Genomic DNA, 72089 nt, shown 5'->3' on the forward strand with positions numbered 1-72089 from the left:
GACTTCCAGGGACACCTTCCTCACAGAACCATCAAGGCCATGGTCTTGATCAGATGCACATCTCACCTCTCCCAAAATCCACCCTTTGCCTCTTTAGAGCCTGGAAACCTTATGATGAAGCTATGCACATTTTCTCCGTGTCTTTCCCTGCCTGTGAGATCTGTTCCTGTGTTGGGAACATCCCTTCCTCTTGGCAAAAAGCATCCAGCACCAAGTTTCATCTCCCTGGGGCCCCACAATGATGGTTTTCCCAACTACCGCATCTAGTTCCGTCCTGTGTGTTTTGTATAATTGAGTTGGAGTCTTACGCTGGTCACTGTCCCCTCCAGGCCCCAGTTTTCCTGGCACCAAGGCTGGTGGCATCCCTTTGTTTCCCTTATCCAATGTAGGACTTGGCATTCGGTTAGAGCTTAATAAGTTTTTTCTTGATAGGAAGACCTCCACTAATTGCAAGTCATTGGTGCCTAAAACCACACAGATGGTAAAAAGCAAGAAAAGACCTAAGTAGGGGAAGAGTTCAACTGTCACCCCTTTCTGCATTCAACACTAAGGTTAGCAGATATAAAATTACACAAGCCCCCATTTATCAGAGGCAAACGATGTTGGGAGCCACTCCTTACCAGCAACTTTCTGGTTCCTGAGTTAGGACAAAATTCTCCTAACTCTGAGAACAGTCCAAACAGGAATTACTTATAACTTCCATGCCACTGATGTAGCCTGCCATTCATTCCTACTTGGGTAAATCTCAAGGTCAGAAAACTGCTTAGGGTAGACTACTAAATACCGAAACTGAAACAAAAGCTTGACCTCTGGACAGAGAAGGAATCCGAAAGGGAGTGGCACGCTTCACCCGGTGGCACCCGAGGGTGTTGGAAGTCACAGAAGGCAGGAGACGGCTGCCAAGTGTGAGGATGTGGCCCAGTCATGCTCAGATCAGCAAGTGGTCCTGGAACCCTGTCCATGGGCCACATCTGAGCGGCTTCTCCCTTCAGATCCCAAATTTGTCCTCTGAGGTCAGACTCAGGACTCCTTCATGAAAGCGGATCCCTCAGCATCCTGGGAGCCTGCCCCACCCTCACTACCCTGGGAGGTGAGTGAGAAATGGAGATAAATGGGGATAAAATAAACTTCCTTCAGAATGGAAAAGAGACTTGGGAATCTCTGCTGCAGCTGAATTAGTCGCTGATGCCGGAAGAAGGGCAGCCTGGCTTAAGGATGCTCTGTGGGAGGCGCTGGTCTGCCAGGTGAAAGACTTGGTCCTTGGCCTGGCTGGAGGCCACTAATGGGACTTGGTGATTTTCTGTCCTGTTTTCTTTTTGTTTTGGCAGGAAACCCCATTCCTGAGACTGGATGAACTCCCTCAGGCTATTCATCTCTGTGAGCTCTGGGCTATTTACAGAACAGCAGAACTGAGGAACCCAAACGAAGACCCCTGTGTTAGCCGCAGTGTTTCAGGAGCCCGTCCTTCTGCAGAGGGGTGACACTTTAGGACATACATTGCACCCAGCGATTTACTCTAGACAACGGGTGAAAAGCTTACTATGCACACAGCAGTTTACCAGTCCGTACTTGCTTCCAGGCCCCTGCTGTGCCCCATCTGCCAGTGTTACCTTACAAAGGCTGCCCCATTTTATCGGTCCCACTGTGAATGGTCTCCCTGGCACCATGTGCCCATGCTGAAGCCCCACAAACGGCCTTTTCCCGACACCCTTCCCAGTCTACTCTCCATGCTTGTGATTTGGCTTTGCAGGTCCAGATGTCTCAGGGAGCTGTGCACTGGATGTTTTCGGTCTTGCTTTCCTGTGGCGGAAGTAGGCCCCGAGCTTGAGACTGACTGTCAGATACTCAATAGACCGACAGGACCATACTGGAATCTACATGCCTGCTCTCCAAGATTGCATTAGTGCAGAAGCTATAACTTCCTTGTCTGCAACCAGAGAGGATTATAATCGGTTCATTACGTCCTAAGAGTCCGCCTTGCTCAAACTCCGCTAAAAACAAACTCAAGCCGGGTGTGGTAGCACACTCCTGTAATTTCAGCCCTGGGGAGGATTAGAGTTCAAGTCTGAGACTCAGTCACACAGCCAGTTAGCATGTTGGAAACCAGTCTAGACTACACGAGACCCTGTCTCAGTGAGAGCAAAAAATAAGACTAAATAAGTAAATAACAATAAAAAAACAACCTAACCCTAACCCTCGAGCCACCCTTCTCCTCTCTCTCTTTTGTTAAAATATTCTAAGATTTTGTTTATTTAAGTAAAATGCAAGCACAGCAAAGGGCTCTATTGGCACTCCTGTCTCTCTCTCCTGTCTCTCTCTCTGTCTCTCTCTCTGTCTCTCTCTGTCTCTCTCCCTCCCTCTCAGTCTCTCTCTCTCTCCATCTGTGTCTCTCTCTCTGTGTGTGTGTGTATCTGTGTGTATGTGTGTATTTGTGTGTGTATATATGTGTGTGTATGTGTGTGTGTGTGTGTGTGTGTGTGTGTGTGTTAGACAGGCAACAAGACTGGCTATTTTAACCATTTGTCAATGTGCACAGCTTGGGGATGGCAAACTCAAAGCTCACGCTGCTGTCACTGTTATCTGATTCCACTATATTTTCATCACCCCCAAATAAACCCCAAGCCCGTTAAGCAATCGCTTACCATTTCTCCCCTCTCCTAGCTCTACGATCTGCCCATTCTCGGTTTATTTATGCAGCTCATGATGATGTCTTGGTCAATGAGGGCTTGCACATATAACGTTGGTCCTGTAAGATTGCATCGACCAGCAAGCAGCTCATAGCCATCTGAGAACATGTGATCATTGTGTTCATACAGGTGTGAAACTGTCCATGGATTCATTTCAGGATGTATTCCAATCATTCATGAGTGTTTTGTAGAAATGGACCAATAGCGGGTGGCTTCTGGGGTAGGGGGCGGTTCTGCCTTCTTTGGGAGTATCAGACGTGGGCCTCTGTGATATTCATTTTATGTGTGTGTGGTGCATGTTGCATGTGTGTTTCTCCTTGTGTGTACAGGCACATTGTCTGTGCAGGCACATGTGGAGGCCAGAGACTGACATGGAGTGTCTTCCTGATTCCTTTTTTTTTTTTTTTTTTTTTTTTTTTAGGACCAGTGATATCCAGGGGTCTCTGTGTGTCCACTACACACCCAACCCCCACCTCTGCCCCCAAGTCTAGCTTTTCACATGGGGATGTGAACTCGGGTCCTCATGCTTGTGAAACAAGCACTTTGCTCACTGAGCAATTCCTCCGTCTCTCATGGTGTCTTTTTCACGCCGAGCAGCAGCAAAGGAGACAGCCACATACAGTTGCTATCACACTGGAGAGCGTCTCCCTTTCTGGCAGGGAGGAGTGATCCTCAGAGGTAAGTCACAACAAGGAGGGAAACTGGCCCCCCGACCTAGGAGGAGCTGTCCATAACCGTCCCTGTTTCTTAGAGGAAGCTGCCAGAACCTGGGTACATTGCTGGATAAGGAATATAGAAGGCCGGGGAAGGAGCCAGGCACTTGGCATTCTCCAGTTGGATGAGCATGGCCAGCTGCTGGATGAAGCCAAGTCATGGGGGAAGCTCTAGTTGGGGTTCCTCTTGCAACAGTCACAGCTTTCTGTTTCTCCAGAGGACAAGAGGCTACTGGATGCTCACTTAACTTCTCCTGGCAACAAAAGTCTACAGTAGAGTGTGGGAATAGCTCCTGTCCTCCTGGGGGCTTCCTGGGGTACTGCTAGTGGTGAAGTCTCTCTTTGAGGCTGGACCAGAAGGGTTGCTCTCATACAAGAGCAGTATGAGAGTAATTCTCATACACTCAGAATTCTCTCCCATCAGACTTCTCAAAATGACAAAGAGAAGAAATTCTGGGCCTAAAATTGTGGAATCTAAATCATGATTTGATGCCAGGGACTAATGTAAATCTTTACACACACACACACACACACACACACACGCACACACACACACACACACACACACACACACAGAGCATGTGACAGCTCAATGCTTAAAAAATTTACTTCATCATTTCTTTCCCAGTTAATGTCGAATTGAAAACTGATGCTTTGATGAAGTTGCTGGTTGGGAATCCTGTGTCTTTTCCTTAGGGGTTTCTTCCTCACACCCCTCACCCCACCCCATGTTTTGCATGACAGAGGACATGAAAATAGAACAAGAAAAACTAAAAAAAAAAAAGTGTCATTGCTTTTCCTCCATCCAACCTTTAAGATGAAGATGAAGGGTCACAGGGAGTTCAGAAATATTTATTTTATGGATATTGCATTGAAAATCTTCTGCTGAGGTAAATGTCACTGAGGCTACTGAGGCACATGACCAGTTTGAGGCAGCTTGAGACAAAGGCACTCTCTGCCCTGGCTTTTTAAGTGAGGTTTTTAAACATTCACTTTTTTTTTTCCAAATGTGGCAAACATCTGAGGTAGGAAATGGGACAGGGGTGGGGTGGGGTGGGCTTGAAAGACACTGTGACTACTTCACATGGAACTGTGTGTACATCTTTTTGGAGTAGAGATTACAGGGGCGTGTGTGTGTGTGTGTGTGTGTGTGTGTGTGTGTGTGTGTGTGTGTGTGTGTAAGCCAGAAGTAAACAACAGGTACCTTCCTCAACCCCTCTCTATATTTATTTATAGGTAGGGTCTCACTTTGTAGCTCTTTGTAGACCAGGCCAGTCAGCCTTGAACTCTCAGAGATCTGGCCGCCTCTGGTCGCCTGAGTGCTGGATTTAATGCACCACCATGCCCGGCTTCTGGGTCTCACTGAACCTGGAGCTCACAGATTGCCTACACTGGCTGGCCATCACAGGATCATCCTGTCTCTGCCTCCCCATGCTAGGTCACTGACACATGCCACCACGCCCTACTCTGTATCAAACTCAGATCCTCATGCTTGGGCATCAAGCACTTTACCAATTAGCTATCACAGAAGCCCCTACCACGACTGTTCTGAAAGGTGTCTTCCATCTGTAATTCTAAGGAACTGACCTTGTGAAGGTCATTGTCCTGCTGAGAGGTTGGTGCAGGTAAACACAAGACTGGCTTTACTTCTGCTGTTTCCCCCAAATGTTTCTCTCATCTCATTGCTGTGATGCCTGTCACCACTAAAGTCTGCTTTAGGATTTGGTCTTAGTTATTTTTAAATCTATTTTGTTTGGGCAAGGGTTATAGCTCATTGGGAGAGCATTTGCCTAACAAATACAAGGTCCTAGGTTAAAAAATCAACAACACACAAACACACACACACACACACACACACACACACACACACACACCCTCCAAATCTCTGTTTAAATAACTCTTTGTTGTTTCATTGTGTTTACTGAGTAATATTACAGGTGGATGAACTGACAGACCGTATGTGATAGGTTTGAAACGCTCTGCTGCCTCCTCATGAGCAGGTGATGGTCCACAAAGGAACCTGTCAGCACGCAGGTCTACAACCTCATATGTCAAATCCCTAGATCCAGAAAGCTCTGGAGATAGTTTTCCATAGCTCACTTGGCAGTTAATGTGACCTTACTTGAACTCATTTGGCAGAAAAATCTGACTTGAACTGGCGTGAGGCTATTTATAGTCATTATTTATCATCTTGGCATGAATAATCATACATTTCACAGTAGAGACACTAATATTTGATTATAGGATCCTGACCTGGACCTTACTTAGTGTAGCATGTAATGTCTTCTATTACCATTTATCTTCCTAAAATTAAAAACAATCTGAATCCAAAAACATATATGGCCCCTTGGGGCTTTGGATGAGGGTTTGTGGCCCTATTCCATATCTTTTATCTAAAAAGACAGACAGATTGACAGACAGTGTGTGTGTGTGTGTGTGTGTGTGTGTGTGTGTGTGTGTGTGTGTGTACATAAACATCTATAAATATGTATAAGTCTAAGTTTGATACTTTCAGGATATGAGTTTGGTGTGTCCCTTTAAAAAAGGGGACAAAATCTTTATCTTTTAAGACTGAGATGACAGCCACTTCTGACTTTTGCTAGATAAACTTCTAGAGAACTTGTTCACTTTGTCGCTGCTAATGCTCCAGAAGTACGAGGTGGAGCAACAAAAGACTGTCTGTGAGCTTGCACAAAGACTAGAAAGGTGGTTGACAAGGCCTGGAAGAGGGAGGAGGCCAGCGAGGTCAGAGGGCCCAGACATTCTAGTAGAGGAAGAAGTTCCAGATGACCAATTGCAGGACATGCCACTAAAACTAACAATAGCAAACTGTATGTGTCAAAGATGCTACAAAGTTAGATTTAATTGTTTATGTCACAAATAGAGAGGGTGGAGTTAAGAACTCTCGAGTAAAGGACTGAACTTCAGTCTCACATCAGGTGGCACACAACTCCAGCCCCAGGATCTGATACCCTCTTCTGGACTCCATGGACACCTACACTCTCTCTCTCTCTCTCTCTCTCTCTCTCTCTCTCTCTCTCTCTCTCCCCATCTCTCTCTCTCTCACACACACATACCCATACCCATACACAATTCACACAGACATTCACACACACACACACTCACACACATATACATAAATATACATAAATAAAAATAATGAAAACAAATCTTTTTTTTTTTTTAAAAAAAAAAAGGACAGGTGCTGGGCGTTGGTGGCGCACACCTTTAATCCCAGCACTCAGGAGGCAGAGGCAGGTAGATCTCTGTGAGTTCGAGTCCAGCCTGGTCTCCAGAGAGAGTTTCAGGACAGCCAGGACTACACATGGAGAAACCCCATCTCAAAAAAACAAAAATGAAGAATTAGCAAACAAAAGAAGAGTTATGTGTGGAGACGGATATGTTATTTAGCTTGATTAAATCATCTGTATGTGATACACACACACACACACACACACTCACAATTTATCTTACATTGTACCAGTGAACACATAAAACTATTGTGTCAGTTAAACAATACAAAGTTAAATATAGTACACATACATGAAATGAAGTAAGAGCAACGGAAGAGAGTGCCTGCCTGATATTTAAGATCACTTGTCTCGAGGTTAGAGAGTTACTCAAGAGTTGCTGCTCTTGCAGAGGGCCCAGGTTCAATTCCCGGCATCCACATGGTGGCTCACGACCATCTGTAACTCCAGTTCCAGGGGATTTGATGCCCTCTTGTGACCTCTTGTCTCATGCGCATGGAACACTTACACACATGTAAGAAAAACGCTCATACATAAATAAAGATAAATATTTATCTGTCTATAAGCCATCACACACAACCAGAAAAATAAATGAGTAAATGCTACAAATTGCTCTGTGATGAAGCAAAATGGTAATACAATAATATGCTGACTGGAAACAAAAAATCCAACTTAGTAGTTTATTCCACACTTTTCAGACTTTGCTCCATGACCGTAATCCAAACTGTGTTATACTGAACCCAGTTCTTCAGTGCCATAACGGAATTTGCCATTTATCTCCCCTGGGCAAATGTGACTCTCCTCGTGGACATCTGGCCTCTTGTGCTTGTAGCCTGCATGGCCCAGCAGAGCATATCATTTTCAGGGGCTGAACCTGCTAAGCTGCTCCAGACACTGTGAACAGTGAGCACAAACTTCCAAATGCACCCCATAGGCAAATTAGAGAAGTAAAGATTTTACTGTGGACTGGACACATGGCTGTCACATTGGGGAAAGGCTGTCGATAAGTGAAAGAGGAATGCCACTGTTTCTGGTGGTGAGGTGAACTGAGGCTAACGCCTGGTGCCCAGATGTGGAAAGAGAACCAGGGGCTTTTCTACAGGAAATGTGTGTTCTTCTCGGCATGGTGGGGAGTTGTAAAACCCTCCCCACTCTGAGGTGTCCATTAACTCAGAAATAATGGATGAGAGCAGAGGGAGGGGCGCCTGTAAAGAGACAGCAGGGTCAACAAGACATGGCTGTGACCTGCAGCAGCACCCAAGCCTTCACAGAGAACATTTCTGTCGGGGAGTGAGGTATGATGAGAGCGGGCACGTGGGCACCACTGTTAGCAAATGGAGTCAACAAGCACTGTCCAGGGGAGAAAGGTGTATGGGGCTTAAAGGCAAGAGGTTCCCCCAGTTCCAGGCAGCCAGCTCCCTTAGGCTTGCCAAGAGCCTTGTCATGGTAGCTATCCTCCCTGGGTGTGGAAAGAGTGACCAGACTAGGCTTTGTGGCTTCTACACCATAAATGATTGAAGTTGTCTTCTGATTCTATCTATCAGTCTCAGAAAGGGATGCAGAGAAATGTGTTCAGACCAAATTGGTCTAAGTGGTTAAGGCACTTATGAGAGTTCATAAATGTCACATGGTCATGCTCCGGCTTCCCTGTGCCCACCTTCCTGCCCAGTCTGAAGCGCTACACTCAGTATCTTGCAAACAAGAATCCTGGAAACATGATGTTGTTTGAGCAACCGTGTGACCAAGGTTGACACCTCTAAACAAGTACCCCAAGTGATCAAGTCAGCTTACCATAGACACCTGCAGACCCATGTTGGCAATGGCACTGTTTCCAAAGGCAAGTTGTAGAATCAGCCTAGGTGTCAATAGATGAATGAAGGAAATATGAGATGCGGGTGCACACACACATATGCACACATGTACACACACATATGCACACATGTACACACATATGCACACATGTACACACACATATGCACACATGTACACACACATATGCACACATGTACACACATATGCACACATGTACACACACATATGCACACATGTACACACATATGCACACATGTACACACATATGCACACATGTACACACATATGAACACATGTACACACATATGCACACATGTACACACACATATGCACACATGTACACACATATGCACACATGTACACACATATGCACACATGTACACACACATATGCACACATGTACACACATATGCACACATGTACACACACATATGCACATATGTACACACACATATGCACACATGTACACACACATATGCACACATGTACACACATATGCACACATGTACACACACATATGCACACATGTACACACACATATGCACACATGTACACACATATGCACACATGTACACACACATATGCACACATGTACACACACATATGCACAATGAGATTCTATGCAGCCACAAAGAAGAAGTTATATTATTTTGCAGGAAAATTGACAGAACCAGGCAAAAATCAGCCAGACTCACAAAGGTAAGTACCACATATTTTCAGTCATGTGAAATTAATAAAAAGAAACATTGAAGTTGAAAGTTGGACTAGTAAAGCTAGAAAGATTGAGAGGAGGGAGAGGAGGTGTGTGAGCAGGTGATGGGGGGATCCCATCCATAGGTTTGTCTGAAAATGACACAGTAAAACTCTTCACCTGGGCTGGAGAGATAGACGCCTCAGAGGTTAAGAGCACTGGCTGCTCTTCCAGAGGACCCTGGTTCAATTCCCAGCAACCACATGGCAGCTCACAACTGTCTGTAACCCCTGTCCCAGGGGATCCAATAACCTCACACAGACATACAATTGGGCAAAACACTAATGTACATAAAAATGCAAAAAATACATTATTTAAAAAAACTCTTCACCCACTAATATATGCTAATGAAAAAGAAACATAGTATTGTTTAAAATGAGTGTGCATCGCTAAAAACAAACAGTTATATGACATACAGAGGAAAGAATAACACGTAAGTCTTAACTGTGACAGGTATAATTTTCCTTGAGCAGCTGAGGATTCCATGTAAAATCTCTCCCTCCCTTTAATGACATAATGATTAGGGGGGGATCTGTCCGAAAAATAAAGGGACATGCAAATGCTGCGAGGGCTGTGATGTCTGTATAGTATTATGATATATGATGCATAAAGATAAATGCATTTTTTAATGGATATTTTGCTATTTCTTGTGGCAAAGGCATCCAGAGACAAAAATTTAAAACAGAAATTTGTACATCTCCCAGAGAGGATCTGTGTTTGACTATGCCTTGAGCAGACTATCTGAATTCAGGAGCCTTATACCCACAGGGCATGACCTTCAGGTGAATACCTGCTCCTTGGCCTTAAGCACTCATAGTGCTGCTCAGTAAGGCTGCATTTCTCTGAGTTAGCTCTGAAATTAAAATATAAAAATAAAAAGGTCAAATTAATTAATAGCATACATATGTACACACACACACACACACACACACACACACACACACACATGGAATTACTACTCATTTTTTATTTTGCACAATGAGATTACTGAATAGACTCAATTATTTTTGATGTTATAGCCGACTGTCATGCCACTGATGGCTAATCTTTCGACAACACTGACGTTGCTGGTGGTAAATTGCTATGGTCAGGAAGGTGGCATCTATAAACATTCTCTCTGCTCTCCCTAGACTCCAGGTGTCCAGGTACACCTTCAGTTTCTGCACCAACAAAAACTGTCTGCACTCAGCTATTTCCTGTCAGAATACTAATCCTGAGTACCCACAATGCTTTGCTTTTGTTCATAGTTTCCTTTCCCCCTGTGACCTCCCAGGGGATGACCCTTCATGCAACTCTACCTCCCTCAAGTTCATGTCACCATCATTCCCTCCACTCTATCCTCTGCTAAAGAGCACTTGGAGAGTGGCTATTGCAGCCAGTTGAGATGACTTCTAAGTGTCAGACACACACCAGATTCCCAGGCACATGTGTGTGTAACGCGCACGTGAACACATGTATGGAATATCTTATGGATAATGCTTTATACATCATTTACATGTCAGGACACTAATTTCATCTGTTTATTTTTTCCTCCTTAAGACAAGAAGCTTCTAGTAAATGTGAAATTAAACACAGCTTGTATTGTGTTTCTATTGGATGGAGCTGGTTTAGTTCTCCCTCCCAGCCCATATGTCTGGTACATAACTACACCTGTCTCGTTACCACATATTCTGGAGGGCGGGATGCCTATCTCCCCCAAGTGTGAATGCCTTGAGGACAGACTTATCGATGTGAGGTGTACATAGCACCCTCAACTGGGAGTCAGTAGCTGGATATCTGAATCACAGCAGAGTGGCCTGGGGAGGCAGCCTGTGTGCTGACAGAGAATATCTGTTGTGAAGACAGCACATACAGGCCCTTCAGGTATATTACCACACCGAAGATGTGAGGAAGCCAGGCATCTGTGTTCTTCGGGGAGCAAGCCATCCTGTTGCCTGGTGGAAAGAAGGCTGTGTTACCAGCTCTGCCCTGTCTGTCCTTGCAAGTTGCTTGGTCAGGACTGTAAAGATTACCATTTTGCATGATACATCTTTTCACTTTGTGTCTTCTTTTTTTTCTTTAAATCTTCAGAGCTTTGTGACTCTGTAGACCCTGACTGAAAAACAAAACAAAACAAAACAAAAACAAAATTCCAGGAATGGTGACGTGCTGGTGCTGGCTAATATTCTGTAACAGGCTGTGTTTTTCTCTTCAGCTAGGAGAGGTTTCTGGGACGAGAGATGATTCGTCATTAACAACAGAAAAGAAAGCAATGGTGTGACGTTGCTGAGAAAAGCAAATGGGATTGCTTAGAGCATAGAAAGCCTGGGAAGGGACCATGGAGATGGCTGAGGGGGCAAAAGTCACCAAGCCTGACAGCCAAGAGTTCGATCTCCTCTGGGATCCTCAGGATGGAAGGAGAGAAGTGAGTCCTGGAAGTTGGCCCCTGAGCTCCACACACTGTGCTGTAGCACACACCCCACCCCCAATACATGCAATAAAAAAGAAAAAATCTTTTAAAAGAGGAAGAAAAAGAAATGATTCCTTGGAAAACATCTAAAGTGCTTTTGACACGCTTGTAAAGATGTAATTAATGTGTGTTAGGAAAGCTCACAAAGGACTGGTGCTGATTCTCACGTCCCTCCTCCCTCACCGGAAAGCTCTGCAAAGAACACAGAGGTAGGCCGTGCGTTTCAGAGGCTGCTGGGCCCAACCAGGAGTCAACACTCGACAGAGTTTGAGTTTGCTGTAAAGGAAGTGTCTGCAGGGAAGAAGGCTAAGTACATGACGGACCAGCAATTTAATACTCAAGTTGTTTCAATCCCCCTCTCAGAGGTTTTGCATTGATGGAGGGAGACTCCCACATGGGCTGGGGAATCACCAACCAACCAGTCATCTCAAAATTTCTCACATGCCAAGTCTAGCATCTTTCTAAGTGACTCAGGTTTTCTTGGGGACACCTATGTGGGGGAGTGTCATCTCAGGATTGTCCACAGAATTGTTTAAGTGCAATCACGCTTCACGGAGGAACAGTTTCCAAAAAAAAAAAAAAAAAAAAAAAAAAAGGTACCTATAATGGCTTTAAAAACTCCCCACGATGCAGAAAATGCAAGTGTTGCATCTATTAGTGTTTATTACTTTTTAAATGGATTTTTAACAAAGGTCTCAAAATTGCAGCTAAGTCCCTGTAGTTAAAATGACAGATATTTGAAATCAGTATAGTTCCTGTAGATTTGATGCTGTTTATTAAATTGGGAGAAAAAACCCCACAATATCCCATAAGCTGCAAATCTGAAAAAAAAGAAAAAGGTAAGGGGGGGGGGGAAGCAAACTCCTGTTATGGCTCTCAGCACTTTCCACCTCCAAATTGCTATTCCAAGAAAAAGAACAAACTAGATAGTTACTATTAGCATTTACAACTCTACACTAAATTGAGGGACTTTACAACTCTGCACTAAATTGTAGCATTGAGGGGCTTTCCAAGTTGACTTACTCTTCTCCAAGTGCCTGTGGTTTCAGAACCGTTAAACTGCTTACGCACAGTGAGGAGCAAACAGGTTTTCTAATCCGATGCTTGGGAAGCAGATTATTTTATTCAGTTGTGGTTTCTTTGGAATTTTAAGTGCAATTTTAAAAAGGAAGGACTATTTGTTTGGATGCGTGGGGTATTATATATATTTGCTATTCTTAGCTGTTCTGTTCACTTAATAAAAAGAGCCCCATGGATTTTAGTGAGTGGAGTTGCTAGGAAAGGGTAGCAGAAGGCCTTCAAAGCGGAAGGTAGGAGACAGACTGTGAGCTGGGCAACGCAGACAGGACCCCTTCCACCTGAGTTTCCCAAAGCAAACTTACCGAGCAGGCTCTGTGGGGAAAGATTCACAAGGAAGCCTGCTGACTTTCCCAAGGTCACTGGGCACAGGGACTACAGTTACAGAAGGAGCCAGGGAGGCCCACGTGGGCCATCTGTATGGGCAGGTTTTCTGCTCTTCCAAAGGTACCCTGGTTCCCACAAATCAATGTGTTTAGTTAAAAACAACAACAACAAAAGCAGCTTTAATTCATATCATAGACCTGCATGCAGAACAACTAATGACAGCAACAGACTGATGAAGTAAAACGATTAAGAAGTGACAATGCCAGAAACACCAAGGTTGGGAGGGAGCGGAGCCAGGCCCTCAATGCCGGACCCACGGGAGGTCTTGTTGGGACAGGATAAACAACAACTTGAGGGTGTTTTTTCTTTGTGTGGGAGTTTTCCCTTCATTTTGAGCAATACAAGAAGTCCTGGGAGGACACTGAAACATGACGGTAATAGCATCATAGGAAGACGTCATGTCAGAAATAGAAGGTAGGCGATGTCACCAGCTGCTCTTAAGGAACAGCTATGAGCAAGGGCATGTGTTGAAGGAGGGGTAGGGAAGGGCAGAAAAATCAAAGTTTTAGGAAGCTATGAAGAGAACCACATACTCTAGGTATTTCTAGCTCATTCGAGAAGAAACAAAGGACTCAGAGGCTGGCAGGCATGACGGCTCAAAGACAAGAACAAGTTCTGTGTACATAATGCAGGCATGTGACCTGTGCCCAGTGTCTGAGTGAAGGTGACATTTAGAGGCAGCAACTTTCTGTGGTCCCTAGCATGCCTGCAAAGACCCAGCTAACATGTCTGCAAAGACCCTGTCCTCACCATCAGCCCATCATGGGTCTCTCAAGGCTGAGGGCTCTTCACAGCCTGTCATTACAGCAACTGTATTTGGAAGCCTCTTAAATGCCCCAGAACCAAATCTGACTGACTGAGAGACTCCCTCCTCCCACTAAAAGGTAAACAGACCATTGATGCAATAAATGAATCTACCAAGTGTTTATAATAATGATAATGCCACCAGGATTATATTTTGGAGGCTGGCTGGTAGACTCTAAGTGATAGCAGGTTAAAGGGGAGTGTTTCCAGAGACGGTTATTCTCTGGGAAGTGGCCTGCTGGAGCTTGCCTTAAATCATTACAACAGAGCAATGACACTCGGGATATAGAGGTTCAAAATTTAGGAGATTCAGAAGCAATATTCCTGATGGGAATTAAAAAAAAAATGTGGAGAGTGTGAGTGACGGGGAAGAAGGAGAAATTAATTTAATTCCATTTGCTGATGTGGCTCCAGGGAACTATTTTTAGGTATAATCCAAACACTGCATATCTTCTCCATTTTGATTAGTAGAAAATTGGCAGAAAGCCAAAAGAATTAGTGTTTCTCAGCACATGGAGCCAGAAACGTACAAATAAAGCTACATCGTCTGTGCCAACGCATTTAATTTGAGCTACTCCTCAGTTTTATTTTTCCCCTAAGAACACAAGGTCCAGCTTTGTTAGAGGCACTCAGAGGAAGTCTTTGACAAGTAGCAACAGAAGTTCTAGACTGACACACACCTAGAACATTCCCAAGAAGCTGCTGTCAGGAACCTAACTCTCAAGGTTCCTCGGGCACTTAGGGCCCAGAATTTCTGCCTGGCAATGATTCTGCATAATGCCAGAGGAAGTCAGCAATTCTACACACTGTGACATTAAAAATAAGTTGGGAGAAACACACTCAACAAGGAAAGGTTTCCCAATAGGCACTTAGAAGTTATTAATAATTCCAGTTCCAAGGAAAGCACAGAACAGAAAAATAAACTCAGCGGGCCAGGCTCGGCAGTGGCAAATTCATGAAGCGCCCATCTGACACTCCAGCCCAGTGTCCACTGCTGCACTCGGGGGAGGATCCTGGAAAATTCTGATTACTCTGTAATTGCTCCAAAACATGACAGTGCTCAGTCGCATCCCCCATGTAGCAAACCACCAAAGCTTGACTGCATCTCAGTCCTCTTCTGTGATATTAAGTTGGATTCCCTTGGCAATTTGATGTGCACAAATGCGAGCTTCTTGCATACACAGTGCCCTTCTCCTGCCTTCTCTGCAGTATCATTTCAGCAGCTCACACACAGGACTGGCTTCCGCCATTCCTACTGCACACGCCAGCTTCCTAAACAACTCAAGGTAGTTTCCATGCATATTCAGAATCACGGACACAGTCTGTCTGAGTCTCTGTGGCACCTGGTTGGAGAACATAGAAGATCCCACAAATTTTTGTTTTCCTATTTCCTACAAGCACATATAAACAGGTGCCTCATCAGAGAGAACTTCTCTGGTTTACTACAGAGACTGGGCACAGCTACCAGGTAGTTAAATTATACAATTTGTTGGTGGAGTTGAAAGAGCATTCGCAATTTTCAGACCTGGGGTTTGCAGGCCTGTACCCATATTTGGGGTGGGAGAATCTTTCATGTAGCTAGCCAGGCATCAACGAGGCACTTCAGGGCTCTTCCGAGGAAAATAAAGGCACTGAGTTTTAACACGATGAACAAATTAACCCTCCACCGATGCATGCACATGCTCTGGGGGGCAGCAGGGGCAGGATCGACTAGAAGCCACTACAGTTCCCAGGGAACCATACGGTGCTGTTTTATCCTAAGTCAAATTTACATTTTCCAAAATAAGTTTAAGAATCATCTTTTTCAAAACTTTACTATGGTCGTTTCCTTCTCCTCCCTCGCTCCTTCCTTTCTCTTTCTCTCTTAATTTCTCACTTTCTTGCTTTTCTGGAAAAACGGGGTAAGGTTTTGATGAGCTTTGGTTGGTATGGCTTCTGGTCTGGTCATTCAGGGTTCCTTCCACAGGGGTCTAGAAGGCCAGCGCCATTAGAAAGGTTAATGGAAGGCCATTAACCTTTCCAGACAACTGTCCCCTGAGCTTTCAGACATGCCACGGAGAGAGAGAGAGAGAGAGAGAGAGAGAGAGAGAGAGAGAGAGAGAGAGAGAGAGAGAGAGAGAACGATGCATCCTGCCTTCGCCTTCACAAAGTTGTGTGTTCACAGTATTAAGAGTGGAGCCTGAGCCAAAACCTTATGCTTTTCATTTCGGTTACATTACGGTCCAGTCGTGAAATGAAAAGCTTGTTTAAACATATTAAATAAACAGATTTGGGGGATGTACAATTAATCTCAGGATGGAATTTTACTATATGCTCCTTGGGAACTAATTTTAATGAAAAATACTCTATTCGTTTGGTGCTATAACTCTGTTAGGAAGCTGAGGGAAAGTTGGGAAGCCGAGTTTGTCTTTCCTGCCCACCCAGAGCTTCGGCTGAAAAGGAACTAGGTACTTACACGAGAGATAATATTTACTTCAGAAACCCTTTTATACATCTTTGCTTAACCATGAAAGTTTTTTTTTTTTCCCTTAACTCTAAGCAGCCACTGGAGAAACCTGAACCCAGTGTGATTGTCAGTGGGGAAACAAAACAAGCTATGGAAACCACCCACCAAATTTCAGGCCACATTATCTAGTGGGTCTCTCCTGCCTGCCTGCATTTCTGTGAGCAGTTGCTGCTGAGTTACCAGGCTCCAAAATTCTCTCTTCCGGAAGATACACAATCCCTTCTTCAGTCAAGTGCAGCAGATGGCGCCTAAGTTGTCTGGATTACCTTGAATTTGACTGTGAAAATTTAGGACAAATCTGTAGTTCTCGGTAGGTGGACACCTTATTTGGTCTAGAGACATTTTGCTATGTGATCGAGTCATGGAGAGATCTTTAAAGGGGCTACCAGTCTGTAATCTTTCTTGTCACCACTGACCCCTTACAGACACACAGTACATAACCTTGGTTGGCTGCACTGGTGTTTTATTGCACATGGACCAATTCCCCACACAGTAGCTAGTTGCACCAGAGTATAAATATTTGGTCACACACACAGAAGAAACAGAATATACACACGAGTGCTAAATTTTACCAGCAGATTCACGTGGGCACTTGGACATTAAAAAATAATAATAAAAATATGTAAGATAATGTTTATAATATGAATACAGTTACAGTACCATGATAAGAGTATAAAAAGTAAGTTCCCAACAAAGCATCAACTCAATAATGTAATGGACAAGAGAATTGAGTTTGAATTTTATTTTAGCTTTTTAAGATCTGCCCACCTCCCCATCCCATTAAAAATATTTAATTTTTGTGCAAGTTAACGTCTTCTATGGACTTTACAATGCCTAACACTGTGCAAAATGACATTCTCAACCACTGATTTTTTTTTGTCATCTTTGTTTTTAGCCACATGTGCAATAATCTCAACTGTTTCCTTTTTTTTTTTCTGTCCTATCTTCAGTTGACAGAGTCACATGTCACAGAGAGAGACTCAGCGCCTGGTCCTTCCAACTAATATTGATACATAAATAAGCTGTTTAATATAAACAAGTCTTTCTATCTTGCTGTGCAATATGCACAGAGTGAGGTAGAAAACCCTCAGCAGGACCACCGAGGCGCGCAGGGGACAGGGTTTGCCCTCCAGAAGAAAGCAAGGTGAACCGTGTTTCACGAATAGCTTAACGTTTCTCGAAACCAGATTTGTCTGTTTCCGTATCCATCTTTTCCCCTTTGCTTTAAGAACCGGAGACACCAGTACTCCGGAATCAATATGCAATTTCTTTAGAAAGCAAAAGAAAACATTTCCTGGCTAATTATCACCGCTCCCACCAGCACCCCAAACTGGAGCTGACTACTTAGGTTCCTAGATGTGGAACCGGAAGCCAGGTGGTAGACTTCATTCCCCCTTTACCCTCCCCACCTAGTTTCCACTCCGGTCCTTGCAGAAAATGTCAAAACCCATCTGGAAAACAAAACAAAACAAAAAACAAAAGCTAAAGGTGTATCACGAGAACACACAAAAGGCCGAACCCCAGAGAGAAAGGAACCCAAGACAAATCAGAAAGCCACACTCTCCCAACTCCTCCCAAACTTCCCTTTTTGCGCTGCGGACGGTCCGGGGCTTTGCTGTACGTCTGGGATGATTCAGATTCATCTGTGAGTTCACCTGCTTTCGGTCTTGAGTAAACAGAGGTCTCCTCCCTCCTCTGCGGAGCGGCTCAGGGGCGCCCGGCAAGCTCTCTTCCTCTAGGGACGCGGAGCCTGTGTCCAGGCCGGGACCGTGGGGCCGGCGTCCGTGCGCCCGCCGGGAGAGCCTGGCTCTCTACACCTTGGATTCCGAGGAGAAGTCCCGGCGCCCCGGCTCGTCCAGGCTCGAATCGCTGTCCACAGTCGTCACCCCGCCGTTGCAGCCAGCCCAGGGCTCCAGCAGGCGCGCGGGTGCCGTGATCCCCGCATCGTCTTCGTCGTCGTCCGAGGGAGCTCCAGGGGACGGCGGCGGCCCAGCTCCCGCCAGGCAGCCCGAGGCGCGCGGCCGGTCCCCGTGGGATGCGCGGCGTCTGCGGACGGCCCGGCGCGCGCAGCAGAGCAGGCGCTGGAAGGCCTTGCGGAAGTCGGGGCTGCGGCAGTAGATGATGGGGTTGAAGGCCGAGTTGGCGTAGCCCAGCCAGTTAAAGAAGACGAAGAGGCGATCGGGCACCAGGTCGCGGTGGAAGGCCTTCACCACGTTGGCCAGGAAGAAGGGCAGCCAGCAGAGCGTGAACACACCCATGATGATGCCCAGCGTCTTGAGCGCCTTCTGCTCGCGCAGGGCCACGAGGCGCGACGGCCGCCGCTTGCTGGAGCGCCCGTTGGCCAGCGAGTCTGCGGGGCGCGGCGGCCCTGGCGACGGCGAGGGCGCGGGTGAGGGCGGCCGAGCGGGGCCGCCGAGGAAGCGGCGCTCGCAACTGTCGATCTTCTTCACCTGCTTCTGGGCCTCGCGGAACACCCGCAGGTACACGAAGGCCATGATGCACAGGGGCACGTAGAAGGAGACGACGGACGAGGCGATGGCGTAGGCCCGGTTGGTGACGAAATCGCAGCACTTGGGGTCGTTGTAGCAGCGGCGTGCCTCGTCGCTCTCGGCCCGCCACCAGTGCATGAGGATGGGCAGGAAGGACACCAGAGCCGAGATGGCCCACACCGTGCACACGAGGGCCCGCGCTCGCGCGCGCGTCAGCAGGCTCTGGTAGCGGAAGGGCGACGTGATGGCGAGGTAGCGGTCCAGGGCGATGACACACAGGGTCTCGATGCTGGCCGTCACACACAGCACGTCCACCGAAGTCCAGAGCTCGCAGAAGAAGGAGCCGTACTCCCAGCGGCCCCACACCACGATGGTGGCCCCGAAAGGCACCACCAGCAGCCCCATGACCAGGTCGGCGCTGGCCAGGGACATGATGAAGAGGTTGGTGAGCGTCTGCAGCCGCGGGGTCTTGGCGATGGCCACGATCACCAGCACGTTGCCCGCCACGATGAGCAGCACGATGAGCGCCAGCAGGAGGCCCATGCCCGCAGTCCACGGCTGCGACAGCGGCGCTGAGCCCTCGCTGGTGGGAGGCAGCAGCGAGGCGGGCGGCGACGCGAGCACCAGCAGGCGCGCCGCGGTGGCCGCGCCGTCGGGCAGCGGCGCGGCCGACGACAGGTTGCAGGGTTCGGAGGCGCCCAGGGCGAGCGCCCCCGCGCCCATGCCGAGCTGCGGAGGCCGGGGGCGGGGGGTGTGGCGGGGCTGGGCCGCGGCTGGGGAACACCCCAGGAGCCGGGGCTGCGGGGCCCGCGCGGGAGGTCGCGGCCAGGTCAGGGCAGCCGCGGCTCGGGGCCGGAGGCATGGACTCCGAGCGCCTTCTCCGCCGGAGCCGAGCGCTGTCGCCGCCGCCGCCGCCGCCGCTGCTGCTGGAGCCGCTGCCGCTGCTGGAAGAGCCGCCGGGACCTCAGCATGTTTCTGAGCGCGCGGGGCCGACAGCTCCGGCCCCACACCCCACCCCGCTGCCACCCCCCTAGCCAGCCCCGGGGCCGCGCGTCAAGCTCCCGCAGCCAATCGCCGCCAAGGCACGCCCCCGACAACGGTGCCCCCACCCCCCAACACCCGGCACCCCCTCCTACCCGCGATTGAGCCGCTCCAAAGATTCCGGGCGGACTGCGGAGCCAGCATCTCCCCGGCACCCACCGGCTGCAGCGAGCGCGCCCTTTCCGGCTCCGGCAGGCTTCTACCGGAGTCGGGTCTGCTGCGTCCCCGCCCCCTCCAGGGGGTCCCCGCTCGCCCCAGCACCAGCTCTCTTTTTCCCTCGGCGCGGCGCGGCTCCCGCCCTAGCTCTCCTCCTTCCCACCGGCGCCCCGCAGCTCCCGCGCCGCTCTGCCTCCTCTGCCGAGTTCCCTGCAGCGAGGAGGGAATCTTGTTGGCGTTCTCAAGACGCCCAGTGCCTTGAACAGCCTGTCTGCTGGGGTTGGAGGAGTTTAGCTGTGAGACTGGTTCTGCCATCAGGCAGCCTGGCCCTTCCCTGCTCGAGAGGGGACCCGGCCAGCCTGACAGCTTGGGGGGAATGGGAAGTGGGTGTTCGTGGTTAGAGGAAAGTTTCCAGCCAGGCCGGTTGCTGGAGCAGAGCGCGCATCTGTCAGAAAGGCTCTCTGGCTGTTCTCGCTCAGAGCTGTGCTGTCACTCAAGCCCAGTCAATGGAGAAAGGAAGTGAAGGTTTCTGGGTGTTAACAGTCAACGCCAGGGACCAGTTGGACACACACACACACACACACACACACACACACACACACACACACACACACACGCACGCACGCGCGCGCACACGCGCACACGCGCACACGCGCACACGCGCACACGCGCACACGCGCACACGCGCACACGCGCACACGCACACACGCACACATACACACACACACCTCCCAACCCCAGCCAAGGAGAATGACGCCACGGTGTGTGCCGAGTATGAAGGAGAAGTTTGCAACATGCAGTCTAGAGTAGATGACACCACCGCCGCCACCCCGCGTAGAAAGGACACACCGAATGACGCTTCAGAGTTTTTGGCTCTGATTTTAACACCTTGACACCTGCATTTGTGCTCTGTCGCGCCCATTGGGTTTTATAATCCGAGCTGAGTCAACACAAGGAGCTATTCCTTTTGGTTGACGTCATGAACTAGGATTGCAGATTTCTTGGGTAGGGGAGCTGTTTTCTCCTTTGCCCAACTTCGCAGATTCCCCAAACCGTGGGATTAGCTTTAGAAAGACTAGGGAAGAAAATACATAAACACCCAAGGCGATTAAATCTGAAAGTGTTTAAAGTTAGGTCGCGTTTCCCCCTTCACATTGGCAAGTGAATATGAAACTAGAGTTGTTAGCTTTTTTTTTTTTTTTTCCTAGGTGGATTGGATGCTGGAAAGCGAGCATGAACCTCAGGGCTGGGGTGGGCTCCTCTGATTTGCCCCTGGGGATATCCCCCATCTCAGGCTTTAAAAAGGAAATCTGTAATTGAGTTCTTGAGAAGCAAACAGTTTCCTGTCATCTCAGAAGGTGCAATGTTTGCTAGTCTTCCTTGCATTGGAATAGAAAGAATAGCACCTGGAAGGAACAACCACATGTGGCCAGCAGCCACAGCTGTTTAGAGCAACGATGACACCATTTATAAAGTCAAACACAGGGATGTACTCGAGGCTAGGGCTTGACCATTGAGAATGTGACAACCGGGGAATGATTTGTTTATTCACCCCTGACCTGGACTTATCAGGCGTCACTTCTGCCAACTTGGGGAGTTTTGAGAATCTGGAAACAGGAGCTACACCGAGGGTAGAAAGAGTTGGCACCCATAGCGCCCCCGCCCCCCCCCCCAGCCTATTCAAGCCAGGGTCTCTTTCCCCTTCCTCAGGGGAAGGAGGACCCAAGGGGCAATCAGAAAGCGCACTGTGTTTTGAAATGAGTTGACACTAAAGGCTGACCAGGAAAGGTCCTCTTAGTGCTGGGGTGAAGGGAATGTGGATGGAGGCTTTCAGCTAAGTAGTGTTATTGGGGTGCTGTGTGTCAACCTCGTGTCCTCAGGGCATGGCATTTCTGGGAGTGGTAAGGCCAGGACTGAGTTGTAGTGGTTTGAGTCAGGAGCTGGGGTTGGTAACCTTGTGTTTTGTATGCATAACACATCCCGCAGCAGGACCATGGTCCCGGAATTGTTGGCATGCCTGGCGCTTTCCCCTTGATCGTTTGGTGTCTGCGTTTCTCTGCCTTTCTGTGCAATAAACACACTGAAGTGTAAGTGTTTGAAACAAGGAGGCTTTTCTAACAGCTCCTTCAATAGAGGGCTGCAAGCAGATAGGAACCCCAAATATTCTCTGCTGTCCTGGCAGATAAGTTTGGAATAGGGTGGCTTCCTCTAGCATGTAGACAACAGTTTTGCTCTTCTGTTGTTATTGTTAGCACTTTTGTCCTTAGCTAAGGATATGAGAATAAGAAGAAAAAGTCCAATGTAGCAACTGACTAGGTTTGTTTTAAGTTGCTATGACCAGGATACCTGAAACTGAGTAATGTATAAAGGGGTTTATTTTGGCTCAGAGTTCTGAAGGTTGGGAGGTTCAAGTCCAGGCAGCTGCCCCTGGCAAGGGACTCATGTGCAGAGAGGAAAGCCCAAAGGTAATCTTCATTTGTAACACCCTGCTCTTCAGATACCTAGTCCGCTCTCTGCATCCACCCTGTCACGCCGGCTCATGCTTCCACCCCCTCAAACTAACCATGCTCAAACTTAGCATCAGCTTGCACCCACATTAGGGGCTTCGGGCCAAAAAATGTTCTCTGCTTGCCACTCACTCAAAGTGGATCAGTCCATAGGAACCCGCAGGCAAACAGTACTTTAGAAAACAACGGAAAGTTCTAGTGGCAATCAGCGCACTTGAGAGGAGGTCATGAGCCCCTTCCTCAGAGTCCCCACCCGGGTGCCTCCTTTCCCTTCCTGCTCCCTGAACCCCAGGGAGTGTGTATTCTCCTGACTCCATATAATGTCACACTGTGGGGCTGAGCATGTGGGGCAGCTGTGTAGCATTTACCCAGCAGACAGAGGCCCTGGGTTTGACAAAAGAAAAAGGAGCATAAGCCCAATTTAATGCACCAGTGCCAAAGCTGCTATTTCCAAAGGGCTGACGTCAGCAAGAAGCTTTGATGGTTCAGAACCTCAGCCTCCCCCCCCCCATCCCAGCTCCACCCAGTGACGGTCTTCCCACCATCGCTGTCTCACAGCCGTGCGACTCTCTACGAAGATCTGCATTGTTTCCCTGTTTTGGGATCTAGTTCTTTCCGTAGCTGGGATAGTCTCACCTTACTTCTCCCTCTGCCTGCTGTCTTCTCTGCCTGTTGCTTCTGGAAGTGATCTCTGATTGAGATCACAGTAGCTCTTTCAGGTGGCCGTGACAGATGGCCTTTGGACATCTCTTAAACCGTTTTGATCTCTGTGTGGTTTTTCTCCCCCGTTTCCTAGGTCACATACTTATGCAAGTCGGCCCTATCTTACCATTTTTGCAGCTTCCATGTTCATTAATAATTACTTGGCATTAATATTTAACTTAGATTCATAAATGTCATATTTCATTAAAATATTGCTTTTCATGAACGAGAAGTGGTTAACTATCTCAGAACTTGGAATCTTCACTCATGCTTATAACTTGCCTAGCTAATGTTCCCATAGACAAGCCAACATTTCCATACAAGCACCTCAAAATATCCCCTTTTATAATCAGTCTCATTGTGTAGCCCACTCTGTCCTGAGGTCCAGGCTAGCCTCGAGCCCTCAGCAGTCTTCTTGTCTTAGGCTCCTGGGTGCTGAGATGACCTTCGGGGAAGTGCCACACTGAGCTAAGCATGTCTACACACCGGAAGTGTCATGGCACTGCCTGTCACCCCCACCTCCACCACCACAACCACCATTTCCACCCTGGGAAGATTGCTGATGCCTTCAATCTCATTTCAAGTTCTAGATCAAGTCAAATACCTCTAGAACAATGACTAATAGTCACTCAACCTGTCCCACTCGTGGTGATAAGCCCCGAACCTGACAAGGCTACTTCCACTCTGGGAAAATGAAGGTGAGCAGTTGGACAACTGCTGAGAGACAGGTCAACGAAACCCCAGGAAATGCATCAAAATCTGTTAGCAAAATTTGCCTTGAAGCCGATCATAACCTTGAGCTACTTGTAATCAAGCTACGACTAATCAGAGGATCTCCTAATCAGAGCATAAGTGGTTCTTCCTAAGTGTAGATGCAGTCTTTCACCTAAAGCCCTATGGTTGCTCCGGGGACCAGTCAGAACTAACTACCGGAAGGACAGCCTGCCTCAGGCTGGCACTCTGAGGTCATATACTGGTTTTGTAGCCTCCGTTGACACAGGGACACGCTGCTGATCACAACAAGCACAGAGGAGGGTATACAGTAAGCACCGCCAAGGCTGGGCTAGTTGGAACATTTAAAAGCTTCCCCTTTCCCCACCCCCTTCCTCCTCCTCTTCCTGGTGTGTCTGACAAGTACACTGAACAGTGCTGGAGCCAATAATAATATTTTTCAATAAGTGTTCAGACTGTGAGGCAGAAGATGCAGGCTCCTGTCCTGGCTTTGTCATTTGACCTTCAGTGGCTACTTTCACCTTTCAAATGAATTCACTGTTTGGCCTCTCCCTCCCTCCCTCCCTCTCCTCTCATAACATGTAAAATAAACGATATACTGCATGGGGAAATTATTTTAAAATCTAAGCACAACGTGTTCATGATACATCGAGCACTGTCTTATCATTGTGACCACAGAAGGGTACCAAGACTTGCAGAAGAGTCCGCACCCTTGGATAAGCTTATATTAGTCATGTGACCCCTTCTTTGTCACATTCAATATTAATATGGCTTAGAGGCTGGGTAACAGAGGTCTATTTTTAATTCTCTTATCACAAGAAAATCATTGAAAAGATTATTTTTCCTAAAAAATACATAGTTTTTTCTTTTTCATATCTTTACATAGTATATGTACCTTATCTTTTGTTCTTTTTTCTTTTTCTGTGGGTCTGGTATCAAACTTGGGTCCTTATACAGCAAATGCTGTACCACTGAGGTACATGCCAGCCCACACCCCACTTTCTGGTTTTGAAAAATTTGATTATAGTATATGCATGTGTTTCCCCTACATGCGTGTCTGTGTACCATGTGTTTGCCTGATGCCCAAGAAGACCAGAAGAGGACGTCAGATCCTCTGGAACTGAAGCCACAGATGGATGAGGTGCCATGTGGGCTGGAATCCAACCTGGGTCCTCTGGACGAGCTCTTTACTGCTGGGTCCTGATACAGAAACTAATGCAACAGAGTCCCCTCCCCAGCCCCCACTTAAAATGTTTTAAATTGGTAGGTGTGAGTGCACACGGTGAGGAGAGTGTGCGGGGTCAGAGGGCAGCCTGCATGGCTTTCTACATCCACATTTTATGAGGGTTTCGAACATGGAACTCCGGTTTCCAGGCATTCTGGGCAAGCTCCCCTGCCCTAGCTGTTTCGCTGGCAAATGGCTCCCTCTTTGTAAAGAAAGACTCGCTCTCTCCTGAGTGTCTTCGTCCAAATTTCTCTTAGTATGTTTCAGTAGTGAACTACCAGCAACGGAGAGAGGAGATGTTCTTTGTTTAGTGCCCTGACTGGCAACTTGAATGGGAGTAGAAGAGCATGCAGGGCAGCTGGGCACAAACCAGAAACCAACCCTAAGGTTTCTGCTGTTCCTCGGCTGTGGAAGGAAGGAAGACTGATGAGCAGTTGGAATCCTGCCTTCATGTGCACATTAGCGTTACAGGTGACACACCTGCTGACTGCTTTCCTTCAATCTGACAACATGCTGTGCCACTTACTAAAAACCTAGATTTTCTTTTTAGCAGTCTTAATGTGTTCCAGAAAAACAATCACATTGTAGGCTCTGACAAGTTGATGGCAGCAAGAATCCAAAGCCCTTGGTTGTAAGTGTCCAAAGGCCAGGAATGTCATCTGAACCTTTGTTCCCCCATTTGTCCCAACCATGTAGAAAGTGCTTACTACGTTTCTGTGGGCTAATGGAACCCCTTAAAAGGTTATGACTAGAAGATTCTCTATAATAAAAGGGGGCATTGTGTTTTCCCTTTAGCCATAGAAGGCAGGCACCAGGGACACCCACCTGAATGGACTTGCCAAGAGGAACAGGCAGAAAAGTCTGTCTGCTTTATCGCTGGATGGCAGAGCCAAGGTTTGTCTTTCTTTCTTCCCACTGACTGCTTTGAGAACGCCAAACAGACATCTTTCATCTTCGTGTTGTGTAGATAGATATTTCTGTGGCCAGCATACTCATTATCTGTAGACTGTGAAAATGTCTGAGTGGGCCTTCAGAAGTAAAGGCATGCTATGGCCTTTGTCCCAGCAGAATAGAGTCAGCCTGAAGATGACTTTCTTTTTGATAACTACTGTGGTCAGGCTTCTTGCTTTGAAAATAAATATCAGACCTTTGACATGACATTTATTTTCCATAATATCTCATCTTTGCCTCTCCTTGAATAAAACCTATTGGAGACCTTTAGCTGATGAGAGATTTGTTTCCCCCACCAGCGATTATCCTGTAATTAAATGTTAAGGGGGCAATGACCTTCTTCTCAGACTCCTGCTAAATTTAAATTAGCTTTCATACCAATAGAGAAATGCCTTCCCTTCAACCCCTGCCCACCCTGTTCTCTCTATCTACTTGAACATGGAGAAACTGAAGCAAGAGGAGAAAGACAAATAGGCTTTCGAGGATTGAGAAAAGCCATCTTGACTTCCTAATTCTATGAGTTAATCTTTAACTGTCCATTCTCCCATCCTTGGTAGACACTGGTGATGGGGGAAGTTCTTCTGTGTATATGTTTATCTTATTGGTTGTTGAATAAAGTATTGTTGGCCAATAGGGAAGCAAGATAAGTGGGACTAGGAGTTGAGGATTCTGGGAAATGTAGTAAAGAGAAGTCCTGTGATGCAGGCAGGAAGTGACATAGCAGGCAGACTCAGAATATAAGCAGGGACAAGCAGGAAATTGCTCTCTTCTTCCTCCTCTCTTCTCTGAAGTCACCATGTCATCACTGGCAAGAGAGGGAGCAATAAGTTCTTATAAAATATATAGATTAGTATTATGGTTGATAATTAAGACTGAGCTAGAAGATAAGAAATCCTAGTCATTGGCCAGCAGCATTGTACATAATATAAGTCTCTGTGTGTTATTTTGGGTGCCCACGTGGCAGCGGGGCTCAAGCAGCTGGCGAAAAGACTTATCGTTACACACTGGCCCACCCACTACTACTTGTGAGCAGAATTTAATTGCAAGACATGTTTGGGGACTTAGAGGAAGTCATGAAGGGAGCTTTTAAGTGGCCAATTGTGAACAACAAATGAGATGGGTCTGTCATGCAACATTTGTGTTTTTTAATTGGTTTAAGTGAAATAGACCTAGAACAGCCATGGCATTTACCCACACATGATGATCTCGTCACTGATATACACTAGTGTGGCTTCCCAGAGTTCCACATGAGTACTAACTCTGACAAGAAACACCAGAGAAAAGCTAAGCAGTTAAGTCATTTGGAGCTTTAACGTGGAACTGGAAAAAAGACTCCATGAGACATCCTTACTGAGAACATGAGACCCAAAGATGTGGGGCCCCTGGGGTGTCTGTTAAGTGCTAAACTGGAGCCTTTGGGGAAACCTGGAAGCAAGCTCTACTTGTTCTATTATTTGTGTACCCTAAGACATGTCATTCCTGACTAGAGAGTCAGGTGACCTGTGAATTGAACTCTAGCACCCCCAAATCCCTGGCAAGACCTGAAGGAGCTCACAGTGCCATTGATGGTGCTGTCCCAGCTGGTTACATCAATGGGTGCGGCCCTAATCCTTTGTTTTAAATTCTGAAATCTGTAAAGTGATGGCTGTAATGTGACCCACTGTCTGCCTTTCCTCTTACCTGTGGCCAAGCCACTCCCTTGCAGCAGGTTTAAAAAAAATGTTCTTGGTTGTCAGATCTTTTCCTTGTGTAACCTTTGCTAACCTGGAACTCATAATCTTCCTGCCTGAGCCTCTTTAGTGGGATTACAGATGTGCACCACCATGTCTGGCTTGCAGCATGGTTTAGGGCCTCTCTCCCACCACTGCACAATGGGTTAAAACAGGCCCACACATCTTTACTCCTACGTATTGTTTTCAGCCGTGCTCTTCTGGGAGACAACTGAGAAAACAATTTACTTATTAGGCAACTAAAAAACCCATAATTAACTCTGCCAAAAAAAAAATCAGTATTTTAGAACAGATTTTCGAAAACATACGGGACCTGTGCATTTGTGTCTTAGGTGATTTTTATTGCACAGTTTAAAATGATGGCATTTTAGCAAGATTACACTACTTTTAGTAATTAGTTTTGACATTTACCTCATATATGTGTGTGTGTGTATTTGTGTGGTGTTTCTCTCTCTCTCTCTCTCTCTCTCTCTCTCTCTCTCTCTCCCTCTCTCTCTATCTCATTCTGAATGTGTGTATATATATATTGATGAGTAAGAATACTACAGAGTCACACTGTGTGGGTTAAAACCCAGGTTCCGCCAGTTCAGTTGGATGACTCAGGATAAGCCATGTGACAACTACAGTCCTCGGCTTTGTCATCTGTGAAATGGGAACAAGACAGCCCACCTCTAAGATGTTTGGGATAGCCGCCATGACAAGGCACAGGAGGCATGTGGTATCATTCTCAGCTCATCACAGGCACTTAATGAACATGTGCTCTCCCCTGGGTTGTTTTCAATAACCACAGCACACAGGAGCAACAGCAGGATCACATCCTACAACAAAAACCTTGCCATATACAAAAAAACACAGGCTGCTACAGAACTGACTCCTAACCAGTGAGACTGGGGAGAAGAGGGCTATTTTAAAGTGGGAGCATGCAGTAATTGGATCTTGTTTGGTAAGTACTTTTTTATTTCAAAGGCAAATTTATTCCTTTGTGGTCGTTTCATCTAATTATTGTCCGTTTGGGGAATTTAATTTTTCCCAAACTAATTTTGCATCATGAAAAGGTCATTCCAGAGAGTTCCCTCCCCCACCTCGAAACCTCCTCCCCCCATCCTGCCCCACCCTGTGGTACAACCATTCCAAATAAATAGAAAACAACACTGGCAAAGCACAGCCATACTTAGTCAAGCTGCTCTCTTGAAGGTACAAATTTACAAGATCCCAAGGGAGCAGGAGGGCTCCCTTGCAACAAACTAAATGTCAAGGCAACACCCCATTTTGTGGGCCTGAAGCTATGACCTCTTCATCCATGAAGACAGCATGCAAAGGGTGTCTCTCCAAAAAGAATGGGGGAGTCTCCAAGTCCATGTGGTTAGCCACTGGGAGGGTCTCCTCAGACTAACTTGTACTATTAATTTAACTTTAGAGTTTTAATGTCTTCTTGGTTTAGTGTTTGTTCTTTCACAATAGGTTAAAAGAAAGTTAGGATGAAGGGGTGTGGATGATGCTCCATCCCAGAACTTCCTGTCAGAAGAGAGTAGCGGGAAGTCACTGTTGCCACTTGCCAAAAGCAAAACTGTTGTACAACCAGTGTTGCTGATAAATCCCTGTTATCAGAGCCATCATGTGACCTTTTAAATGACATCCATCATTGAGAATTCAGACAGGATGTTTTGGAAAAATTTCCCCCCCCCAAAAAAAAGCAGGAGGATGAAAATTTTAGAGTTATTTTCCATACTACTTCAGTTATGCAAAAAGGAATTTGAATAACCTTGCCATTCCTAGTGTACTGGCCTAATGAAGAATGACTCAGTTTGCTGGAGGCTCACTCTGGAGGTGTGGGCAGTTGGCACCTCCTGAAGGCTGTGAGGGAAAGATCTATTTGAGACCCCTCTTCTTGGCTTGTGGAGGGCCACCCTCCTCTGTTTCTTTCTTTTGTTTGCCATAAGAATACTTGCCATATTGGATCAAGGTCCACTCTGATGCTCTTATGGCAATTCATCCATCTCTGTGCCGACTAATTCCAAACAAGAGCACACTGTGAAGCACCAAGAATTTCGAGTCCAGCATACCTCATTCGGGTGGCATATGTCAAGCTATGTAGCATAACAAACGTTGTGCACAGCCCTAGTCACCTGTATAAGGTACACAACATATTTGTTGACCTCTGTGACAAATGGCAGACCTAAGGAGGATTCCCACTTCATATCTGAGACAGCCCTGCCCCCCAAATGTATCCAGACCATGGTGATACAATGTTGCATGAAGGCAGCCCTGGATTATTTCAGGTGAAGTGCCCAGGTGTGCCGGGGAATCAGCCTGGGTCTGAGAAGTGAGAGAGTGCAATCTCTTTATGTGTGTGCCTAAAATGGGGAGTGAAGAACTGCTGCTTTAGAGCTTCTGTTGCAAGACACGAACCTCAACAACTTTCTTGCACATGGCATTGAACGATTCAGCTTCCTGCTGGTGATTTCTTTCCGAGAAGAAAAGTCAGCCAGTCCAGTTGGTGTGTCACATAGGCCACATTTACAAACGGCTCTGATCCTGTGGACACAAACTCAGAATCTATTCCCATGGATGCAGCATGGCTGTTGTTTTTTCCGAAAAAGAATTAGTGTAACAGACAGCAAATAACCATGTAGGAAAAAATAACACAACAAACCTTTATAAGCAAAGAACAAAGCTGGCCTTTGAGGCCAGGTGAAACCAGGTGCTCACACCGAACCCAATGAAAAACAGGATTTTATGACCTTGAAGTTAAGATTGATTGACAGAGTACTTCAGATCCTAAAATATCAGTTAGGAAGTAGCTCCTTCCAGCAGCTTCCTTTAGATTTGTTATAGGCCAGGAGGAGCAGTTCCATAGTATTTGTCTAGAAGGCACAAAGGATTTAATTTCAGTAACACACACACACACACACACACACACACACACACACACACACACACAATTATAGGGAATCTGAAGTTCTGTGGATACCTTAATATTATGTGGACGACTTTCCATTGTATAATGATAACCAAAACAATATTTTAAAATATTGGTGTACATGGGTGCTTGCATGTGTGTGTGAATGCAAGTGTGCCTGTAAGGAGCGCAGAGGACAACCTCGGATGTCAGTCCTCTGCTTACGACAGGCTCTCTCCATTGCTCGCCACTAATCCATCAATTCCAGGGGTCAGCCCTGCTCATCTCACCATAGAAACACTGGGCTACAGACATGAGAGTTATCTTCCTCAACGGAATTCAAACTCAGGTCCTTATGCTCACACAGACAGCACTCTACCCACTGAGACATCCTTGTGCTCACACAGACAGCACTCTACCCATCAGACATCCTTGTGCTCACACAGACAGCTTTGTACCCATGAGACAGTGCTCTACCCATGAGACATCTCCCTATCTTCCAAACCAACATGATCTTAATCTGTGCCTGGCCATGAACCAAACAAACCTCAGATTTATGCAGAACAACCCTACCTCCAAATCCTCACCTAACTGAGGTCCAAGTGCTGTCACCAATGACTTGTCTTCCCATCTGATACTAAGTCTGGCTCAGCCTGTCCTGGATCCCTTCACTCCAAGAGCTGAATGTGCAAGCAGATGCCCGTGATTACCAAGTAGGAAAAATCCGGGGATCACGCTAACATAGTATGCCATTCTATAAGCGCCGATGCCAACTCCTCCCTGGATAGATCTGCTATATCTGTGTTACATAAACAGCACGGATTTAGATTTGTATTTGATTCTCTATTTTTAAAAATGTCATATGTGAGGGTTTTTTGTTTCTCTTTAATGGCTGGGCTAGTTTAGTTGAACAGCCTTATGTAAGATAGCACTTAGAAGCTCAGATCTGTGGGTCTGTGTATTATTTAGTCATCTGTTTGTGCAACTGTATTTTTAACTTAATTTATGATGAGCAAATAGCTTCTCTGAACTCTCAAGCTGTGTTTCCCTACTTCAGTTTGTTTTCCTCTCGGTTTCCTTCACAACACCTTACAAGGAACTTTCTCTGGGAACTCGCCGAGATGCATGATGCTTCCGTGGAGGTGAAGAGCATCTCAGAAAACAGCCCAGCCAAGTGAGCAGAACTGGGCTTGGAATGGAATCCCCTGGGCGAGATGCTTTCCTCCAATGCAATGCAGTGAAGATGTGGATCTGTGTCACTGACTCTTTCAAAAACCAATGTCTAATAAATTGCAACACTGTGCCTTGAGTCTCGTTTGTATCGTCTCATTTAGTTATTGTAACAGTCCAGTCAGGTCATTGTTTCACTTCGGGAGCAAAGAAATGAAAGCTGAGAGGGACAGGGGTTGCTTTGCCCAGCATTTCGGCATTTCGGCATTTCGCAATCAGTTAACACTGAGGTGTGACTTGCAACCCAGTGCCTTAGTTCCCATTCCTGTTGCTGTGACAAAGCATTTGGACAAAAGCCACTTGAAGAAGAAAGGTTTATTTTAGCGCACGGTCGGAGGCACAGTCCACCAGGGCAGAAGTCAGCAGAGCTCGGGGCAGCTGGCCGCACTGCCCACAGTAAAGAAGCCACCAGCAATGGGTGAACACACACTTGCTGCCAGGCCTCTTCTCTCCTTAGGTTCAGTCCAGGGCCCAAACCATGCTGTCCATGTTTATCACCTCAACTGACTTATCCCTCACAGATAGGCCCATGACCCAGGTAATTCTCTCAAGCTGATAGTTACCACAGTTTACCACACGGGGTCTGTGAGACTCCAGAGCCAAAGCTCCCTAACGAAAGGGAAGCCTGCTTTTTTATGAGATGGTTTGTTTTAAATTGAGATAGAAGATCAACCAATACTCCAGAGCTTACATGTGAGGCTGGGCTTAGAGAGCATTTGCCTAGCATGTTTGAGGCCCAGGGTTTGATGCCTAGCACATGTATGCACTCACACACAGATATGACCTGAAGTGAATACTGTGAAATCCTGCAATGTGAATGTCTCTTGATGCCCCCCTCTTGTGAGAGCCTCATCTGTAAGGACATTTTCTATGAATGTTTGAGACTGGCTCTGCAGAAGTTACCAAATTCTCTCTCACTCATTCCCTCTCTTCGGTTGTAGCCATAACAAGGCTTCCCTCAGATCCCTCCAGAACCCACAGTTGTGCCCATTTAATGCCTGTAGGGTCTCTGTCCCCACTCTGTGGCAAAGGGTAAAAAGCATGACCCTTAGCTGGAGGCCATGCTGGCAGAATTTTCCATGCATGAGTCAAGCACACATTTCTGTGTCCCCAGGGCAGGGCCTCAGATGTAACCCTAAAACCTGCTGCTTTGTTCGATGGTGAGGGAGAGTACCATAGCTTCCCACCAGTCTGCAAGAATAAGGGACCCATTATCAAACCACTTTAAAGACCCCGAAGACCCCTGGGTAGCTCATTTTGGTCACCTCTTGATAGTATATACAGATGGCTTGGCACTCTCTGAAGGATGTGTGGGCTCCACCTAACATTCCTTATTCTCAGTTTTGGGGTCTCGGTTTGGACAGAGACATCAGAACATCCTAATTTAACTGCCAGCTACACACAGATTTGGTAGCTGAGCACAGAGTCGTAATTAGAATTGCTGGGGAGGAAGAAGCAGAAGAGAGGCCTGCCTGCTTCAGGGAGTGTGCGGGGAGTGGGAGCTGGAGCCAGGCAGCACGGTGTCTATAAGAAGCAAAGGAAGGAGGAGCCCACACACAGAATTCCAAAGCACGGAGCCAGGCTCCTCAGAGGTGAGGAGACCTAAGAGATGGCACGGGACGGAAACAAGCAGAAGGAGGTTCAAGAAGGGTTGAAGTAGCGAGGATGAGATGCACACATGCATGGCATTGACAAAGGACAGGCTGATTTAATTAAAAAGAAGGGGATGGTGCACGCACCAGTCCGCTATCCACAGCTGTGACAAAAGACCTGAAGAAGTCAAGTAAGTTAAAGATTTATTTGGGCTCATGGTTTCCGTGCAGGGCTCATTTGATCCAATGGTGTTCGGGAAGGTGGTACTGGGGAGAGAGGCTGCTCTTTTCATGAGGTTTGAAAGAGGAGAGGTAGGGAATGGTGGGGACAAGATAAACCCATCAGAGCCATAGCCCAGTGACCACCTCCTCAACCTAAGCCCTGCCTCCTCCACCTGAGCTCCACCCCTCCACCTAAGCCCTGCCTCCTCCACCTAAGCTCCACCCCTCCACCTAAGCTCCACCCCTCCACTTAAGCTCCTCTTCCACCTAAGCTCCTCCTTCTCCACCTAAGCCTTGCCTCCTCTACCTAAGCTCCTCCTCTCCACCTAAGCTCCACCCCTCCACCTAAGCTCCACCTCCCAACAATTCAGCTAAGAATCCGTACATGGGTTAATCCAGGGACAAGGCTGTGGCCTTCTGTCTTGTCACTGCCAAACACCACTGGACCAACACATGAGTCTTTGGGGAGATTTCATTTCATTTGCTTTTTTTCTATTTACACTTACTTATTGACGTGTATGTGTGTGTGGAGGCTGAGCAAGCCACTCCACGCATGCAGAAGCCGGAGGACAACTTGCAGAAGTTGCTTCTCTCATTCTCTTGGTGGGTTTCCAGGATTGAACTCAGGTCCTCAGGCTTGGTCACAAGTGCCTTTACCTGCTGAGCCACCTCACTGGCCCTTTGGGAACATTTTATATCCAACCACAGAAATATGTCACACAGGATCTGTGACCTGATACTTAAGAAGCTCCAGTTTCCAGAAACCAAGAGTAAGAAGAGTAACATGGACAGAGAGCTCACAAGTGAAGAAAGAGAAACGGGCCCTTAAACCCTGAAACTGCCGAGCCTCTGTCCCCATGAAGGAGCAGCAGATCTGTAGAGCTCTTGACATTTCTCGCCTCTGAGCATGGCCAAAGCTTTGGTGATACCCTGTGTTGGCCAGATGGTGGGGAAATGAGAACTCTGTTCCGAGCGCAAGGGGTTTCTGGTCCTGTCTGGAGGAGTCTGGCGATGTGTATTTGACATACAGGAGTCTGCTCTGTGACAGCGATGGCTGAGCTGCTGTCCCGGAGGCTTCCTACCTATCCTCTGTCCGCTCTTTTGGCACAGGGAAACTTGCTGTGGAGCTCTGGCTGGCCTGGAATCCACAGTGTAGACTAGACTAAGCTCAAACTCATCGAGAGTCTCCTGCCTCTGCCCTCAAGTTCCAGGACGACACGTATTTGCTGTGGCATGCTGGGCCACTGTTTCTCACTCTGGCTTTGGACCAGCAGCTTCCCTGGTTTGCTGTCCTTAGCTCGGGCTGCACCTTTGAGCCCTCTGTGTCGGCCGTCAGGTTCCGCAGAACTCAGAGTCCAGTCCAGCATCTTCTGCCCATTTCCATCATCTTCGTTGACCATCCTATCTATTCTCAATGCCTTTTTAATTATGAGCATTGGGGGAGGGGCATTGCACAAAAATGCAAGTGCCCACAGAGGTCAGCCGTCTCTTCTGGAGCCCAGTTACAGGCAGCTGTGAGCTGCCTGATGTGGGTGCTGGGAGTCAACTCAGGTCCACAGGAAGTGCTCTTAACCACTGGGCCATCTCTCCAGCCTTTCAATACCGTCTCTTGAAAAGGATTTATTTTTTTATTTTTAATCACGAGTGTGTGTACCAGCAGCTTCTATGAGGTAAGTATTCACTCTCTACGACACAGCTGGTGCCTTCTTTCATGCCCTTCCTTGGTGAAAACTGGGAGAGGGGGCTCCTTCAAGCCTCAAATAAAGGAATTAGACCAGTGGGAAGGTGGCTAGCTTTTCACCCATCTGCCTCTTCCGCCATCTACCTCGTGACACTGTCACGTGACTAATGTGAATTAGGAAGGGGGGGTGGGGGACACCAACATTTAGACTACAGGCTGTAATTAATTAATCCAACAGATGGTTAAAAGGCATTTTAAAATTACATTTACCTATTTTGTGCATGCATGTGTGGGCATGTGCCTGTGCGTGTGTGTCTGTGTGTGTGTGTGTGTGTGTGTGTGTGTGTGTGTGTGTGTGTGTGTGTGTATTTGGGCACACATACCATTATATGGAGGTCAGAACACCCGAGACAGTTAGTTCTCTCCTTCCACAATGACAGTCTTGAGGACTGGAGTCAGGTTATCAGGCATGGCGGCCAGGGTCCTCACCAGCTGAGCCATCTCTCCAGATCAACTATTCTCTCATTTACAGCATCAGATCACTTTCCTGAACTGATGGGATTTCTTAACCCAGGATCTTACCATGAGGTCATGCCAAAGGCAGACCTCCTGCAGCCAGCCCACAGCTATTCTGGGCTTGTATGAAGGACCTGGGTTACATAGTGCCTACCTCTCTCAGCAACAAGCTGACTTGGACAAGCCACCACAGACCTTAAGTCTGCAGCTGTGTGTCGGAAGAGTGACGGCTTATTATAAGCAGCCAGTCAGCCATGCTGGGAACATTCGACCACAGGTGCCCCCCCACCCCCACCCCACTGCCTTACTCTTTAGGACCAGCATTCAAGCCAGATCTCATATTACTCCACAGCTCCTAAGGATCTCTAGCAGGTTCTACCATCCCTGAAGGTGGGGCCTAAATGAGTTCACAGCTCTACACATCCCCTGCAGGCTGTGCCTGATGCTTTAATTCAAGCTTTCCAAAATGCTCAGGAATCTAGTCTCTATTTGCTATTTTTCTGTAAAATGTGAGAACCGTGCATTGATCTTAAAATCAAGAGATAATGTTTTGTATGTCTTTCTTCTCTTCAAAAGGTATGTCTGTATGAACTCGGTTGGTTCCTCCCTCAGATATGGTAACCCAGACCTTTGAAGTATCCCTGGATGCTTAGCCTCCTCCTAGAGCAGTGGTTCTCAACCTTCCTAACACTGCGACCCCTTCATACAGTCCTCACGTTGTGCTGACCCCACCATAAAATTATTATTATTGCTACTTCATAACTGTAATTTTGCTACTGTTATGAATCATAATGTACATATCTATATTTTCTGATGGTCTTAGGGGGACCCCTGCAAAGGGTCATCCAACCCCCAAAGGAGTCAAGATCCACAGCTTGAGAACCACTGTCCTAGATCTTGTGACACTAGGCTTTGAGAAGTCAAAGACAAATATGTATATAAGTACGTGAATGTACATATATGTGGAGAGGTGACACAGGCGTGTAGTCAACTGTTATAGAAATCAGAACTGATCTGGGCATGGTGGTGCACTCCTTTAATCCCAGCACTCGGGAGGCAGAGGCAGACGGATCTCTGTGAGTTCAAGGCCAGCCTGGTCTACAGAGGAGTTCCAGGACAGCCAGGGCTACACAAAGAAACCCTGTCTTGAAAACCAAAACAAAAATAAAAAAGAAAAGAAAGAAGGAAGGAGGGGAGGGAGGGAGGGAGGGAGGGAGGAAGGAAGGAAGGAAGGAAGGAAGGAAGGAAGGAAGGAAGGAAAGAAGGAAGGGATTGAGAAAAAGAAATCAGAACTGCAAGTTGTCAGTTTTTACTCGTCTGGATATTTCTACTTTGGTGGCTGGGAACTATCAGAATGCCTTACTCATGGTTTAAATAAATATTTATTTAATTGAATTGTTAAGCCAATGCATGTAGGAACAAGCTGGACCTACATGCTTTGTCTCTTATGAATAGAATAAAAATAGTCTGTGTAATTCATCAGATTATCTGATCGGAGGTTTTGTTCTTTCCCCGGAGAGAGGGTGACAGAGAGGTCATTTATAAGTGGCTAATCCTTTTCCATATCCGGTGGGTTAGCACCTTTGCTGATGGATAACAGCTCAGGCTGAAATTCACATCCATCTTTTGCTGGTTTTCACTTATGAAAGATGCTCAAAATATTTCCGCAGGGGCAGGTCCAGGGAGAGGTGGGGGCAGCCCACATTCCGGGTCCCCCACAGTCACACTTGCAGAGGGAGTGCCTCCGAAGCAGGCACACCACTGTGGGGACTGCAGTCACCAGTGTGTGGGAGATGGCCATTTGCCTGCCTCTTGTTGTGTTGTGTGGGAAGAGTTTAACTACGGGGAGGACAGTTCCATCTAACCATTTTCACTTCCCTGGGAGGTCAATAAAGGGGGCTGTGTATTCTTGTTTCTGCCTCATTTCCATTGATAGGAAAGGAAGGTTGGGTGAGGCAAACTGGCATTTAAATTTTTCACTTTTTTTCAGATGTGAGCCAAAAATGCCTGTTGCATTTTTAGCGAGTGTGATCATCACCCAGCAGCCTTCAAGCACCTTCAAGTTGTGTTAAAGTTTGTATAAATTAAGTTAGTCCCCATCTAAGAGGGACATGCCATTTAAAAATAAAAAAAAAAAAAGGTGGGGAGCTTTATGTCCATGAATAACATCTGCTGGTCCCTGGAAGCAGAGTTGGGTGTCTAACCCAGGCCACTGGGCTGGGAGTATAGCTCAAAGGCAAAGCAAACCACTGCTTTCCTCACATGCAAGGCCTGCAGCTGGCACCGCAGTGATAAACACAAGCAAACAAGTGGTGAGGAGCAAGTCGTAATGCTGGTGGCCAGTGGGCAGAGGACAGAGATGCTGGTCCCCACCATGCACCCCACCATGCACCCCGCCATGCACCCCGTCATGCACCCCACCATGCACCCCACCGTGCACCCCGCCGTGCACCCCGCCGTGCACCCCGCCGTGCACCCCACCAAGCATCCCACCAAGCATCCCACCATACACCCCACCATGCATCCCACCAAGCATCCCACCATACACCCCACCATGCACCCCACCAAGCATCCCACCAAGGACCCCGTCATGCACCCCACCGTGCACCCCACCATGCACCCCACCATGCAACCCGTCATGCACCCCACCATGCAACCCGTCATGCACCCCACCGTGCACCCCACCATGCACCCCACCAGGTGCCCCAGGAAAGAATTCTGTCCCTCAATGTGAATACATCCTGAGGTTGCAAATGCTGATGGCAGACATGTGTAGTAAAACACACAAACAGATGTTTTTAATGTGTTTTTAAGAAATGAGTGTGTGGTCTAGATAAGAGATTAGAGGAGTGGAACAAATTTTGGTGGACCCAGGTGTCAGCTATTCAGTTCCTACTAGGAATCAGAGCATACTTACTGAGAGGGAGAAAGGTCCCTGAGGTCGCACAGGAGACAGATTTAAATCATTCTGCTTTTAGGCTAGAGAGATGGTTCCACAGGTGAGAGCGCTTGCTGGGTAAGCATGAGGACCAGAGTTCACGTCCCCAGCACCCATATAAGACACTGGGTGCGGTCACTGTAACCACAGCCTGGAGGTATGTATGGCAGGGGGTCACTAGGGCTTGCTGATCACCAGCCTAGCTGCAGGTTCAGAGACACCCTGCCCCAAGGGACTAAGGCAGTAGGACAGCTGATGTCCTCGTTTGGCCTGTTTGATCATCTAACACACACACACACACACACACACACACACACACACACACACAAATACACTAAATGATTATGATTTTGATATCAGCATCTACACTCTACATAAAAAAAACAAAAGAGCAACAAGAAGAAGAAAACTCCACCCATGCTTAGGAGTTAATCACCACCAGTCAGCCCTTCAGGTTGGAAGACATGAACTTTGTTCTGTGATTACGAAATCACTCCCAAAGGCCAGAAACAACTTGGAGTTCAGAGACAAATTATATTCAAAGACGAAAAGAGAGGAACCATTCAGTCGGCTCAGAGAAATTATTGCATCATTTCCTTGTGTGTGGTTCAGGTTAAAAATAACCTCTAAAGCCGAGTGGCAAGTCCACTGTCCTGTCAAAGAGAATTAGGAAATTGCCTCATGGCCAGGTTGTAGGGTAGGGTGGAGAGGGAGTAATTCCTGGAGGAAGAAATATCTGGCTGGGCTTTACATTAGAACTCTGAATTTCTGACCTTAGCTGTTACGAGAGCCTGGAGGCCCACGAATGCACCTGTGGTGGAGGTGACTATCCCAGGTGGTAGCCAGTGCTGCTGGGCAACGGGGTTGCTCTTTTGTTGTCTCAGACTGTCTGTTGCAGCTTTGCATGCTCACAGAGAGTGTGGGAACCAAAAGCGCTATGCTCACCGGGCCAGAAGCTGAAACACAGCAAAAGCTGACCTTACACAGAGCTCAGAAGCCATAGGAGCTCCTTGGCAGCAGACAACACATGGGGGGACAAGAACAGGCACGTCCTTTACAGGGTGGCAACTGTGGGTTGAAAAGAATGGAAAGGGACTGTTCTGGACAGACAAAAGCAGTTTCTTGTCCTTCAGATTCACTGCAGGTTTGGCCAGGGGGATAGACTCCTCCTACTTGCCACAAAAACATACCCCCTAAAGTCAGAGTCCAAAGGACGTCTGTAACTGAGTCTTACACCCTGATTCCAATCATTCGAGGGACAGGCTGTCTGCCATTGGTTCCTCCAGCCTTGTTCTTCACAATCCAGGCCAAGCCTTACTGGTCTGGAAGGAATGAGCTAGCTTCCTGCTCCTCAGCCGGCTCTGAGTGTGCCTGGATTTGCATATTGTAGTAATTAGTACTCCAAGATTTAGGGTGATTATATTTTTTGGAAGGGTCACTGTGTATTGTAGTGAAAGAAAATCTATTTACCTGATTTTGGGAGTCTTCCCTCCACCACCAAAACCACAGTCGTTTTTGAGCATAACTTTCAGCAAATGAGCAGTAGCAGCAGTGTCTCGTGTCACAGGCAGAGGTGAACAAGACAAATGTGGTTTTCATGGAGGGCAAAGAACACTGGCGGGGCAAGGCTTCAGTCTGAACTCACCGCCTGCTGGGCTTCTGTCTCTGAGCAGTGCACGCCAGGTTTGGAGAAGCAATTATTGCTCATTTTTATATTAAAAAATGTATGTGTGTGTTATTTACATTTGCATGTTTGTGTGTGTGTGTGTGTGTGTGTGTGTGTGTGTGAGAGAGAGAGAGAGAGAGTGAGAGTGTGTGTGTGTGAGTGTGAGTGTGTGTGTGTGAGTGTGTGTGTGTGTGTGTGTGTGTGTGTGTGTGTGTGTGTGTGAGTGTGTGTGTGTGTGTGGAGGCCAGAGGCCATCCTTGTGTGTATCCTTCAGTTGCTATACACCTTATTTTTCTGCAGCTCACTGATTGGATGGGCCATTTGGCCCATGGGTTCCAGGGATCTCTTTGTCTCTGTCTGAGAAGGGGTAAAGACAGACATACACCACCTTTGTGTGTGTGTGTGTGTGTATGTGTGTGTGTGTGTGTGTGTGTGCTGGATTCAGGTCCTCATGATTGTATGGAAGACTTTGCTGATGAGTCCATTCCCACAGCCTACAGACTCAATTATTTCACCACAGAGTGTAAATAATATTCCCTGCTCCTTGGGACTATACTGTGAAATGAAGGAGTTAATGTATGCAGGAACTTTTGCATAGTGCGTGGAATTTGGTGTGTGCTTCATTAAAATAGTCTTTGCTATTTTTTTTAATCCTGGATATTTTCTGCTAAAAGTACAGCGTCTCCAAGCGACATTGCACCACCAGTGATTACGGCAGTCGGACACTAGATATCATAAGGCTATAACGCCTGTATTCATCTTAGCAAAAGGCAACACATTTAACAGTGGCACGATGATGTTTGTGATACTCTTACCAGGTGGAACCTGGTAAGAACGTGCTCACCCCCTAGTGCAATCATAACCTGAGGGAATCACAGCTAGGTATATACAAGAAGAAAGCAGCTCATGAAGAACATGACATCATTTGGTTTGAAGGCTAAAGAGATTCGGTCAGCAGAAGTATGCAGTAGCTCCAGGGAGATACCGGGAAGGCAGCCAATAACTTCTGACCTACAGGCAGAGAAGAAACTCTGGGAACCGAAAGGTCTCTTATCACATTTTAATTCAAAAAATAAAACCTTACATATTAGAGCCAGAGTCTATAAATGGAGTGAGACATCGGGAAGAACGCTTCAGGTGATAAATCGTGCCTTTGGCAAAGAGAATTCTGCATAGGGTGAAGGTGAGGCCAGGCGCTTTGTCTGTGTCTTCTCACCTGCTTTGTCATCAGAACAGATGGGTCTCAGGAACCAGCAAAAACCACTTGTGTTTTGTACAATTTGATAATGCAAAGGTACCTTCACATTTAGGAACTTGCAAGTGAGGAGATTTAATTGACCAACTGGTCCACCCACCCACTTAACCTACCTACCCACCCATCCATTTCTCTTCATCACTCACCCATCCCACAGATAGTAATTGAATATGCCTCTTTGCCAAGCTCTCAGCTGACAGTCAAAACTACAGAGATGGAGAGGTTCAGGTCTCATGAAGCTTGGGGATGGTAGACACAGTAAGAGGCCACAGATGTACAACGAGGGATTCCATCTGTGTGTGTGTGTGTGTGTGTGTGTGTGTGTGTGTGTGTGTGCTCGTGTGTGTGCGCATGCGTGTGTGCACCTTTTTTTGTCATTTTTCATTTGAGGGTAAAGAACTTTTAGCCCTACTTTGGGTGATTTGGGGAAAATAACCCCTGATTAGGTGGCTCTTGCTTTTCTCTCCAGCTCACCTTCATCATCTCCAGAGAAAATAGTTTCTGTGGCTCGGAGCCTCTATTGGAGCCAGTTCCCTCATGGGCTGTCTTCACTTTAGTGAGGAAGGGTTATTTACTGCATGTGTCCTCACTGACTATCCCGGGGAGAGAATGCAGGGCTCCATTCACTCCCAGCCACTGAGTGGGCTGGACAGCGGCCATCTAAGTCCACTTTCCCTTCAGATGTGTGGACAGGGGCTGGTCAGACATATAATTGTTAATGAAACATCCAGAATAAGTTGTTTAAAAAGGAAACAAATATAATTCCCAGGTCAGTATCAAGTTGCTACTTACTGCTCATCTTTGTGTAAATTTTGTGCTTTTTGCCAAGTATTCAATCAGAATAGTTTTTAAAATCACATGGAAAGCCTAGTTTAGTGCTGCTAAAAACAAGCAAACAAAAACAAACCACCCCAGCCCCCAATTAAAGGCAGTGTCTGTCTGTTGTAGAAGCCGGTAAGATTGAAATCGTCTTTCATACTTGTAAGTTATGCTAGCTTTCACCCGCTTGGACTCAGAGTGTAATTTTGACAGGAACTGAGGAGAGCTAGGATGCTGTTAAGCTACTTCCCACCCCCTCCCCTGCTTTGGATGTAAGGGGTTCTGGAGGCAGGGGGTTTGAAACCCCAACACCATTCATCAAATTACCTCAGCTGTGGTGAACAGGATGTTCCATTCCAGGCTTGCTGGACCATTCCCATCTAGACATTGTCACCCAGGCAGACAACGAATCAATCAAATCAGCAAGTATTTATCCAGGGCTTATTGCGCACTTCGAACAGTTCTAGGGCTCTGCTTGGAAGCAGTGTGTGTGTGTGTGTGTGTGTGTGTGTGTGTGTGTGTGTGTGTTGTGTGTGTCTAAGGCACATCCCTTCATTATATGAACAGCCACACAATTGTTGCCTTGAAACTCTGTCTGCCTTGAGTGTGCTCACTTTGAATAGCTCTGTGATTTTTAAGCTACAAGGTTAATATTATAACTGCTTTTGTACTGAAATGAGTCCTTGCAAGTGGGTGGGGAGGAAAAGCCCACAAGTTTCTCATATTGCTCTGCCGTTTTGTCTTTGCAATCGCTGCTGCGCTCTGGGGCTGCTTAGAAAAGACGGTACAGCCTGTCTGCCCAACAGTTCACAGAAATGTCTTCATGGGAATGTTTTCCTCCTCAGTGTCTCCGTGGCTCAGATGGTGGAGACCAGCCAGGCCCAGCCAGGCCCTGCTGATCCATTGTGTTTTGTTGCCTGGGAAGGAGCATGAGGCTGACCAGCAGGCAGACAGACTTGGATGTCCCATGTATCGTCCTAGAAGAGGAGAAGTGTCCTTGTTATATATTAGTCTGATTTCATGAGAAATCCAGACCCTTTTGTGATAGGTAACGCCATAGCTAGGAGTTGAAATGGCAATGTCCTCTTGCACTGCCACGCTGGACCACTGGGGAGCGTTGTCCTGGTGAGAACTCCTTTGAGTGTCTATTGGTCGTACAGTGTGAGCTTTGAGCATTATAGGTGCATGCATGGTTCCATAGGTTTAGCACTCTTTAGCAGTTCTGTAGCCATCCCCACAACCTAGGTTTTAGAAGACTCCAATTCTACCCCCAGCTCTACCCCTGAGTTTTCCCACCTCTGTCTGTTCAAAGCCAAACTTCCTCCAACTCTCTGGCCCAGGCAGCCATTGTTTTGCTTTTAGTCTAAAAAAGTTGTAAGGATGGAATGCTAACATGGCTTGTGTTTTGTGCCTGGCTTCTTTCACTTAGCAAACTGCTTTCAAGGTTCATTCAAGCCTGCCTTTGTGTTCATTCATTCTTCACTCTTTGCTGCTGTGCTGTCCCGGCTTCTGTTAAATCAACCATAAGCTGGGTTTAGATATAATATCTACTGTCACAAGTAGTCACAGACACATAATACATAACACTAACGTCTACGTGAGAGTTTATCCACTATTGGTTTTCTGTGGTTTGCCTCTCTGCACCATTGTTGAAAGATTCAGACATTAGGGTTGCATGGGACATAAAGAAAATTAGAGTGATGTCACCAAGTGCCTTCATCTAGTTAATGCCGGCTGCAGTTAAAGCACAGCTGTATTTGGTTCATTTATTTATTTTGGAAATAATAAGGTCTTGACATGCAGCCTTGGCTGGCCCAGAACTCTCTCTATAGACCAGGCAGACCCAGAATTCATAGAGATCTGCCTGTCTCTGCCTCTCAAATGTTGGGATTAAAGGAATGGGCCATCACAATGGTCAGGGCAGGTGTATCTGAAATATTGCCTAGGGTTACCTTCAAGGTGTGTGCTTGAGGTGTGGGTGACACATAAATGAATGAAGTGGGTCCCATCCCTGCCATATTGCCTCACATTCATCCAAATAGGAACAGACGAACCTAAAACTAAAAAATAAGCACTCTGATTCCAAGCATCTTGAGTAAGGAATGGCTAACCCATACAGAACACAGGGCCCAGAGAAGCTGTGCACTCATCTAAGCATGCAAAGCGAATCAAGTGTGAGGTTGAAATTCTAACGGATGTCTCCTGTCCCCCAAGGGCATGAAGTTGGCAGTTCTGAAGGAGAAGATTCGTGTAGAACGGCTGAGGATACAAAGATGGTGGAGGCATCGCCTCTGACCTGAGGAGTTCGTGGTACATGCTAGCAGAAGCCCAGGCAGCCAGGAAGAGCTCATCAGTTAAGGAGTTAGAGGTCCGCTCTGCAGGAAGTGGGAAGCCCTGAGGAGTCTGGGCAGGAGAGACCATTGCCAGCAGATGTCCACTCTGCCTGGCAGTGGGTGAGAGCATCTGGCTGGGGAAAGAAGGGGTGGGAAGGGAGAGGAGAGTGTGGAGAGTGTGGGAGGAAGCAAGACCAAACTCAGAGGCTGATTCTCTTCCGGCGTCAAGAACACGTCACATTTAGTCACCATGGTAGCTGACATGAGTGACCCCTCTCGGGGCCATCCAAGGCAACCATACCAGAAAAGGTCCCTGTGACCGCCCTCCCCCATTGTATTTTTGGGGGAGGGGACCCCTTGATGCCTTCTGGGTGCTTGCTGTGGCAGAACTGGCTCGAAGCTTATTTCCTTGGGTGTCCTGAACTCGCTGCTGAGTATGACGAGTCCTGCTCAATGCTGCATTTCTCCCTGTTGCACCAAAGCTATTTTGGAGCCTGTGATTTTCCTAGTTTTGGTCCAAGTTACAGGGCGCTGGCAGTTGTGTGGTCCAACCCCTGCAATATGTTCCCCCATCTGCCACCGTTTCCACAGTTTAGCCTGAGAGATCTTAAGTGAAGCCACTCCTGACGGTGGATCGCATTGTCTCCTAGCGTCATACTTGCCTTCACTCAAGAGGCAGACACACATCCCCCAGAGGCAGAGCACAGGTGAGGACCACCCATCAGCCTGATTTCGGTGACTCTGGGCACCTGTGGGCGCTCCTTTCTGCTCTGTTGTCTGTCTCTCCTGTTAGCTTGTGGGAACGAGGTGGAAAGTTTAAAATCCCTCGTGATTAGGGATGACCAGGGAATTCCAAGTTAAAAACATTTAGAAAACATCTCTAGAATTGAGATCTGCGCTGCCTCTGAGACTCGGCCTTGTGTAAGGAGTCCACTACTGATTTTTCACTGGTGATAAACAACAGAGGAAACCACCACCAAGTGACTGCCTGTGAGACCCAGGGAAGGGGACTCTTCGATCTCTAGGTCTCGTGTTCCCGTGGGAAACAGGGGCAGAATTCCCAGCTCCAGACCAGGAGGGGTAGCTCAGTGGTTAAGAGTACTTACTATTCTTACAGAGGACCCAGACTTGGTTCCCAGCACCCAAACAGCTGCTTTCTGTCTATAGTTCTTGTTCCAGGGGAATCGGATGTCCTCTTTTGATATGTGAGCACCAGGCATACAGGTGGTGCACAGATACACATACAGGAAAACAGATATGCACAGATAATAGTTCTTTAAAGAAGAAAGAAAGAAATCACTGCCTTCTAAAGTGGGTGCCAGCCTACAACACTGAGCAACGTCAAAACTAAAAACATGGGCTATTTCCTTCTTTCTCCTTGGTCGTTATTTTTTGTTTTCAGGTGGGGAGTCCTCACCTCCTGAGGGCAACTTGGATATGAATGTGGCCCTCAGAATAAGGATTTTGAGTGTTTGATCTTGACCTTGCTTTTGGCAACATAGGACAAACTAGTATCACTGTGCTGTGCTTCAACTGCCCTTCAAGTAAGATGGGGCTTTTGAGCATATAGTGAGTGGATTTGTACCACTCCCCACTCCAAAATCTTAGGATCCCCTGGTAGGTGACAGATGCAGCCCGCCACTCAGCATTGGGCCTATTTTTTTCTGACAGTTGCTTATCCCATTTCTCAGATGAAACTTCCTCTTGCAGCTTGGAGTCCACGGCAGTGAGATCTACAGTCGATAGATTCTGACTTCAGAGAAAGGCTCAACTTGAACTGTTCTTGCCTGGACAAATTTCCTGTGGCCTTGAGCCTCCCAATAGATGCTTCTCTGAGAGGATCTGGAGCTGGGAAACGTTGGATATTTTTAAATCATGGTAAAATATGAATGAGGCAACATTTTCTATTTTAGAGATGTTGAAGTGGTTGTCCGGTGCCTTCATCAAGTCCATTAAGGGCATGTCATTAAGAACATTTACACTGTCGTGTGGTCATCCCCTCCCTCCATCTCCAGAGCCTTTCTGTCTCCTCTCTGAGACCAAGTCCATCAGACACTAATGGCCACGCCCAACCACTGGTACCACCATTCTTTGTTCTTTCAATGAATTCGTGTTAGTGAATTAGTTATCAGTAAATTGTGTCTTAGTCTGCTGCTCTAACAAAATGCCACATAGAAACTTGAAAGAGAGGAGTTGGTCTTGACCTCATAATTTCAGAGGCCTCAATGCATAGTCTCACCCCAACAGCCCACTAAACTACAAATCCATCCTTGGACCGACCTATTGCTGAGGTCAGGAACTTCATGATCCAGTCACCTTCAAACTTTAAGCACAGTTGTATTGGAGATGTGACCTTTAGCATACCAGCCTGGGGAAGTTATTCATGATCCAAACCATTTCCCCCTTCCATTTAGCTGCTATGAACAACTTCACAAAGACATGAGGGTATAAAACTCACTTCATATCTACAGTCAGGAAGGAGGGAGAGAATAGTGTTCTCCCATTTTTCTTCCTTTCATCCAGCTAAGGCCTCCAACCCATAGACTATGGCACCTACATTTCGGCAGGGCCTTCCTACTTCAGTTAACCTAACCCACACACACTAGAGGCCTCTTTCTGTCAGGACTATAGAGCCTGCCGAGATGACAAGCAACTCTAACCTCTGTATTAGTCACTTTCCTGTTGCTGTGAGAAAATGCCATGACCAACTACAACTTCAGGAAGAAAGGGTTTGTTACGACTTATGGTTCCAAAGGAGTAAGAGTCCATCATGGCACTGGGGAAGGAAGCTGGAGCTGGCGTGGAAGCAGGAAGCAGGAAGCAGGATAATAGTCTCTTACACACACACACACACACACAAACACAGAGAGAGAGAGAGAGAGACCCCACACACAGAGAGACACACACACACACAGACACACACACACTCATACACATACACAGAGAGAGACAGACAGACAGACACACACACACTCTCACACACACACATACACACACAGAGAGAGACACACAGAGAGAGAGAGACACACACACAGAGAGAGACACACACACACACACAGAGACACACACACACAGAGAGACACATACACAGAGAGAGACACACATACACGGAGAGAGACAGACAGACACACACACACTCACACACACACACACACACACACACACACACACACAGAGAGAGACCCCACACACACACACAGACACACACACACACACACACACATACACGGAGAGAGACAGACAGACACACACACACTCACACACACACATACACACAGAGAGAGACACACACACAGAGAGAGACACACACACACAGAGACACACACAGATGTAAACATGTGCACAGAGAGAGAGAGACAGAGAGAGAAAGAGAGAGACAGAGAGAGATGTAAACATGTGCACACACACAGAGAGAGACACACACAGAGAGAGAGAGGAATTAGAGAGAGATAGAACAGGAAGTGGGGGAGGCTATCAGCCTTTGAAGCACACCCCTCCAGCAAGTCTGCACCTTTTGAAGGTTCTGTAACTGTCGGGGCCCATAAAAATGGCTCTGCTTTGTCTTGATTTAAGATCAGAGAGCTCAAAACTATCCTATTCTTCCATGGTTAAAGTCATAAGACTTAAAGGTCTAAGTATAGCTACGGAAGGATATTTGGTCTAAGGTGTGAATGTCTTACCCAGATAACGAGAGATTTAGTCTAAGGCATAGTCACTAAATGTTTGGAGAACTAAAGAATAAAGTATTTTGTTCCTTGAATCATGGTAAAGAAGTCTCTTGCCCCCCTCCCCCTTTTTGGTTGGGGTATATAAGAATGTTGACGAATAAACTTGGGGTGTTCGGCATTCACTACTGGATTGCCCTCCTACTCTATTCTGTGTCTCCCCCCTTTTCACTAGCATCTTTACCTGACATTTTCTTCATCCACACTCCCCTTCTCAGGTGCGAACTGGGCAAGTTGGCTGGATCTGACTGAAGCCTCCCAAACCCAGGTAACTACACATAACCACTCAAAAACAGTGACAGTAACTAAGGGCCCAGCGTTCAAATGCTAAATTCATGTGGCTATTTCTCATTTAAACCACCACCACACTTCCCTCTGACAGAGACACGGTGTGGTCCTTCACTCTAGGATTGGGGGATTGGCAAACAGGTGCTTTCCTCCTCTCTTCTGTGAGAGCTGATGGGAATAGCATTTAAGAAGATGTTTCATCAAAGGTTAGGGTGATGGGGGAGGTCCTTCTGTGTATGTGTTTGCCTTATTAGTTGATAAATAAAGCACTGTTGGCCAATAGGGAAGCAAGTTAGGCGGGACTAGGAGAGAAGGAGGATTCTGGGAAATGTAGGAAAGAGGAGTCACCATGTGATCCCAGGAAAAAAGGACGCATAAGGTAACTATGGTTGATAATTAAGACTGAGCTAGCAAATAAGAAATCCTAGTCATTGGCCATCAGCATTGTAACTAATATAAGACTCTGTGTTATTTGGGGGCCCTAAAGTGGTGGCAGATCCCAGGCAGCTGGCGGAAAGCGTTATCATTACAGTTAGGGCTCAGAGGTAGCTCAAGAAGGATGGTAAGAAAATCCTTAACTTATTTGGGTTTGCGTTTTAAATATCCATCACACGGATTCTTGTTCTAACTACAAGGCACCCTTGCTTATGCTCCTCACTTTAGACCGTCAGGTGATAGTGAAAAATCCCTATTTCTCAAGCACATTTGAGTTCTACCTAGGCCAACTCTCCAGGCTGTGTGTGTAAGTGCTACACATTTGGGTTTTTGCAAGTTGTGACATTCTAGGATTGCCATCTCCCCTTGGCACCAAGTAAAAAGTGGGAAGGAAATACAGCTTTCATTGACCCTGGGGAGACGACAGGACAGCACAGGGGCATAGACATCTTCTGGATAAGACCGTTGGCCTCATTGAGTTCCATAGTCAGCCCTCAAAAATGGAAGGGTAGCTGTGACTTGGCCACACCACTATGGCATCAACAAACAGTGCTTTGGGGACATCAATAGTAGTCATCTGAAGGACGGGGATATTTTTCCACAGGAAGCATTGAGGACCACTCTCAGATGCTTGAGGAAACCTTGTCTGAAATGAGAGTGGTTGCTTTCCCTCCATGTGAAAGTGCTACTGTCTTTGCCTTTCCTTGAGGGTGCCCATCAGCTCTCCCAAAGGCTGGGCCTGTTTGACAGTATGTGCCTTCAGTGACTGGCCTTCTGGCCAGAGCTGACTGGGTCAGGCCATGCTCCTGACCTCTGAGGACAAGTAGTAAATGAGGAGACAGAGCAGGCTGGGTCCACTGGGAGCCCTTGGGGCCCTCAGGTCATGTGAAGATGAGGCGGGGCTCGTGTCCTGGGAAGCTAGCAGCTTGGGGTAGAGAGGGGAGCAGAGGTCAGGACCTTGTGAGCAAGAGTAGACGTGCAGTGAGGGACGGAGACAGGACCACACTGCCCCTGAGAGGACAGAGACAGGGCAGTGGCCGGACGCCTCTCTAGGTCCCTGAAGACCCACAGAGCTTCCTGTGTCAGGATCCCAGGGAGGAGCCCCTCTGCTTTAAGACAGGCCCACCTTTATAGTGAGCTGGGAAGTGGGGAATCAGTACTTGAGTCCACCAAATGTTCTTTGTGGAAAAGACGTTGATGAGAAGCATCTGTATATCCCAAGCACAATGGGAGCCCCTTGCTACTCATCTCAAAAATGCCAGAGATGACATGCCAATAGCCAGGAAGCACAGCAAAAGATGTCCTGCTCATTAGCAGCCACCAGAGAAAAACAGATCAAAACACAAGGACAATGGCTAGTACTGTAAATCAGAATATAAGTTCTCTTAAAGGGACCCTGGAAGGAAGTAAACAAACAATGCAGCCACCATGGAGACATTTGACAAGACTCCAAAATCTAGACTGGAGCCCTCATATGATGCATGGTTTAGATTGCCTTTCTCTTTCAGGAGGAAAAGAAGGAAGGGAAGCCAAGCAGGAAGTGAGGCAGAGGCCATGGAAGGACGCATGCTGCTTACTGGCTGGCCTCCCCCGGTGACCTGCCTTCCTTAAGTGGGGATAGCACTTTCAATAGTGGGCTGGTCCCTCCCTTACCAATTAGCAGTTAAGAAAATGAATGCCCCACAGACATGTCCACAGGCTACTCTGATGGGGGTGACTCCTCAGTTGAGATCTCCTCTTCCCAAGTGGGTCTAGGTTTGTGTTGAACTGAGCAAACCATGACAAGGCAGAACTCCACTCTACTTATTTACCCACAGGAAGGGAAAGCAGACTGCCAAACCCAAATGTGTGTCAAGACATGAACTGAACAAAATTGTGGTAGATCCATACACTGGAATATTACACAGCCTTCAAGAGGATGGGTATTCTAACACATGCTCAAACATAGTTCATCCTTAAGGGTCAAGTGAAGCCAGCCGGGTGCAGAGGGATGGACGTATGACTCCCCTCACCAGCTGCTAAGACAAAAAGCAGCTTCGTGGAGATGGAAATGAAGATGGTGCCTACCAAGGCTGAGAAGCAGGGAGATGGGAGTTAGTGTTTAAGGGACTCAGAATTTTAATTAGAGGCCTATGCATCCTAACCACAAGGTCACCAGGAAAGCTAGAGTTTTTATTTGAGGCATCAAGACATTTCCAGAGGTATCGTGGAGGCGTTCTTGCCAGTGGGCGGTAGATTGAAAAGTAGACTGGTAAATTTTATGTACTTTTCTCCACTAAATAACTAAAGAGAAGGAGGTGTGTTGAGCAAGCAAACTCCCTTACAGCTGTCACTTTGCTGTAATCCTGTATCTGATGCCGTCTCCCCATCTCAGGTCTGAGGTGTGCATGTAGGCAACACAGAAGGTTCATGAGGAGGAAGCTGGGTGCTGACTGTCCTACAAGGCAGTCAGTGGTTCTTAGCTGATTGTCCAGAAGGAAGGAAGGGGAGGGAGGAAGGAAGGAAGGCAGGCAGGCAGGCAGGCAGGCAGGAAGGAAGGCAGGCAGGCAAGGAAGGAAGGAAGGAAGGAAGGAAGGAAGGAAGGAAGGTAGGAAGGAAGGAAGGAAGGAAGGAAGGAAGGCTGGCTGGCTTTGGCTTTCTCACTGGACTTACCCTTCGGCTCTGATGAATGCCCCCTGCTGAAATCCTCCCACCCCAGCATACGGCTCCTCAGCCTTTCTCGTGTTGTGGTGTTCTACCCACACGGAACACAAAAACATTGTTCTGAGCTGAGTTGTTAAAATGAATTGAATCTAAATGTCTAAATCTAAAGAAATGCAGTTAGTACAACACACCACTATTGTTGTGAACCTACATCTTATATACAACATATGTAATAGAATATTATACAGCCATTAAGTTTCCTAGTTCTAGGGAGATTTATATTCATGTAGAAATATCCCATGCAATAGCAACATGCCAATGTATTTTGTTGGGAGAAAGAGTCCAGGATAGTGTATGGAAGTGTTCACAAGAGATACCAAGTGACTTTTAATGGGTAAAAATATTGGATGTAAAATTGACTAATCATCACTCTTCCAATTTGTTGTAACTGGGTGGAAAGCCAACATTAGGGAAGACATCAGAAGCTAATTCTGGTTATTTCATCCCAGGAAAGGCCTGGTGACTTGAGCATTGCATTTAGATTCTTCTCCCACCAGAGTTGCTGTTTTCATGTTTAGGAACACGAAATACCACCCACTTTTTAACTTTTAAACCTTGTGCTGCACAGAGTTAAGCCCAGCATAGCATGCCTAGGACAATGTGTTAGGTGCACAGGACCTTCAGTATCGAGACCTCGGGTTGGGGAATCGTTTGCTTGGTATGTCACTGATTTGGGCATGTACAGGAGATGGCCTGCTTCTTTGGCTAAAATCTGAAGCTCTATTGTCTGTTACAAGTTCTTATTGTACCACTAGGGCCTGTCCTGTCTGTTGCTGTGTAGGTGCCATGTGGCAGACCTCCCTTCTACTACAGGGCCCTTCTACTACAGTGGAGGCACCCACCGTTGAATGCGTTAGAGTTGCCATTTCATAGCATACTCAAAAAGACAAGTGACCCCTGTCCTGGAAATTCCATGCCTGTTTACCATCATAGAACATCTATTTTGGGACACTTTGCTTTAATCTTGGTTTTAAATTCTGCGGAAAGGCAGTAGATTACTCTTTTCCCCAATAAAATATGTTCCCATCTCTGCTATTGTATGGAATACTGAAGCCACAAGGAAAACAAAAGCTAGTGACACGCTTCCTGGAGTTAACAACACAGGCATTACTGATTAAATCAGCAAGCCCAAACAAGCAATGTTTTATGGTACACACTGGATGTTTCTTGATGAACACAGTACTTAAGAATCTGAGGGATTTGTGACATTTGTGTGCCATAGCTGTATGCCACCATTGATTGGTCCAAGCATTTTTTTTTTTTTTTGGAATACTTAAAACATGAAGCCTGATTTATGTCTTTCGCACAGCCTGGATCAATGTGGGATTATGTAACAACAATCTAATGTTATTAAAATTCATAACCTCGGGATAAAATATATGCTTGCAACGGTTTGGGGGAATGTCATCATGTTTGTTTGCTTTAACAGTGGTAACAGTTTGTTCTTTGGCATCCTTTCAAAAAGCCACCATTTCTAAGTGGAAAGAACTGTATCATTTGAAGACTTTGGAAACACATCGCTTTCTCGGCTAAAGTGAAAACATCTAGACCATTGGAATAGTTTTCTATCTGGAACAAGAATAAAGATGAATCCAGATAGCCTGCCGGAATAATAGTCAAGTTCAGTCTCATGGAGACGAAGCACCCTCGAGTCACACCTGACATTGCTGAATATTAAGTGTTTGGACACAGTATGGCTGTTGTCGGTAATCGCTCTGACATGACATTAAACTGTCAGCATTCTTCAGTTGCCCTTGCCTCAAGGTCAAATTTGGGTCATACTGGAGAGCTTACTTGTAGCTCACTGGGTGACCAGAATCAAATGTACGGCCAAGACGACTCTGCCACAAAGACTGAATGCCTCTGTTTTAGAAATATTCCATCAGAGCAACATTTCGTCCATGTTTAGGGCATTCATCTAAATATTTAGAAGTGTAAAAGACTATGTAGAGGGAGAGATGTTGAAATTCCTTTAAGGGGTAGAATACTGTTTTATGGAGGGTGTGGTCAGAGACAACTGGATCATGGGGGTGAAGTTCCCATGATCTCTGGTTTGCCCTTCTGAAAGGGATCTCAAAGACCCCACAGTCTAACCTGGAAGTGGGTCCTCCCCCCAACCCACTGTGCTGGAGGTCTGCCCCAAGCCAGAATTGTAGGAAACCTCTATCTGTAATTTATAAGTTGCCCAGTCTAGAAAGAGAAAGAGATCTTGGGTGGACAGAGGGGATTTAGAAAAAGCTAGCTGGCGAACATGCAGGTATGTGTGGCTCATTGTTTTGCTGTTATTTTTAAGTATGTAGGAGACAAGATCAGCCCTGGGAGATGTTGTGTGGTAACAAGACAAAAATTAGAAATACCTTGTTTGGTAAGAAAAGGTTCTCTCTAGATAGAGCTTGACTAGACTAACGGGTTCTGTTGAAGACCACAGGAGTACATGCATTAAAGCGAAAAGCAGCTGCCCACTGACTTGGAGATGATTTTTTTTTTTTTTTTTTTTTTTTTTTTGGTGGTTAAAACACAAGTTTACATAACAGTGAATCTCAAAGCAAGAAACGATATTTCTCTCCACCTCAGTCCACTAAGAAGAGCTCAGTGTGGTGTAACTGTAGCAACCCTTTAATGTCTAGTAATGCTTTTTGTTTGTGTTTTTGTTTTCAAGACAGGGTCTCATGTAGCCCAGGTTGGCCTCAGGCTCACTATGTAGCTGAGGATGACCTTGAACTTCTGACCTCCTTGCTCTTACATCCACACTACTGAGACTGCTGCACTTACAGACATGTGCTTCCACACCTGGCTCTGCATGGAGCTGGGAATCAAATCCAGGGCTTTGTGCATGATAGACAAGTACTCTGCCAAGTGAGCTACATCCCCAGCCCAAAGGTCCATTTTCAATCCAGTCAGAGCAAGTCTCAGACCTGGAGCTTTCCATTTGAAATCCTGTCAAACAGGAATTCAATAGCGCTGCTCTGCTTCCATTGTATTTTTTTTAATGATTACTGCATTTTTGACCGGAGATATTGCTTTTCTGTTTACTTTGGTGGTATGCGATTGTTCCTTTAAAACAGGGTGAAATGCCTTGACTTTTGAAATGAGGCGATACTGTGACAAATAATGGCATGCTGTGAGGACACAGAATGAGGCCAGCAGTGAGAGTGCCATAGGGTGGGGAGTTGCTCGCGTCCCTGTGCTAATTGGGCAGACCAACAAAGCAGATCAGGCTAAGAGTTTGCTCTGACTTTTATAGGGTACTAGCAGTTGTCACACCTGTAAGCTCTCCTCAAAACCTAGAGGTGGGCTAGGCAGTGCTGCAGGATAGAGACACACACCTCGTGGGCCTGACTGATGACTGGGGTGAAGGGAGACCCCCTGGAGAAGAGCAGATGGCAACGCTGTGTGGCACAGCTGCGGCAGCCGCCCCCCACTGCCACCCCAGCCAGGCACTCTGCACCGTCTGTACCCACCCTTCCCTCTGAGCCTCTTCCTTGTGCTTCAGCTCTGTTCTCACAGCACCTGGTGCTACCTGCTGCCCCACTACACAAGGGAGAATACAGGGCACACATCGGTCCCAGATGCTCTCACTCTGGCACTAGTTTTGGGAGGCCCATGGGATGTCTCTGAGACTGGGATTGTCTCGGTTGGTGGTGCCTTCAAAGAACACACCAGGAGATGAAGAGATGGCTCAGCAGGCACAGTCCCTGTGGCACAGGCATGGGGACCAGAGTTCTGAACCCCATCACCCTCATAAAAGCTGGATGCCATGGTGTCTGTACCCTCGGCATTGGGTGGAACCAGGCACTGGTAGCCCAGCCAGTTTAGCCGAAACAGTTCAATGAGAGACTCTGTGTTAAAAAATGAGGCAGAGAGCAATTGAGGAAGGCACTTCTGGCTTCTACACACACACACACACACACACACACACACACACACACACACACAGAGAGAGCGAGAGAGAGAGAGAGAGAGAGAGAGAGAGAGAGAGAGAGAGAGAGGAGCATACACTGTTTATGTGGTGGAAATTCCTTCTTTGCAGGATGAAGGACAAAGTCAGTCTCCTTGGCCCTCCTCCTTTGAGCTTCCAGTTACATTTGCCAACCTGTGTCTAACCACATAGTATCTTGTAAGCTGGTCAGCTCTTTTAGGCCTCACATTATTCCAGGACCCCTCAGGCAAACCGGGAAGGTTGATCACCCAGCCTTGGGCTCAGGGTTGGGTTTCTCTTAGACAGTAGAGAATGTTTGGATAATTGTGTCCTCAGAACTGTGTTCAGACAGGGCCAAAGGAGAACATAATTTCCTCACTCAAACTTACCATGATGAAAACATTAACACCACGCTGCTTTTATTAATAGACAGCATTTAATTCAGTGAGAGAAGGGGCTGTTGTATCAGTAGTGGCTTTAATTAGTCTTGGCCAGGGAACCCTGTGAAGAGCCACTCTTCCGGGCATGTATATAAAACCTGCCGTGTCTGCAGTGAAGTTTCAGCCACAGTCAGCTGCTTACAGGTGCCTGGATCTCATGGCATGCTGTGCAAAACACAGGCTGTGTTTACTCAAAATATTTGAGATTTGTATGTTTGGAGCCTTCAAGTAATGCTAGCTTTTGTGATAAATGTCTCCTAAATGTACAGTGACTTGATGCAATACAGTTTAATTTCTCGTTGACATAAAGCCCCAGACCGATGTTCTCCAATCAGGGGCTTGGGTCTGAAGATTCTTCCATTTTTGTGGTGCCCTTAACATCCGGTTCCTGAGGCTGCATGATTATCTGTACCAGACCAAGAGAGGAAAAGACACTGCAGTGTAACAGGGCCAGCAAGATACTCAGCGGTGAAGGCAATTTCCACCAACCCTGATGACCTGAGCATGATACGGTGACCCTGCAAGGTGGAAGGAAGAGCTTGCATAAATTGCCGGCTTGCACATGTGTTATGGGATTGAATGTGTGTGCATGCACCCACCCCCACACATAAATGTAGAGAAGTGAAGAATGAGAAGCACATGCTTGGAGTAGAGACAGGGCAGCTTGGGCCTGGCCCACACCATACTCTGCTTGCTTCCCCACTTATAGGCCACACCCAACAGCAAAGCAGCCTGAGAAATCATGTCCATGGTGTTCAGGAAGAAAGTGAGTTGGAGGAAGCTAGCAGTGTGGCCTGTATTTTGCTATATCTGACAACCCCTGCAAGGCATGTGTCCTGAGAGCCGGGCAGTGGCTTTTTAGAGTTCTGATGTGCTCTGCACTCTTCTGCCTGGGCAGATAAGGGAAAGCCAATGTGACATTGGAAGGAAGGACTGTGGGGTGGGACACACAGACACTCCAGCATGGCTGTGTTTGGAAAGCACAGTCTGCAGAGTGCTTTGTACAGACGAGGAATTGTAGAACAGATGACTTGCAAAATGATATTTCCAGTCAGTCACAGAGCCAGGATTTGAACTCACGGTTACTGGGACCCAAGCTCACTTAGCTGAGGATGTGCAAGATTCATAGTCACACAGGCATTCTAGGCTTTGGTGCAGATTTTCAGAGATGGGAGCAAAGTTAGAACAGATGTCACAGTCAGGGACTTCACGAAAGAATGGTATCTCCGGGAAAGTTGGGATGCTTTCAGAGACGTCACTCAGAATCTGTGACAGCAAATGCCTCTAATGGGGAAGAAGGGTCTGGGAGCTAGTAAAACCAGGAGCTGCCAGGAAATCTCCTGATTTTATAAGGGCAGGAACAAAACCAGGAAGGAAGAGGACTCAACCCAAGATGTCAGGGGCAAGAACTGTAGGAACCTTGTTGGGAAGTGTTGACATCCCAGAAGATCTGATGTTTCAATGTTCCAGAAACCAGGGAAGGGATTAGATTTGTTGCTTTGGGTCAACAGTGTGACATTTATGAGTTAGCAAAGGAAGACACGTCTGGAGGAGCATGACCTTGAGCTGAGTCAGCCTCTGGACTGCTGCAGAGGATCGATACCTACTGGTTAAACACATGAACAAAGAACCAAACTTGTTTAGGAGAGAATTGAAATGGATGCCAAGTGCTGCATGAGGAAGCACCAAGTTGTTCCAGTACAGAAGATCTCCAGCCGTGTGGATGCTCCCAGCAAAGACTGTAAAGGAAGCAAAGACGGGATGAGAAGTTTTGGCACACAAGCTTTTTTTTTTTGAAACAGTTAAAAATGTGAAACAGGGCATTTGTGGGGTTTTTTTTTTAAGTGTTATTTGTTTAATATAATATAAAATGTCTTTATCACAGTATCTTCTTGCAAAGGAGAAAAAGCTGCAGCTCAATTCCTTGCTAGAGAACTTACACCCCATGCTAACTTGGTACCCTCTGTAGCAGTGAGTGCACTTGGCCATTAAGGGAGTGTCTTAGAACTGTTTCCTTATTTACCCCCAGAAAGACAGGGTGCCTGTTTTAGTGAAATGGGAGAAGGTAAAATGAATAAAATATATATTTCATTGGGTTGTATTTTTTTGAAATTTGCCCATTGCTAAAAGTAATTTGAGCAGTATAATCAATAAAAATAGTTTTGTGGTCGTTAACATATTTTGTGGGTAACTGATAAGAGTTTTGTGCTAAAGCATTGTGAGATTTCTACCCAGAGCAGTGATAAATTATTTTACTTTAACTTGATATTCAGAAACTCACTGATAGCCTCCCTTGGGATGCAAGCACAGTTACTTGATCTTTTGTTTGTCTTTTTGAGGCAGAGGCTCACTATTTGGCTCAAGCGAGTCTCAATTCACAATCTCCTGGCCTCCCAGATGTTCGGAATACAGATATGTGTCAACATACCTGGCTTGTTGGATCATTTTTTGTTAATTTCTGACATCTGAAATCTATATTGCAGGCTCTGGAGAGGGTTCAGTGGGTAGAATAGGCTCTGGTAAACGAGTCATCAAATACATTTAAAACCTTAACTAAAGAAAGACACACAGCATAAAATAAAAGGGTGGGGGAATCTAGGAGTGCAGTGCTTCTGTTTCTGATATTTAGATAGGATCTGAAAGGTGGGCCCTGGCTATCATCATCCGAGGAGGAGCGTTGCCTAAACAAGAAATATAATAAGACATCATCCCTATAGCAGGACCTTGTGAAGTCTGTCAATTGTTGTCTTGGAAACAAGAGATTGATGAGTTTAGCAGCTCTGGGGACTGAGTTGTCCAAGGGTCACTGTTTTGAACAATGTCACCAAGTGCTCCAATGTATGAGCCTGCGGGGAACATTTCTAATCCAAACAAAACACTGTGCCTCATGTGGTTGGGGGCTGGCAAAGTCCCTTGATTCTCTTTCATAAATTTGAACCATTCATAAGGGTGGAGCTTCAGGACCCAACTACATCCACTGGCTCAGCCTCCTAATACAACTGCCTGAAGTCTAAACATAGCAATTGTAGGTGGCTTCGGTTTCCCAGGAGTCTGGGAGTGGGTAAACTTCCTTACATGAGGCTGTTATTTCCACATCTGAAGTCATCCGGAGGGCGGGTATCTGGATAGAGAAGACAAATGTAGTGGGGGTTGGAAGAACAGGACCAGGCTAGAACCCTCTTGGTCCCCCCCATGCCTCCAGGCTCTGTCCTGCACACCCTGAACAGTGTGCATCACTCAGCTCAGTGTGTGTCCAGCAGAGCCTGTGGGAACACAGGAGGTTGGCCCAGCTGCTGCCCGGCAAAATAAAGCAGCCGATAAGCAGCAGCTGTGTAAGCCACAGGAGCAACAGGTGCCCTGAGCTGGCTTCCCCAGAGAAAGGAAAGCACCTCCATTCAGCCTCTGCCTTCCCAGTTGTACAGACTGTCTCTTGGAGGTCACAATACAGAGCGGGGAACTGTCACAGACACTTCAGTCTCTTCAGCAGGACTGGTTCCCTTCCCTTTGCATCTTAGGAACCATTTTCATGCTGCCCCACCAAACAGCTCAAGCTCCTTTTACTTTCTTATTTACCACACAATGACTACCAGTGGCTTTGCTCTTTGTTTCCCACTGCAGAAGACAGGCTTCATGGAGTGTGATCCGTTTTCCCAGTTTGCTCCACAGTGTATCCCATCACACAGTGGGCCTTAGCCCATCATACAGTGGGTCTTAACCCATCATCTCACAGTGGGCCTTGGCCCTTCACACAGTGTGTCTTAACCCATCATCACACAGTGGGCCTTGGCCCTTCTCACAGTGGGCCTTAACCTTTCACACAGTTGGCGTTTAATGTACGCTTCAGAAAAACAGAATAGGCACATTCAAAGTGAAAAGCTTGGGGCATTCTACAAGTGACTTACAAGTCCACTGTCAACTTTACACGTGGCAAGAAGCCTGTGTTTATCTTAAAACTATCACCCTGGAGCCAGGGAAAGGTGCCTTCTGCCAAGTGTGGCTTTCTGAGTTCAGTTCTCAGGACCCACATGGAGAGAACCAACTCCTGAACAATGTCTTATGACCTATGCTCGTTCACCAAGACTCACCCACCCATACCCCTGTGAATATGAGCACACACACACACACACACACACACACACACACACACACACACACACACACAGCTTCCTAATAATTAAGTAGATATCACTTTTTAAAAATTCAATGTATCACTCTAGTGCCAATGAGACAGCTCAGCAATTGAAGGAGCTTGCCACCAAGCATGGTAACCTGACTCCAATCCCCAATTCCACAAAGTTGTCCTGTGACTTCCACATGTGAACTGTGTTACATTTGCACACATATTCACACACACACAGTGCACACACACACACACACACACACAGTGCACACACACACACACAGAGACACACACAGTGCACACACACACACAGTGCACACACACACAGAGACACACACACACAGAGACACACACACAGTGCACACACACACAGAGAGACACACACACACACAGTGCACACACACACACAGTGCACACACACACAGAGACACACACACACAGAGACACACACACAGTGCACACACACACACACACACACACACACACACACACACACACACACTCGATTAAAATGATATTACTTTGACTCTGAGTAGGATGTGTGGGAGTGAAGGCAGAGATCAGAAATGCCTGCGGTGTGAGTCTGGAAACAGAAAACTCAGGGAGGGTATGACTGCAGTCGTTTGCTGGGGAGGCACTCGCTCCGGCTGTGGTAAGTGAAGGAGGTTCTATGGTTGGATCTGAGATGCTCGGTGATGGCAGCGTCTCAGTGCCTGCCAGGGGCTGGATGGAAAGGTAGCTTAGCTGGAGGGAGGAATGGCAGACTCATCAGCAGAAGAAAGCCTGGACGAGGAGGAGCGTGTGGGAGGGAGAAACAGGATTTTTATTTATATATTTGCTCTCCTATTTACTCTGCTCTCTGTGTTCTGTTACCCGTGTGGGGTGAGGATACAGCCATGAACATCTGAACTGAAGGTCTTCCGTTCAAGGAGCATCCACTCTAGGGAAGACGGAGGCACAAAACAGGGAAGTGGAGGCATTGCGGGTGTGCTGGGGTGTGGCAGAAGCTGGGGGCTGGGAAGAGAAGGAAGGTGAGGGAAGCTGTAATTTAAAATAAGTTACTCAGGTCAGGGCAGTGATGGCGCACGCCTTTAATCTCAGCACTCGGGAGGCAGAGGCAGGCAGATCTCTGTGAGTTCAAAGCCAACCTGGTCTACAGAGTGAGTTCCAGGATGGTCTTAAAAACCAAAAAGAAGGTACTCAGGGAGGACGTGAAGCAGGAAGCCATGAAGACCCCTGGTGAATCTTCCAGACAGATGAAGCAGACAGCTGTCCTCAAGTGGAGGCTGCCCTCTGTCTGTGGAAGCCATCGTGGTGGGTGCAGGAGGCGTGGGTGCGCCCACAGAAACGCCAGGCTGGGGTTGCAGATCAGGTCAGACATTGGATTTGTACTTGGTGGGAAGTAGGAAGCTACTGGGAAGCAGTGACTGAGCTGACTCCCCTGTCTGAGGCACCCTCGGATGTTCCAGTGGAGGCTGAGGGAGAAAGCCAAATGCATTCTGCAGCTCAGGGGAGAGCCATAGCTGGGAATACTACACCATGAGTGTACAACAGTATTTAGTGCTAGGCATTAGATGAGGCCAGCCGGAGGAGAGGTGTTAGAGCTGTGGCCAGCAAATGCAAACTGCTGTTGTGTGACTCTTCCTGTGAAGAGAGACAGAGGACCCTGCATACCAAAGATCAATCCCATCCAGCTCCACCCCGTGAACTGTCATTACAGTTGGAACACTGATAACACAAAGGCAGCCATACCGTTGGGCAACTTATGAATAGTCCCATGTGTAGCAAGGATGATTCATGAAAAGCTGCGTGCTAAAGAGTCCTGGGGTCCCAGTCCCCAGTCCACATGCCAGTGGGGAAGGAGTGGGTTCGTGTGGGAGCTGTGTTCCGTGTGGTCCTCCCTTCCTCTTAAGGGGGTGTCAGCAGGCTGGACCTGTCTCTCGAGTGTCTTCAATGGGCGACACAGCTGCTCTCATTCGATATGGCCACAGTCATGTCCAGCCTGGAGGAAATAAGCCCAGGACAGCTGCAAAGCACCAACAAGAGACTAGCATGAGTAGAGACGACAGACATCTGCAGTCCTTCCTGTTCCTGCTCCCTGCATTCCTGAGGGCCCATCCCCTGGACAACGGTTGTTCTAGTGGAAATGTGGTGCTTGGTGGAGTCTATCAAGAGATATAGTCATGATCCATGTGACATACACATGCATACGAGAGAATCTGTGGCCCTGAGCAAGGGACAGGTGCGTGAATGCGACTGACGAGCTCAAGAAGGGCTTGAAGATTTTCAGCACGCTTAGCTACAGGTGAAATCCAAGTGTGTTCCTGGAGCCGGCAGCGGGTGTTGGCAGAAGCCACGGCTTTGTTCAGTGAGGCACTTAAGGTCACCATCAGCTCTGGGTTTATGTTGGAAAGCACTATTGCCTGTTCTCAGATGGCTGGCTGCTGTCAGTGGGGCCTTCGTAGGCCTGCTCTCTGTGTGGAGTGTGACAGGAGAGGACCCTGATCTGTGGTGTTCACTGATCCCTGGTGTAAATATTATCCGATGGCTAACTTCACATTCTAATGGCTTAACAACTGACTCTCAAAGTTCTTGCAATTTCCTTGAACATTTCACAGCTGGCTCCAACACGCCAGCCTGGTTCTCTCTGAGAGGATGGCTGGGCGATACTTCCACAGCCCTAATTCCTGTGGTTTCTCAGCTTCTCTCCAGTCCCTACAGCCATGCCTACAGTTTACAGTCAAGATGGCCAGATGCCCAGGACCATGATGTTTCTCCCTCCCTGCTGTTTGAGTTATTCTTCTGCTATAATCTTTCAGCCACGACCCTAGGACTCTGCTGAAGTGATTTGCTTACATTGTGACTTCCCACTGTACAGTCCTTGTCCTTGCTCAGGGTGGGCCAAATCTCTCCATGTGAGACACAGTTCTTTTGAATCCTATAGAATTTGGTGCTCATGACAGAAAGGGTGTCACTGTGTCCTCCAAGAACTTAAGGAGACCACCTAGGATGGTGACGGTTGTTGTTATTCCCTCCTTTTGAGAATGGAGACAGATGGTGAGTGATTCAGGGTTCCACACAGGCCAGGCCAGCTCCCAAGAAGACCCCATTCACAAAGCTCAGAGATAGTGAACAAAACACCTTGGAACTCAGTCAGGGTAGACTCTGAAACAAAGGCAGGACTTCCATCTACGCACCCTGTCACACCCTCTTCTAAAAGTCCTTCATGGGAAATTCAACACCCTTTGGGTCTTGTCTCTACTTAGGGGCTGTAAAGGGCTCTTCACTGTGTCAATTCTCTGTGTTAAGAGCCCAGTGGCCGCCGGGCGTTGGTGGCACACGCCTTTAATCCCAGCACTCAGGAGGCAGAGGCAGGTGGATCTCTGTGAGTTGAGGCCAGCCTGGTCTACAAGAGCGAGTGCCAGGATAGACTCCAAAGCTACACAGAGAAACCTTGTCTCAACAAACAAACAAACAAACAAACAAAAACAAAGAGCCCAGCAGCCTTTGTGCCTGCCTGTACAGCATTTTGAGAGAAATGGACGGAGCTGACCAGTGCTGTAAGTCCCCCACTGGTCCCTGCAGTTTCTTTGTTCATGTCCATCACTAACCTGGCGTAAAGCTGCTGAGGAGGATCCTGTGGTGCAGGCAGACACAACTGCTAAAGTGTGACCACCCGCAGGGTCCTGGGGCAGGAGGCGTTTTCTTGTGGTCAGTGGAAGCATGGTGTCCAATGTGACCAGTTTCACATATGCAATTGTGATCCGGGAGTGCACAGACAAGCCAGATGACACCCAGACAGTGAGGCTTTGCTTACTGGTGACATTTGTGCCACATTCCTCCTCACCCCTGTGAGCCTTGCTTCACCAGAGGCTGGAAGCTCCAGGAGCCAAGCGGCTGATTAGGAGCCCCAGGAGGCACAGGATACAGCCTAACCTCCAGGCCCAACAGTTCCCCTGAAGCACCCACTTGCTAAATGGTCACTTCCAAGCCAAGAGCTGCAACTTTCCACAGCTCCCGTCTGGATTTTCCCTCTGGAAGAGGCTCTGAAACCAGTCGGAAAAGCCAAGATGGTTTGGTTCATTTTTAGCTACTTTGCATGGACTACCAGACAGAAGTGCTCTAAGATTTCAGACGGGTAGCAGCTGGATAAAGTGTGTGTCCCCAATGTACACTGCACCTTGAGAAAGGGGAGTGCTAAAGGATTCCCAAGACATCACTGTCTCTCCTTTCCTCCCTCCCTCCCTCTCCTCCCTCCCTCCCTCCCTCCCTCCCTCCCTCCCTCCTCCCTCCCTCCCTCCCCTTCCTTCCTTCCTTCTTTCCTTCCCTCCCTCCCTCCTTCCCTCCTTCCTTTCCTTAGCCCATCTGAACCTCTGGATTCACTGTTTGGGGCAGAAATAAAGAAGAAAAAACATCACTTTGGCACTGGTTGTTTTGTTTTTTCAATTTTCTTGTCAACTGACTCATGACAAAAAAATGCCAATTTCAATCAATTTCAACTCCACAGAACAGAAAAATAGAGAATTTATAGGCAGCCATTGGAAACAAAGGAACCATCTGGTTTTTAAGTATAATTTCTCTCTGGACTAGTTCTTGGTAAGAAATCAGACTGTTTTCTGTCAGCTTATCACTGAGAGTATTTTTACTTTTTCCATGGAGCCCCATAGCCCAATTCTGGTGGATTTCACAGAGAAGGTCTTGTGGGTTGACCAGTACCTCTGTCCCTTTAAGTGGAGAGGGACTAGGTTTCATGGGAAGCAGCCTGGGTGACGGTGGAGGTCATCCAACCCTGGTCATCCCAGTCCGTTTGTCATTCTAAAGTGACAATTCTCACTTTCGCCCAGGAGTCTCCAGAGAGGGTTTACAACATTGTGGCTAAAACTCAGTAATGTGCTGGAGGCTTCCAAAGACAAACGAGTTCCTCTCCCAGAGGCGGCTCTGAGAATGTCATGTAGCTCTTGTAGCAAGCCTAAGAGTATCCGAATTTTATAGCGGTTGGGGTCCTGCTTCTTGCCAGTGTGATGCCTGTTGTCTGGGGGTTCACTCCCATCCTGGGCTAGTGTGTGTGTGTGTGTGTGTGTGTGTGTGTGTGTGTGTGTGTGTGTGTGTGCTATACTTGTGAGTTGGATATGGCTGTGGGTGCATGTGTGTATGCAGGTCAGAGAGAGGTAAACTGTGGCTATCACTCTCAGGTCACCCACCTTGGTTTTCCGATGGGTCTTTCATGGCTCTGGAGTTCCCAGTGAAAGCTAGGCTGCCTGGCCAGTGAGCCCCAAGGACCTGCCTGTCATTGTTTCCCTGACCCTAGCATAACAAACACACGCTACTTGGTTTTCATATGTGTGTTCTGGGCATTGAACTCGGATTCTCATGCTTGCAAATGCTTTACCAGCTGAGATGTCACCCAGGGGCCATCTCCCATTTGTTCCAAAGGTTCCGTGGGAATCTGACGAAGCTTTAGTTCCGCCTTCCAGCTCCTCCTTTGTGACATCCCTACCTCAGCCTTCCCTTGATGGAGAGAGTCTGCCTTCCAGGACCCTGCCGCTCTCTCCATGAGGATGGCTTCCTTTCCACAGGACACCCATCACAAGGCTGTGGCAGGTGGCACACTCTACTGAAGGCTTTGGTCCCTACAGAATATTACTCAGCAGTGACTGACATGCAAATTTCCTTCCCAGGCCCTCAGCTTTCTGCTGTGTTGCCTCCGACAACCCCATCTTGCATTATTACGGCTATTAATGTCTTTATGTTAGCAGCCATGGGCTTCATTATGCGTCTCAGCTGAGCACCCAGCTGCTCTCCTGCTTCTCCAATCATTTCACTCCTTTCAGCTGGGTGGCTTGGAAGTCACCTCCCTCCCCTTTCCGGTTGCTTCCAAGCGTTTGAGTCCCAATCTTCCCCAGAAGACCATGCCCAGAAGGCCTCTCCTCCCTCCACCATCAAAGCAATGAGGATAGTGGGTGAAAGAAACAGCATTCTGCAGCAGGGTCGGGGTGGGGTGGGGTTCTATCACTTTTCCACAAGGCCTCACACATGGCAGTAGGCTGAGTATTAGCCTACTGTAGAGCCCAATACACGGCCTTCCAGTCTTGCAGTCTCGGCTTTAATGCAAGGTCCTTGCTGTAATTTAGCTTGCAGTATCAAGTGTAGGTTCCTGTACTAAGGGCTTGGTGTGCCAGATGTTGTAGATACAAGAGAGGGAAGTTCTCAGATCTCATGACCCCGAAGAAGGAAGCCAGGCGAGGGTGGGCAGCTGCACATACCTGTGTGTGCACTTGTGGAGGACAGGGGTGGACTCGGGCTAGCTGCCTCTAGCTCTCTCTACCTTAGGTTGTGTTTGGAGACAGGGTCTCTCCCTGAACCTGGAGCTTACCACTGTTTCTAGACAGGTTGATCAGAAATCCCAGGGTCATCCTGTGTCCACTGCCACAGGGTTGAGTTTGCCACAGGGTGGAGACTGCCACAAGGTTGAGTTTGCCATGGGATTGTGATGGGGGAGGACCTTCTGTATATATGTTTGTCTTATTGGTTGTTGAATAAAGTACTGTTGGCCAATAGGGAAGCAAGATAGGTGGGGCTAGGAGTCGAGGAGAATTCTGGGAAATGTAGTAAAAATAAGTCTTGTGATCCAGGCAGGAAGTGGCATAGCAGGCAGACTCAGAATATAAGCAGGGACAAGCAGGAAATCACTCTCTTCCTCTTCCTCCTTCTCTCTTCTCTGGAGCTGCCATATGAGCCTGACAAGAGAGAACACATGCTGCCAGTGTCCTCAATCAGATAAATCTTTATAAAATATATAGATTAATAAATATGGTTGGATACTTAAGACAGAGATAGCAGATAACAAATCCTAGTCATTGGCCAGCAGCATTGTTCCTAATATAAGTCTCTGTGTGTTACTTGGGACCTTAATATGGCAGCGAGGCTTGAGCAGATTGGCGGAAGGACATCATTACAGGGTTGAGGCTGCCTCGGGGTGAAGGTTGCTGTGGGGTTGAGGCTGCCATGGGGTTGAGGTTGTACATCTGCTCTGGGCTTTTTTCCCTGTCTTTTTACCCAGGTACTAAAGATCTGACCTTGGCTCCTTAGCTTCTGTGGCAAGTACCTTACCGACTGAGCCATCTCCCCTGGCCAACTACACACTATTTCACTTCTCGGGAAATCTAAGCTGGGTGAGCAGTGGGCTACAAGAAGAACTTGCAGGTGCCAAGTCACTCAACCACAGAGCTGTGCTCATTACTGAGGACTCTGGAGTCTCAGAAGCCACAGTACAGTCTCAGAGTTGTCACCCATCATTTTCTCTGGCTCAGCTTCTGTGTCTGGAGACCACTGGTGGCCAGTGCCACTAGCACTGGCATTGGCCACCAGTGGTAACTAGAGATGGAGCAGAGAGAACCTGAGGCTCAGAGCAGGTCAAAATTAGAATCCCAGGACACCCACAGAAGCAGCAGCATTGGCTGATCAGTGGGCACAGTGTGACCCCAGCTTAGGAACAGGGTCAATCAGAAAAGCCATGGCTGGCATGCCTGGAGCTCTCAGACACCATATGTCATGACTGTGTTCAAGAAGAGAGGTTCGGAACACCTTCAGAGGTGGATCCTGTGCTGGCCAAGAGCAAAGGAGCTGAGAGGAAGGTTTCAGATAGCCTTGGGGAGAACCAGGCCACCCCTATGTCTGAGGAACTGGCAGTACCTGAAACCACTAGACTTTGATCGTGTGCTTCAGAAGCCGTATTTTCAGGAACCCTGCACTGCACTTTCATTTCTATTTTTAAAAGGCACAAAGATGTAATTGCCTGTTGGTGACACAGGAATCACCAGAATTCAGTTCTGACCAATACGTGGTGTAGACGAGGGCTTCTCCTGCATCGGTGTGCCCAGGGATCCCCCAGAGACCTGGCTCAAATGCAGACTTGGACTCAGCATATATGTGGGGGGAGAGGTTTTGCACTCTGACAAGCTCCGAGACCAGAGGTTTCAACCTTCCTAATGTTTCGACCCTTTAATACACTTCCTCATGTTGTGGGGACCCCCAGCCGAAAAAGTATGTTCATAGCTGCTTCGTAACTGTAACTTTTGCTACTGGATGAATCACAATGCAGGATGTCTGATATGCGACCCTTAGAGGGGTCATGACCCACAAGTTGAGAACTGCTGTCATGGGTGCTGCAGACCTACCGGTATGCGACTGCTCTGTGAGCTGAGGCTCGATGGTCTAATAGGTTGTTTCCGCACCACACAATGCCACAGTTCTGAGTGTGATGTGAGTTCCTTAGACAAGGACAAGAGACATGTACCAGTGACCCAGAGGGAAACAGCCTTTCTCTTCTCTCTGTTCTGAAGGTCCGAGTTCCTCCAGCAACTGGACCTCATATACTGTATCATTTTGCTTGCTAGTTGAGTTCTATCATTGGACTTTCCACCTGGTCCCATAACTGCTTTGCCCCAAATAAACACACAAAGACTTATATTAAGTATAAATGTTTGGCCAATGGCTAAGGCTTCTTATTGGCTAACTCTTTCTTAACTATTAACCCATTTCTATTAAACTATGTATCACCACTAGGCTGTGGCTTACCCGTAATCTGGCATGTTACTCCTTGGGAAGCATTGCGTCTCTCCTTGGCCTCTCTCTGTCTTCCTCTCTCAGCCTTCTCCTGGGATGGTCTCTCCACCTATGCTTCCTGCTTCGCTATTGGCCAATCAGTGTTTTATTTATCAACCAATAAGAGAAACATATATACAGAAGGACATCCCCCATCCTCAGAGTATCAGTGCTGTGCAGGTTAGGGTTTTGTTTTGTTAGTCCACTGTAGGGTTCTCACAGAGGGTATGCAGCAAGCACACACTATACATCTGCCCAATGGTGATGTGGACAAAACCCAGAAGCCAGGGACGGACCTGGTGTTTATGGAAGGGAGGGAGGAAGGTTGGTTTGGAACATTTGTGGGGTGCTGGGCATTGGGAAGGTTCACCTGGAAATGGGGAGTTGGAGTCAGTTTGGAAGTCTGGGCTCAAAGTCAGAGACAGAGAGATTGAGAAAGTGCGTGTGGGGAGCTTTCAGAGCACAGAGCACAGTGGCGAGGCAAGGCAGGAACTGGCAAGTGGGGTTTTGTGAATCAAGGGAGACTTCTCAGGGACTAGGTGGCAAATGTGACTCACTCTAAGAGGTAGCAACGGGGCTGAAGGAGAATGGGTGTATGAGAAGAAGTCACTTAGGGGTCCCTGTGTCACTTCAGAGTGGAGTTTTAACCATGTGGTATAGAAGAGACCAGTCATATGCTTCACAATATGGTGACCTTAAACTGCAGCCAGCTTGCCCTGGGAAATGCTCCAAGTGCCCACAGCGTACAGGACTGTGGCAACTCAGACAGCGAAGGGGAAAGAATGCAATGTACTACATAACTTCATCTCAAATACAGTTAATTAATAAGTTGTTTGGTTTCATCTTTATTTATTCTTTAACTTTAGTATGATTAACAGAAACTTTACAGTCATTCACGTGGTTCACACTGTATTTACCTTTGACACAGCTGGGCTATTTAGTCAGGTGAAAAATTACTGGCTCACGTAACCCACACACCCTCCCTCCCTCCCTCCCTCTCTCCATTCTTTCCTTCTCTTTCCTCTTTCTGTCCTCTTTTTCCCTCCCTCCCACCTTCTCCTCCTTTCTAGAAATAAATATCTTTCAGTAACTTAATTGTTTTCTGAATGGACACCCAAGTAGTTAATCTTCCATTCACAATAAATAGATGCTTTTCATAATATCAAATCATCCAATTGCCTTAGCATTAAGTTGCCTGGAACGATATTAAAGTCAGTGATATGTAGTCCATTAGCTGTACCCAGCTCAGGCCTCCCTGAGAGAAAAAGAAACCGTACAAATGAGCTTTCTTCTACATTAAGCAGCAAATAAATGAAAGCCTTTGGAGAAACCACCTACAAGAAGTCAGGGACTATGATTAGCTAACCCTCCAATTTGACAAACAGATTTCTTTGAAATACAACCACCTACCAAATAATGACCCCTCCCTGTAGCAGGGGGGACTGTGGGTTGCCAGGGTCCAAGACAAAGGCGGCCCTGATTTGGATGTTTAAGATTCTCTTGGAGAAGGAAATTCCCACTGTTCTTGGCCGGGGCCAGGAATTGCCCTTGCACACTGTAAGGCTGGCCTTGAACCTTGTGTGTCTGAGAAGAGTGCTGTATCTCCTCACTTCTGAGGACAGTGAAAGGGCTCTTAATGACGTTGCCTCTGCCATCCTTTCAAGTGCTCAATACAAAGAGAGTTGAGTATATTAAGTCACAGCCTGGACATGTGTGGCCTGCTTGCCAGAGGCCCCAAGATCGGTGGCACTCCAAGGACTCATGACATGGTTTCTCTGGACAAGATGACCCAGAACAGCAGAGTTGAGATGAGCCCCCTCCACTCTGTCCCCATGGTCACTCCCACTCTTTCTCTTTGGTCACCAATCCTCCAGGAACCTCTGGGGAATCCCTCCCAGCAACGTTAGCTTTACTTTTGAGTTAAGGAAAAGCAAATCAGGGCTGGGGGTGTAGCTCACTTGGTGGAACACTAGTCTAGAATTGAGAAGCCCAGGGTTTGGTCTCCAGAACCACATCAAACAGAGCTTGGTGGCTCACAGCTGAAATCCCATCAATCAAGAGGTGGGAGCAGGGGCAGGGGGAAGAAGTTCAAACTCATCCTCAACAATTTAATGAGTTCAAGGTCAGCCGGGCAGCGTGTGACCCTATCTCAGATTAATTAATTGATTACAATAAAAGGAAATCAGCCTCTTCCTCAAATATTTGTCTAAGCCCCTGGGGTTGTAGAAGGTGCCTCTGGTAACCAGTCAGTGTTTTTTTTTTGTTTGTTTGTTTGTTTTTTGTTTGTTTTTTTGTTTTTTTGTTTTTTTGAGAGAAGGTCTCTCTTTGTAGCCCTGGCTGTCCTGGAACTCACTCTGTAGACCACGCTGGCCTCAAACTCACAGAGATCTGCCTGTCTATGCCTCCCGAGTGCTGGGATTAAAAGGCGTGTACCATTACTGCTGCCCTCAGCATTTTCTAACCAAGGAATCACGAAGCTAAGCTAAGACTAGGTTGATGGTCTTCCAGGTTTCTCGAAGGTCTTCAAATAACGATGTCTGTTACAAACAGAGCCAAGTCTCTGAGTGTGCAGGGTTTTTGTTTGTTTGGTTTTTGTTTTTGTTTTGCAACAGGGTCTGAACTAAACAAGGCTGGCCACAAACTGTTCTCTTCACCTCCCGAGTGTGTGCTGGGATTACACATGTGCAGCACCAAGCCTGCCTACAAGGAATCTATTTTGCATCCAGGATTGCAA

General features: G+C 47.2%; 1 protein-coding gene across 1 annotated transcript; it reads right to left on the reverse strand.

Moving 5' to 3' along the window:
• Positions 1–18248: 18248 nt before the first annotated feature.
• Positions 18249–19649, reverse strand: LOC113834807 (beta-1 adrenergic receptor). The gene has a single exon (XM_027406918.2). The coding sequence runs from the start codon at positions 19647–19649 to the stop codon at positions 18249–18251; it is 1401 nt and encodes a 466-aa protein (XP_027262719.1).
• Positions 19650–72089: the final 52440 nt, after the last annotated feature.

This window comes from Cricetulus griseus, chromosome 3, assembly GCF_003668045.3.
Source record: "Cricetulus griseus strain 17A/GY chromosome 3, alternate assembly CriGri-PICRH-1.0, whole genome shotgun sequence".
Classification (NCBI taxonomy): Eukaryota; Metazoa; Chordata; class Mammalia; order Rodentia; family Cricetidae; genus Cricetulus; species Cricetulus griseus.

What these genes read in the sequence shown, in the direction of transcription:
- LOC113834807 (XM_027406918.2), bottom strand. Translation starts at nt 19,649, where the DNA reads ATGGGCGCGGGGGCGCTCGCCCTGGGCGCCTCCGAACCCTGCAACCTG.